Source organism: Prinia subflava, chromosome 3 (assembly GCF_021018805.1).
Source record: "Prinia subflava isolate CZ2003 ecotype Zambia chromosome 3, Cam_Psub_1.2, whole genome shotgun sequence".
Classification (NCBI taxonomy): domain Eukaryota; kingdom Metazoa; phylum Chordata; class Aves; order Passeriformes; family Cisticolidae; genus Prinia; species Prinia subflava.
Window position 1 is genome coordinate 100093045 of NC_086249.1, and position 72089 is coordinate 100165133.

At 42.7% G+C, this 72089-nt stretch overlaps 1 protein-coding gene across 1 annotated transcript; it reads right to left on the reverse strand.

Moving 5' to 3' along the window:
- Positions 1-9542: 9542 nt before the first annotated feature.
- On the reverse strand, positions 9543-44179 carry MED14 (mediator complex subunit 14). The gene is made up of 31 exons (XM_063393034.1): positions 43800-44179; positions 42447-42473; positions 38022-38127; positions 37263-37436; positions 36729-36858; positions 34887-35015; positions 34416-34523; positions 33421-33553; positions 32721-32871; positions 30105-30216; positions 29362-29487; positions 28131-28209; positions 26409-26568; positions 25834-26028; positions 25575-25709; positions 25090-25166; positions 23408-23568; positions 22972-23118; positions 22789-22880; positions 21409-21561; positions 20947-21216; positions 19606-19761; positions 18960-19071; positions 18233-18364; positions 17014-17196; positions 16111-16346; positions 15284-15463; positions 14978-15085; positions 14414-14539; positions 13622-13811; positions 9543-10137 (listed from the first exon to the last, which is right to left on the reverse strand). Exons 1-31 carry the CDS (start codon positions 43973-43975, stop codon positions 10064-10066), a joined length of 4338 nt encoding a protein of 1445 aa, XP_063249104.1. The 5' UTR covers positions 43976-44179; the 3' UTR covers positions 9543-10063.
- Between the last annotated feature and the right edge of the window lie 27910 nt (positions 44180-72089).

The following is a 72089-nucleotide window of genomic DNA, read 5'->3' on the forward strand; positions in this document are numbered from 1 at the left end:
GACAGGAAAACAGGCTAGAAATAGGAAGTGCAATCAGCTGTCAGTCATGCAGAGAAGCAGATGGGGTGAGGAGGCTTAACTGGAAAAAGCACAAACTAAGATAAGCTTTCTCTATATTTGAAATGGTTTTGATCTCCTTCCTGCATGTTTGCATGCACACACACACAGTGTTACATTGGTCTTTACAAATGAAACCTTGGGAGAAGCTCTCTCCCCCCATTAAAAACAGTATTTTTTTAAAAAAGTGAGACTATTTTTAAGCTCTTTTCATATTTTAAAGGAGATTAAAAAAAAAAAAAAGTGTTCTCAATATTTTGTAAAAATGAGGATTTATAAACTCAGAAGATGAATAGGAATGCATCCACCTAAAAAAAGATGTCCACGAAAAACATCTGCAGGAAAACTGTGCCCATACCACTATCACCCCACAGGTGATGCTGACCAGAAGCTGTCTTTGATGTGTGTCACTTCTGGAGAAGAACAAATTAATCCATCAAAAACAAGCACAAGTGAATTAGGAACATAAGCAGGACACGAAGAGTGCTGCTGGAGTGTAACAGCCTCAGTGCCAGCCTCCAGTACAAGGGTTACTTTAATGTCACCTTTGTCCCTTAACTATTGGTTTTATCCAAGGGAATGAAAAGTCAGCACTAAAGAGGAGGCAGGGGGTGTCAGAGGGGCTGAGTCTTCACACTGCCCCAGGACCCAAACAGCACTGAAAAGCCTGGAATTTTAGAAAGTGATTTCAGGGCAATGCTCCCTCCAAATCTGCCTCTCTGGCCATCCCAGGGCACAGCTGGAATCTCCTGGACTGGTGGATTAAGGCCAGACAAACCACTCCATCCCAAGAACATGGGTCTGGAAAGCAGCCTCTGGCATGTCACAATAGTATCATGATCGTGTCATGAGACAGCTTTCTGTCTGGGATGGACTGTCTGACTGAACAGCACAACAACCACTCTGCAGTTTGCTTCCTCCTTGGCTCCATTTTCTGCCTGGTTTTTTGGGTTTTTTTTGGGGGGGGTTTGGGGTTTGTTTGTTTTTTGTGGTTTTTTGGGGGTTTGTTTTGGTTTGGTTTTGTTTTGGTTTGGTTTGGTTTTTGGTTTGGTTTGGTTTCGGTGGGTTTTTTTGTTTTGTTTTTTTGTTTGTTTGGTTTTGGTTTTCTTGTGGTTTTGGTTTTGTTTTTGTTTTTGTTTTTGTCTTGTTTTGTTTTGTTTTGATTTGTTTTGTTTGTTTTCTTTTGTGGGTTTTTGGTTGGTTGTTTGGTTGGGTTAGGTTTTATTTTTTATTAGTTTTGGTTTTGCTTCTTTGCTTGTTTTTGGTTTTGTTTTTCTGTTAACCCACAGGTCCTCGGGAATCCAATCACCTTTATTTCTTCTTTCCATCCTGTGTTTGGCCACTTTCATGCCACAGGCCTGATTCTTTAAGAATTCTGCAGCTGCTGAAATATTCAGATTGTTGGAAGTGGTGAAACAAGTCCTACTTGCCATCATTTCCAGCACTGTGTAGGAGTAATTGGTTACTGTAGCCTAAATTAACTATTTGGCAGAGGGGAAAAAATCTAAAAAGCGGAAGTCTTTAAATACTGACAAATTCCATTACGAATTTCCCTGTAACATGCAGCTTAATCTTAGCTGGAAAATAAACACATTGGCATTCTTAACTCCATTTTTCTTTTCTCTCCTCAAGCTCTTCCTCTCTGGTCTCTGCTAAAATTTGGTTTTGGTCATGTTTCTGTTTTTCAAAGCATCACTGCCTCTGCATTCCAATCCTTCAAAAGGCTTTTATAATCTGCATCTCTTGCAAGCATTGGAGTAGCACAAATGGACAAGGCTTCTGATGGAATTATGTATTCCTACATGGGATATTATTCCTCAGGACATGCCTCTCTCAGGAGGACACTTGAATGAATTCCCCAGGGCTGGCCTGTCCCTGCACAGCTCAGGTGATCTTCATTTCACCAGCTTTGAGCTGTCCTCTGCCACTGAACTAGGCTGAGCCTGCACTGACAACGTGGGATACCCTGGCAAAGATTTGAGATGGGATGGAGGAGGTTACTTTTATTTATTTATTTGAATGCCTGGGCAATTCAGATGGGGATGAAAATTCGGAAAAGCAAAGAGAACCAGGGTAAGACTTTGATCTCTTTCCTTAAAAATGAAGGTATGGAAAGCACTGAAGGAAAACAATGATGCAGGAAGGATATTCTGGCTCCCTCTCAGTTGCAGGGAGGATGTCCCAGCATCAGGGCTGGGAGAGAGGTCATGGGGAAGGAGGGAAGAAGCAGCCAGGGGCTGTCCCTCTCTCCAGCCCTCTGCAGGACACTGGGCACCTCTGGGCCAGTCCCTGCTGCTCTCCTCCCTCTGCTCCTTCCACTCCACGTTAACTTTGAGATCAGTCTTTGAAAGAGCTGTGGCTGTGTGGATTTTGTTGTTCTTTGTGCCAAAGAAAGAAGGAAGATGCTTCTAAAAACCACAACTTAGGAGCAGCTGCCTGACTCTGGTCCTAACTCTGCCCAAGGGGACTGAAATGAGATGGGAAAAGGGCAGGGGTTTTTGCTTGGATTCTTAAAAATATCACCTGATGCTCACAGCTTTCTCTGGCTGACTTAATCTCTGTAGTGAACTGCAAGGCTCAGAGCAGGGAGTGTCTCCACGAGCCTCCCTCCCTGGGGATACAGGGAGGACTTGGGAGTTCAAGTAAAAGCCTGTAATTAAGACAGCCTGCCAAGTTTATAAACAGCATTTGACAGCACATTTGTAATGGATCTGGGTTTGGAGACAAAGAAGGGCACTGCCAGTCCTACATTTCTTATGGAATGCAGAGCAGAACCCCTTATGTTTTGCTTTTCACAGCTGTTCGAGCAGCGGCGCCTTCTGCATTGCACACGGTGAATCTCGTGTCTCCCTCCCATGAGGGAGGCCATGAGGAAGAAGAAACTCTCATTTCTGAAGAACACTGCAGCTCACTGAGGTCTCCAGTCCCCCAGGGAGAAGGGAAGGGCTGCAGCAATGCCCCTGCACGGCCAAGACTGTGCTGAGCTCAGCTCTGGCTCTGCTGCCCACAAACGCCCTGCACAGTGCGGGGCTGTACAGGGCTGTGTGCAGGGAAAGGACAGAGGACTCTAGGAAATACTCTGGGCAGGGTCACCTCTGGGACTTTCTGCTGATGTCTGTAGCCCTAAAAGTTAGAAGGATGGAGGAGAGCTGCTGTGCTCCACCAAACTGGCCCCAAAACTTTCATCTGCCCACAAGCCAAGTAAATCTGCACGACAAACCCCATATGGCTGATGGGGCCTTAGCAAACTCTGCAGTCACCACCCCACCAGGAATGCCCCTGGGGTTTGAAATAAATGAAACAACCTGGAATAATCCTCTTCCAGGGTGGCCAGGATGTGAAAGGTTGATTCCTTCAACGTTATCCCTGAAAACCTTCAGAAATCTTTCCCTGTTTGAGCAGCTGACTCTTTGGTGAGAGTTGCACGCGGATGATACCACACTGTGCCAAGCTGTGCAGCGAGCAAGAGGCAGGAGGTGTGTAGGCAAACTCTGGGTTTTTTTAAGGCACCCATCTGCAACAAAACAAAGCAGAAAAACAAATGCAAAAGTGTGTCAAGAAAAGCAACTTACAAACCTGATTCCACAGCTACCAAGTGTGTTCTCAAATCTAAAATGAATTCAAGTTGGCTGTGATCAACATGGGATCTGGGCACATAGAGCATAGAAAATAATTGATTTATTTCTAAAGATTGCCCTGGTTGCAGTCTGTAAGATACCATGAACAGAAAGGCACTACCCAGGTCAACAGTTGCTCCCAAGATAAATACCAGCCCACAGAAATCATAAGGAATTTATTGTTTCCAAGCATCCAGAGCTACCATGAATGTGCATCTTATGCCTGTACATTCATCGTAGAGCTTTGTGAAAGGGAGGGGCTGTGCCTTCACTGCAAGGTGAGAGGGACAGGACCCAGTGTGGGCCCCTGGGACAAACATCCCTGCCTGACTCACACCCAAACGCTTCTACACCCACACCCTGAGCAGATTCCAGCCTCTGGAGACTCCTGCCAAGTAGAGAAGGTAACAGTGGGACCACTGTGGGTGCCAAGAGCTGCCTGGCAAAAGTCAAGGTCTGAGCCTGGGTTCCCAGCCAACTCCTGCCCAGCTGCTGGAGCTCGGTGATGGTGGAGAACACAAGAAACAAGGGGTGTTTCTCCACAGCAGCAGCTGCTGGGATGGTGCTGCTGGGAGAGGCACTCAGCAGCTGCTGCTGTGGTGTCCTGATACCTTAACCAAGAGCTGAACTGGAAAACTTGAACTCTGAGTGCAGAGCAGGTGGAAAGGGCAGAGCTGGGTTCAAACACAGTTTAGGTCTCAGCTTGAAGCTGGCAGCTCTCCTCTGGCCACTGAGGTGACAGCCAAGCACAACTGAGCTAGGCTCAGCCAGCTGCTTCAGTGTGGGGGTCGGATGTCTCAGTAGTATTTGAAGTTACACTTCAGTCTCACACAGTGCTGTTATCAAAATGGCTATTTTCACATAGCTAAATCCCTAGGTATCAGCCAGCTTTACAGGCTGTCCAAGTAGTTAAAGCATATGTCCATTTATCCTTTTTGTTTCTTCAAGATCATTGATGGCACATGCACACAAACACCTTTTTCTTTGCCTTGTCCTTGTCCTGCTTTTGATGGGAGGACAGAGCACAGATGTAAATAAACAAGATGCATCTGTCCTGCTAGCTGATGTTTACACAGATCAGCAAGTCAAAGTGTTGGCTCTTTTTCCACAGCACCAGTGTGTGATAATCCCAGTGTCAGGTTGTGGAGCAGCTTCTGTGAGGGAACATGCATGGGGAATAATGTGGTTTCCCAGCTGGGTGTGGAATCCATGACAAGTTCCTACAACATCTCAGCACTTCACAAGCAGAGGCCTCGTAAGTACAAGGGGGAGAGGCGTGGGCAGCCCTGCAGAAAGGGATGAGGGCAGGAGTTGGTGCTGCTCCAGCAGCCAGGAGTGCAGAGCCCATCTCACGGTGTACTAGACATGGCACAGTGAGGTGCCAGCAGTGATTTTCCCACTGTACTCTGCACTGGGCCCGTCTGCTTAACAAGGGTGTTGAAATCCTTGAATGTGTCCAGACAAGGGCAACAAAGCCGGTGAAAACACTGGAAGGAATGCCCTGAGAGGAGGGGCTGAGGACTCCAGGCATGTCTCCTTTGGAGGAGGCTCAGAGGTGACCTCTGCTCCCTGCCCTCCTGAAGAGGGGAAATGGCGAGGGAGGTGTTGAGCTCTTCCCCCTGGGATCAGGGACAGGATGCATGGGAATGGTTCAAACCTGGACTGCCAGGGGATATTTAGACTGGACATAAGGAAGCATTTCTTTACTAGAGGATGGTCAAACACTACAACAGGCTTCCTGAAGAGGTGGTCGATGCCCCAAGCCTGCCAGTGTTCAAGAGGCAGATTTGGATTATGCCCTTAACAAAGTGATTAAAATTTTGGTGAGCCCTGAATTGGTCAGGCAGTTGAACGAAAAGATCCTTGTAGGTCTTCTCCAGCTGAAACAGTCCTGTCCTGTCCTGTCCTGTCCTGTCCTGTCCTCTCCTTTCCTCTCCTCTCCTCTCCAGCAGCAAGGTGGGAGCTCCCGTGCAGAGCAGCACCAGAGGCACCATCACAGCCCCCAGCCCTGTGCCAGGCTGGCTCTGTCCCTGCTTTTTGGGATCGACATTGCAGAGATCGGTGCTGAAGGCACAGCAAGGCCCAGCCTGGCCTGCAGCCCCCCAGCTGCCCCTTCCCTCCTTCTGTGCAAAACCAGCTCCAAAGGACAGGAGTGCTTTTCTTTGTCTCTTTTAAATGCTGTTTTGCCAGCTTGCCAGCTGCTTTCAGCAGCGTACCCTGACGGAGGAGGCCTCGGCAGTAAAGCGGCAGAAGGGAGCGCTGCGCTGCCGAGGGAGCGGCCCCGGCCGCGGGCAGGGCCCCGGGCAGGCTGAGGGCCGGTCCTGGCCCGGGGGGCTGCAGTGACAGGCGGGGTTCCCTGCCCACACAAACCAGGTCATGACAGTGCGGAGATGTGAGTGCCTCACGGCCACGGGCAGCTTTCCCGAGGGCGGGCGGGACTCCTCGTCTGGTTTGGTCAGCTGCAGTGACCCTGAGAGGGGTCAGACATCCGTGAGGGAGGCCCGTCCCCAGGTGTGGCAGAGGACAGGGAGGGCACCCCTTCTAGCCTGGCCTCCCTGAGCTCGGAGTGCCTGCCCTAACACAGGGCAGGGATGTCAGCAGCCCCCTGCCCACCCTGCAGCATTCGCACCCCCTTTTTTGTAATTCCTGACGAGCTCCCCCTTCAGGCGCTGCTCTCCAAGAGCCCAGGTGCAGGTGGAACTCCCGGAGCTCTGCAGCCTCAGTGCCGGCCTTCCAAAGGCCCGTGTGGAGCTGGGGCATCGCAGGAGGAGCAAACCCAGCCCCTGGCAGGCTGAACGCGCTGCTCTCCCCGCTGTGGGAGCCCTATCCCCCACTGCAGGGACACGTTTTCCTGCCGCTCTGGCTGTGAGCAGGAGCTCTCCAGCCAAGGGCGAGGGAGCAGCCCTGCTCCGGGGGCTCTGCCTCCGGGCTCCTTTTCTAGGGCAGGGTTTGAAGCTGCCCGGGCTGGAGCTGCCGGAGCCTCCCGCGTCCGTGCTGCTCTGCACTCCCTCCCCTCTCGGCATCCCTTATCTCCCGGAGCAGCGGCCGCACGCTTCCTGCCGGGCCCTCTGAGCGGGGTCATTTCCCCGAGGATTAATCACTGCTTAATTAATTCTCTGCAGGAACGTGAGGAGCCGGCAGTACGCGGGGAGGGGACAGCTCAGCACCTGCTTCCCGGGCGTGCGATGCTCCCGGAGCCAAAGTTCAGCCTCAAAAACATTCCCCAAAAGGACGATCCACCCGCCGAGCAGCGAACCCCCGGCGGCCGCTGGAGCACCTCCGGAAAAGCGTCGCATATTTGAAGTCAGCGTGATCTAATCTAAATGTGAAAGTCTCAATTACATCGCTATTATGGGGTTATAGCTCGGTAATTACAACCTCGGTGCTACATATGGTTAATACATTTCAATTACACGTTAATTTATTGAAATACGTTCTTGCCTTAAAAACCTCTGAAATTCTGTGGTAGATGGAAAATCTGGGCCAGGGGAACAACTATAACCACTTGAGCTGAAATGGCCAGTGTAGCACAACTTCTGAAATGACACCTTCAACAGACTAATCATAGATCTGATTAAAATGACCCAAATATTCTCCTAGTAGTCTATTTTTCATGCAGAAGATTTTGCTTTAAAATGCTTGCGAACCAGAGTAACTTTCAACTGACAGATGAAACTGAGCACATGCCTAAAGACAAACTGCAGCTCGTAAAGAAAAACAGCTTCTGGTTTTATGGAGCTTTGTTTTGTCTCAGCAGTTTATCATCAGAGCTTGTTTCCCTGCAGCCTTTGTAAACTCAGTTAAAAAAGAACATCTGCAGACTCAAAGGCGACCTGCAGAACACTCAAACCTGGAAAGATAACGAAGAATAAAAACAGTTTCAAACCAAAACCCCCCCAGAACTTCACCTTGATTCTGTTCCTTGTCTGAGTATTTGCAGGGCTCAAAAAAGCCTCTTCCCTCTTCCCTATTACCTATCTTGAGGAAACCTTTAACAGGATCAGTATTTATTATCTGGAAAGCCACAAAATCTGTGGCTGCCATGGGGAATGGCTTTTTGGACACCTAAAACGTGTTTCCATCTGACACTGGCGAACATTTCTAAGCCAGAGCTGTGGATCAGCTCAGAACAACTATTTCTCCTCTCCATAATTCAATGCCCTCATCCTTGTCTCACAAGTGGGTTGATCAGAAACTTAGAAACCTCCAGAAATACTGAAGGATGTGAAGTCACTGCAGCAGTTCCAGTGAAATAAATGGACAAAGAAATCCACCATAAGGAAGAAATGTACAAATAGTCCCAAAGCAGCAGGTGGTCACATCATCTGGCTGCCAGAAAAAGGGACTGAACACACGGAAAATGAAACTTAAAACGGAAGTTGTAAATACACATGAAAAACAGAACTTAAAACTGCAGTTGTAAATACACAGTCATTGCTTTGAAAGGAACAAGTGTCTCTGGGTGAGTGGGAAATGCTTCCTTTCACTAGTAGTGTTTTCCTTAAGAATTTAATTATTTAGGAGAAATGTTTAAAATGTGGCATATGTTATGAGTACTGTGTGTAATCTGAAACAAAATTCAACCTTCCCATCATCTTTGGGATTTGGAGTGTCAGTCCATAACCATCTGTCAGCAGTTACATGTTTTGTTTTCTCTGCCCTGTTGGGAGGCCTCTCCCTTCCCTTTTATTTCCAGGTACTGAAGCTCTGCTGCCACCACACCTGACACCCCCTGTCCCTTCCCACAACGGCAGCAGGTATTGATCCCGGGCCAGGAAGCTGATTTTAGGCATGGGAATGCTCCCACCTCAAAACCAGGCCAGTGACCAGCACAACAGCCAGTCTTTTTCAGACATCCTTGTGTCACCTCTCAATTTTAAAGCATCAGTTTAGCTGTAAAAAGGCAGAAATATGGGCTCTTTCCAACTGAGCAGCAGCAGCATTTAAAACCTGCAGGTTTTCACTCCAGGGGATGGGTTTTGTTTTTCAGAAGCAGAAGCTGTATAGCCATCTGTTAGACACACACGGGGAGAGCAGCAGTGACACAGAACCCACTCTCAAACCACAGGTCCAAGGCTGAAATCTGAGGTGGGCACCAACCAAAAGGTGATTTCCAGCAGCAAGAGACTCAGAAAGAAGCATTGTGACAGTTGTAGGGACAATGGGCAGCCCTGAAGATAGCAAGGCAGGCTGGAATACATTCACTAAAATGTATTTAAAATGAGTTTAAAGCATTCTTCAGCTGAGCAGGGAGATCCGAGAGCTCTGCGAAGGCAGGGAGGCTTTAACGCCATAAAAATTTGAGAATACTGATCCAGGAGGACAAATGGTTAAATGACAGAGTAACTCCTAAGGATGGACACTTCATTCAATTACAAAAGCCTTCATTCATTACTGACAAAGTTATCAACACACATCCAGTTCAGGAAGTGTGAGGTTGTTTCTTTTTTGGATCAGCCTCTCCAATTTTGTTGTACGGAGGTCCAGCTTCTGCCTTACCTGCCTCTACAATAAGACAAGAGTCTGTTATTACAGACCCAATGACAGATGACAAAAGGCTCTTTCTTCCACTAAGCTTTGCTTTTGGGACAGAAAAGATGTACTTCCTGGTATAAGAAATGAAGCACGATTTTAAGTAGTTACTGGTTATTTTTACAACCAGGAAAATGAACAAAATCTGTTCTACTCTGATTTGGAATAAATTGAATCCAGAGGATAAATAAATAAAGATTTGTTTGGGTTTTTAAGTTAGCTGCATGTGTGTGTGTATAACCAAGATCACATAGAGAGACAGTGCAGGAAGTGTGAACAGAAGAGATCTGAGCAGTGGCTACAGGGGTGAGGGATAAAGTTTAAGATGATACAACATCCAGTTTAAGATTTTTTAATTCAGTTTATTAAATATTGCTTTTTGGGGACATGTTTACAACAAGCCCAAATAAATTGTTTAAGGATTCAAAGCAGTCATATTAAAATACAGCTTCAATATAAAGTTTGTCACAGTTTTACAGTATTCAAAAATGACAGACCTGCCTTAAAAAAAGACTATTACACCAAAACATAAGAAAAAACAGAAAAACAAACAAGTTTGGCATTTTCATAATCTTTATAGTATAAAACAGAATATTAAATCTATTACCAGCAAGCTGATACTTCAATCTATTACCTAGTCTGAAGTGTCTCCCATTAAAACACACTATACAACAGCACTATACAAAAGTCGTGGTGATACTCATGTGATGAAAGTGCATCCCTGAAAGTTTGCCAGTTTATAGTTAGCTCTTAGAAAAAAAGGTAAAATTAAAACGTCCTCTTTTAACCGAAGGCTTTATTTTTTTTAAATTTTTTTTTGCTGTTTTGTCTCACTTTCAGCCTTCTTTTAAAAGTGTCTAGGGACGCCCCCCAGGGGGCAGCGTAAGATTAACCATCAAATCACGAACGGCTGCAAATATTGTGCATTCACCTGGAACAGGGAAAAAAGACAGGTTAGCAGCGTGCCCCGGACACCCTTCCTCACTGTGGAGCAGGGAAAGGAGACAGGTTAGCCCCCAGCCCACAGCCCTTCCTCGCTGAGCCCCCAGCACAGAGCCAGGGGTGCAGACACCCCACTCCCAAACCCCAGCCACCTCCAGGGACTTGGGCATTTGTGGCAGTCACCAGCTGAAGCAGCTCCAGCTTTCCCAGCAGGACTGCTCTTGTTGGTGATGGAATTGCAAGTAGCTCTGAACTTTTAATTGCTTTTGAATGTCAGATTGAATCTATGCTAGAATTGATTGCACACTGACTGTGGTCCGATTTTTTCTGTACGTTATTAATTAAGAGCAATGCATCTTACTAAGAAAATAACCCAACTTTTCCAAGTTATATTTCTATTGATTACAAGCAGAAACGAAACATTTTGAAAGACTCAAGTCTGAAACAGCTGGAAGATGTTTTCTGCCTTAAGTTTAGTCTTGGAAACATTTCCAATTCCAAGACTGTGCAATCTTTCAACCAAATTGCTCTGGCTCTATCCTTGACATCTAAACTGCAAAATAAAATACAGAGCAGGTGGACTTGTGTTTCCAGCAGCTGAGACTTAATACTGAGAGGAAAAACCAGCCACAGCTACCTCAAGTTTTAAATACTAGCACTTGGTGACAACAAACACATTCTTAATAGCTTAAAGAAGTTAAAACCAACAGAAGCAAAAGGGTTAAGTAAGAACAACAAAAGATGAAGCAACAGGCAGCTGTGATTTTCATCTACTGTTTCCTGCTAAAATAATACAATTAATAGCCACTGTTGTACTCTGGTCACTGTGGGCTGAATGTTTCCTGCATATTTCAAAAAGTATCAATTAGAAGACACTGAGTTTCGCTGCTGAAGAAGCAACAGTGTGAGCAAAGAGGTAAGAGCAGAGCCTGTTGGGATGCATCAACCTTAACTGCCAGACTAGGGATTCCCAAGATAATTTTGGGCAAGTCATTATCATATCAAAGCTACAAATCTGGGCTAAATACCATCCACTGCATCACTGAAAATCAGACACTGAAAAATGTTTAGTCGTGAAGGGCTTTAAGGGTCATCACGAGTCCCTTGAGCTCCTCTCTAAGGGTCACCTCCAGCATCCATAGGGATTTTAATTTCCTCACCAGACTGATGTCCACTACATACTGTAGGTTTTGGACTTACAGCTCAAGTTTTAACTTATTTTTCCAGGGCACTGATTTCCTCTCAGTTCATACAAGTATTTCCCCAAAGTAAAGTATTTTCTCCCATGGAGGCATAGGTAAAGTGGTATTAGACAAGGTGTACTCACAATGAGTCAACATTTTACTGTTAAGCACAGCAGAATGTGTTTGCCCACAGATCTGAAAAGAAAACTCTTTCAAAAGAACTTACTTTTCAGGCACTACCATTTTATTAAGAGGAAAATTAAGCTGAATACAAAATACTTTCTCACAAAGAGAGAAAGGTAAAAAAGATACAGCCAGAACAAGGCAACACTGAATCCAGGTTACAACGACAGTGCCAGTAACATCATCTGTGCACGATGGGAGGCCCTGGTCCTTCCTGCCTCAAACAGTGGAAAGTTCCCTTAACCAAGCAGATTGCAATTAGTGCAGCAGAGAGCTAACAGGCAGGAAAGTCAGGAAAATCCTGGGTACAGCACAGGAGCAGCAGAAGAGAAAGGAGCATGAGACAAGAAAGGACACACATCTGGGATCTCCCATGTATTGCTGTTTAAAGAGAAGTCTCCCAGCTGTCTACTTTCACCTGTTGGCTCTCCTATCACCTTTCAATGGTGAAGAGAAGAAGGTATTCTTGTTCCCTTTGATCAGATATAATAATGTATGTTTTCACAATAAAAACAGAGGAAATTGCATTTCAAGTGTCCTCAGGGAAGATCCCACTTTCACTGGGTGATGGTGGGAATAAAATCATACAGACTCATTCTTTCTTTTGGAAGTCAGAGGAAGACCTACTACAAATTTCCTCTGCTCAGCCAGCTACATTCTCCTTTGTCTGGACAAGGTTCTGCTTGTGGCTCCAATGCTTTTGCTTTGCTTTTTCCCCTCTGTCTATACTTTGCTCCCTGTACTAGATTCCAAAACTGCTTCAAATCTTGCACGACAAACAAAAATTATCCATTCTGATCTACCTAATGACCATCAGAAAACATCTCACCTCGCATTTCCAGAGCAGCTTTGACAGTTACTTGCTCTGCCCGTGGTATTTTGTGGAGGGTTTACTTTAAAACACAACTCAGGGCAATAACAAACAGTAAAGCAAGAATCTACCCTTCCCCACATCAGGGGAACTCTGTGGGGAAGCACCTTTCAAAAGCAACACCTGAAGTTTAGTTAATGTATTTTGAAATAAAAGTGCTATACAAACAACAGCTCTTTTCCACATACAGAACTCCTACAGGGAACTCCACATGCCCTCAAGGCTATTTTCTCTTCTATTTACCTACACTATGACTACATGTTAAACAGAAAGTGCATATTAATTTAAATCCCATCACAAGTTTCAGAAGTGTATGCATACCCACACCAAGTTAAGGTAGACATCGCTCATGTTCTACCAATTAAAATAATCCATCAAGCATAGTTAAAATTACTGCATAACAACGAGATGAATAATTATACAAAAGAGAAGTAAGAGTCAACCTCTGGATTCACAACTTCAATCTAGTCACTGGGTTACTGGAAAAATGTTGTTCTTCATCAGAACTGAAAGTTATTGTTCTTATTGTTATCATGTATTAGGACCCCAAACCACTGCTTACAGACAACATGCTGCCCAAAGAACCTGCTACTGTTCTTCCATGTCTTAGATACTAAAAAAAAATAAAAGGCATGACAAATGAGGGAAAGCAAAGCACAATGCTGCTCACAGTGCACTACCTAGAGGCCAATGAACACTCAGAACAACCTAGCTCAAACACTTCACAGCATGTCTGGTGGACAGAACTGTATGCACCTCTGCTAGTGGACACACTGACAAAGGAGCATACAACCACTGCAATTACTTTTAAATCATTCACAGCACGTGGACAAGTTCTGGTAACTATTTTAACATCCCTTCATATTCTACTGTTAAGCTGAGTAACTTCATAATTAACCATGAAAACTGACACTTGGCCATAGCATATTTCTTGTGACTCATTCTAGGCCCATTTGTCAAAAAGTGTGACTCTTACAGAGCAGCAAGAGGTGGGTTCATTCTATCACTTGGGCAGAAGAGCAAAACCCAGCCTGAATCATCAGTGCAACCTTCTGCTGTGTTCCCAGTACTTCCTATTAGGTTTTGTATTGCCTGGCACAGCAGGAGTTTGTAATCACTAAAGAGGTAAGATAGAAACCAGGAAGAATTCAGACTTAAAGGAGTTTAGTTTTACACTGGAGATTTGTCACAGATGTCTGGGTGAAGAGAATATATCTACTGGACATGTACAGTACCTGGTCGTGGTGAATTCAGTTCAGCAAACCTCTTTAGAATATTGCTAACCATCATTGGAGCAGCAACAGAAGAGTTCTGCTGCCTGGGAATGTCAGCCTGTTGCGTTGTACCCGAAGCCATATCATAAATAATTGGGACAATAATGCTAACAGCTTCCTGTGGGACTGTTGTTTTCTGTGTTAGCTGAAGCTGTGGGGAAAGAACCCAAAAAGTGTGTTAAATGGAATGACCATGTACTTCAGTGCAACTTCTGATATAGTTAAACACTCCAGGCCTACAGACAGCAGGTACTTCAACCCCCTGTTTTCAGACACCAATTCTGTAACAGGGAAATTATCAATCAGGTGGATTGTCTTCTCAAAAGCACCCCACAGTGACATTGCCTGGGGCACAACACTAATGTGGATTTGTTCTGAACATCTCATGCTGCTCTCCTCTCCCAGCACCACTAATGTGCCTGTCACCCCATCTAGGTGGTTAGTGCCTCAAGGAACTAAACACCCACACGTTGAGCTCTTGAGGAGGCAGCCCAGAGGGAGCTGAACTTTATACAGTGTCAACATCTCCCTGAGAACATGAAACACGAGGAGTTGCTGTGCTTTAGTAGGAAGGAGAGCAGGAATACGAACCGAACTCATTACAAAAGAGATCCAAGCAAATCCAGGATTCCAAACAGCACAACACTTTTAGCTATTACAGCTGTCAGATACAGTGGGCTTGTTTTGCTACGAACTCATGATGATCTCAGAGGCATGCAGGGTTAGGATTTTAAAACAGATAGCTCTACTTACAAAAAACAACATTTTGGATTTCAGCACAACAGCAGGTGTTCCTGGAGGCGCAATTGGAGGAGCACTGGGAGGGATTGTTAAACAAAACTGCACGTTCCATTTCAGCTGACTTGCCTGGTCAGGGAACTGTTCAGAGAGAGCAGCACAGAGAAAGAACAGCAAAGGTCTCATGTCAGTGACATACACAGCTATGAAACAGGGAAACACCACAGAGCAGCTTGTGCCTCTTTAGCTAAACCTGCAGATGTTGCTAGGTTTAGAGAAGTCCAAGTAACTGAAAGAACTAAGCAGAGTAACACAATCAGAAAGATTCTGGTCAGCCTATGCATGTGCCTGTTGTGCAGTAACATGTCTGCAGTTCCTTAAAATCATCAGTTTAAATGAGAAATTTTGAGTGTTTCCAGGAAAGCCAGTAGTAAAATGAAAATTTCTCCAATAGCATTAAATAACTTACTCATAAATTGAGACTAATTCCTGTGTTTGTAGATAAAGATACAACAGGTTTTTTCCAAAAATATAATAACCAAAGTTGGATGAAGTATACAAATAGAACAGTTGACTTACCAGCTCCAGTTTCATGATGTGTACACAGTCCCTGAGGATGTGCGTGGGAGCCCCTAGTAACTTTGTAAAGGCTATCAGGGTGTTTGCTTTAAAAGGTGGTCCTGCAACCTAAAGAAAGACACTATTTAGTAGTGCCTATTTAGATAATAAATGTATCATTTAATATGCAACCAGCACGCACAGCTGTCAATTTTGTATTTTGCAGCTCTTACACATGCCAGAGAAAGTCAGCAGGACCACTCAAAACAACACCAGAGATTAAAAGCAAGGCACAAAAACATCAACATTCTTGATTTCAGTACATACCCTTGTTTCAAAGAACTTCTCCAAAACCTGTAACTCCTCAGATTTCCATTGTCCTGTATTTTCAGGTGTTACTTTCAGCTGCAAGGTCTGGTTGGTTTTGGGATTGAGAGCAACCCTGCATTTCAGTGCCTCCGTCTTAAACATAATGACACCTGGTTCATTGGAGTTTATTAACTGTAGCTGCATAAAAAGGAGATTCACAGTCAATTAGCCAATCATTAAATGGCATGAACTCACACACATACCCACTCTCACTCCCTCCCCAAAGTGTAGTGATCAACCTCTCTTTGCAGAAAGAAACACATGACACTTTAATACTGGTAAAATTGCCTTGAGAATTAAGCTTTTGCCAGATTTGGCTTCTTTTTCTGTCACTGAATTCATGCCACAGAAGTGAAGAGGCACATTTGTCTGCCCCAAACCCCAAAGTAACATTCCTGACTGAGTAGTTAACATTAACTAGTAACTCACTTCTCTGGCAATCTCTAATGGTATCCACAGTAACCCCATGGCTGTTCTGGTAAACTCCCAATGGACATGCTAAACCCAAAGAACTCACAGCATCTCAAACTCTGGTCACAGACTTGCCATCCTAACAGTTACCATACTTCACCTGACCAAACAGGGTTTCCACATCTAATTTGTGTGGAAAAGGAGTGGAACTAAATGATTTCTCTAAATTTTGACACTTTAGATGGCAAAAATCAGAAGTACAGCACAAGTCTAACAGCAAGCAGTTACTCTATTTGAAGCATTTCAGTCTGTGCCTGATTTGAGAGACGTGGAGCAGTCACATACCCGCAGGTCCACTCAAACTGAAACCGTACCGTTTCCTGTTGTATGATCCTCTGAAGATGCCTCCTCATAATCACTGAGCCAAGGAATCGCTCAAGAGGGGAGCACAGATAGCTGCCAGCTAGTCCTGGCACAAGCCCAGGGGTAGGAGAGGGCAAGAGCAGGATATTCAAGGCACTGTGGGTGAGGATTGTAGGAATGGATGCAGCCCAAGAGCGCTGAGGTAGTTTCCGAGGTGGAGGCATGCTTGTCGGCATGACTTGGGAACCTGTGGGGACACAAGGACTTGCAGTAAGGCAGGATTTAGGCTGAAACATAAGATATGTGTTCACTTTAATTGTCACTATTCATCAATGAGTCCTCTAGGCCAAAGCTCAATCCTTCTTATTTAAGAATTTGCCTGCCTAGTGATAGGCATCAGACAGACAAGGAATTAGTTTTGACCCTGAACCCATGCAAAGAGTCTCATTAAAAATCCTCCTCCCTTTTCCTCTTTCTGCAGCATGCCAGCAGACAGCAGGTTTGCACAACAAACTCAATGGGATGTAAAGATGCTAAATCAGTTGTGCAAGAGCAGCATTACAAATCTATTACGTGAAAAGTTAGTATTTGGGTTGGCAAATGTGCCTATCATTGCTTTCACTCTGAAGACTTTTCTCTTAGTCACGGAGTTCAGTGGTTTCAGGCTGATTTCTGCACTGCAACAAGAGCTATCATCAATCCTGCTGACATTTATGCTGTATGCTTTAGCTCACTTTTCCAATTTGTTATTGAAGATTTGAACTAGGACAGAATAAAGGCTTAATTTCCTTAGACATTTTACTGCACAAGGACAGCAAGGACTATTAGACTGACACAAGAACTACCAAAAGGAACACAACTAGAAACGTTAAACACGAGTATTTCACAGTTATAACACTGATAAAGAAGCCTACTTGTTCCAGCTCGTGGGGAATGAGAGGCATCAGGGATGGGTGAATGAAGGGAAGGGTTGGCTGGTGACATTCCAGGCATCCGTGCTGCTGGTGAGGGACCAGAGACCTGGGGAGATCCCGGCCAATTCCCTGCACGCTGACTGGGTGACATCATGGTGTATGGTGAGCTTGGGTCTATGGTACCTACAGATGTTACAAGACCATTATTATTTCTTTAAAAAGTAATAATAGAGAAATCTAGAAGAGGCTTACCAAAATCTGTAAAGCATGAAAGTGCCTGCAAGCTTTTAGATTACTTTCTACAGCCGTACAAAACACACAAATGGGGGCAGAGAGTAAAAATCAAGATACAGATTTCAAGGGTTTCCACGTTGTATTTTTAAAAAAGTAGAACTGAATGTTAAGGAAAATTTTCAACAAGTAATAAATAGGTTCTAAAACAAAAGGTGCTCTTGCCTACAGCCTTTGACTTCTACTGCTCCTTAGCGAATGGAAGCCTCAGACAGACAATTCCTTATTTATTATCTTACAGTTATTGCTGCTAAGGTATCTCTGCTACACAGGCTGAGCTGAACCTTAAACCTACTCTGTGGCACATGTCTCTCACTTTGCTCATCTCAACAGTCAAACTGATGCATGAAAATCACCATCTGAACTGTTCATTTGTTGTGATCTATAAAACAGTCTCCAATGCACTGTGATTACACAAACAATTGTTTTGGCAGCTTTCCAAAAGAACCAATCAAATTAATAAAGGAAACAACCAAAAAGCATGTTGTTCACATACAGATATGTCAAACCAGCCAAACTTTGACAACATTTCAGATTGCAAGTGTTTGAATTTCTAACCTGTTCCAGTTATTTTTCCAGGAAATGTAAGCAGTGAAAATCCACTAACTAATCCAACAAAAGGAAATGCTCATTAAAAACTGCAGCCACTGTTCTGCTACAAGACCACACTGAATTTTCCCACATTAGTAAGCAGAAAGGAGTAATTAAGAGTCAATTTTTAACATGTTAGGAATGCCTCAACATGCCATGCAGCTACTTTTGACTACAGTTATCAATTAACACTCACATACATGAAAACAGCTACTTGAACCAATTACAAGCCACGAGTTTTTCTCAATTAACTTGGGTCTGCTCTGGAAGACTTAATTTCAAGAAGCAAATCTGCCCTCCCTGGCACTACATATACATCTGCCAGTAAAGAACTCACCATGTGGGCTGGCAAAGTTAGCTGTTTGTCCCATTGTGATTCCAAGAGAGGAAGGTGAAGGAGTTGGACCAAAGGATGCTGGTGATGGTGCTCTTAAAGCCCCGCTAGGTGAGCTTGCAGCATGCAAATTTCCTGATCAAAGACATCACATCACTTGACATATACATTTCTCATCTTTCTGTTCTATTTTTTTCTATCAACTGCTCCCTCTGTTTTTAGGGAGACAGTAAACAAGATTCAAGAAGATTTGTTTTTGCACTTAATGGCTTTATTTTGCACATGCAGGACTGTTATATTTTTCAGGTTGATTTACCACACAAAGGAAACTTCCCATGGTATCTGGCTTGAAGAATGGCATTTCCCCCCTGCCCAGTCCTTCCCCAAATTTGAATATTTTCAGCTATTGTTCTACAACAGCTGGGAGCAGAAAGCAGAGTTTTGGTGATGAAAAGCTTTTTTGAAGAAGCAGGCATTGAAAATTAATAGGGTTTTGTCTTAATAAGTTATAAACTGTAATAATGAAACAGTCCCAAATATGACACAGCTAAAGATGACAGTTTTACTTAACTGGTTATTTTAGCTTCAAAATGTACTTTCCAAAACACACATGACAGGACCCTAGTTTTTTTCCCTGAAGAATAAGGTGCATTCTCTTGGCTAATCTGGGGCTAAACACAACTCAGTAGAAAAAAAATTAGAAAAAAGGATCAGCTCCCAGCCATCCTACCTGGTGACTGTGTGTGCATCATGGACGGGGAGGGAGTCACTGTGTTGTGGTAGGAGGTGGGTGGGGAGGTGAGAGGATATGCTCCCGAGGCTCCTGCCTGTTTTGCAAATGCCTGAAATTGTCAACACAGGACAATGAAAACTTTTGATCATTTTGTACCAAAACAAAAGTTAAGTACGTGCAGGAGAATATTAATGAGGCTTTGGTCTTCCAGGTTCATCCACACAGTTGTTTGATTTTTCTGTAATATCTTGTTCAGTGCTCACTGTTTTTCTCAGTTTCTTCTAAAGACATAATACCTCTGTACCTCTCTCCTTTTATCTGCCACCCTGTAACAGCAAAGCCTCCTGACTCTCCCTCCCATCTTTTATCTTAAACAGTTGTTTTCCCTCCCTCAGTCCTTTGCTTCTAGGCAGCAAGTCTCATGTGACCTTCCAAAGCTGCTGTTCGTATGCTACAGGCTGTTTACACTGGAATGAGAAATGGCAAAATAAATTAATACCTTTTGCCTGAAGGGGAATTCTGCAGCAGAGTGGGTTTATAGTCTCCCTTTCCATTTTGTTACTGCTAATCCCTTTAGAACATGAAGTTCTTAGGAATCTACTGTTGTGGAGGACAATAAACATTAATTTTGCCTGAAGGGTACCTGTTGTTGTGGTTGCTGTGGTGGCTGCTGGGGTTGGAGCTGTGATATCAAAGAATCCATCATGTCTCCCCCGATAGGAGAGGGTGGGTTGTCATCTTCATTTACAGATCGTCTCCGTGCATCCTGATTGCTGTCAACAAACATGTTCAGGAATGTCTGTGGAAAGAGCAGTTTTGTTACCAGTTTGCCTATTTAAATTTTACTATACAAATGAAGGCAGTATTTGCTAAGCTTTAAAAATACCTTCATTAGCTACAGCACATAGGAGACAGGCAGGCCTCTGGAACTGAATACTAGTGAGCATTCATTAATTACAGTATAATTAGTCTGCAAAATATATCAATTCATAAACAGAGACACCTGGCTCTAGAACAAGAAATATCTCCAGTATATTGAAATAGCAATATTTTTCTTCTCTCCTTAAAGATAAGGAAAAGTTTACACCTGGAAATACCCGTTCCAGAACAACTCCTCAGTATCCAGAACCTACAGGGCTGCTGTATCACATCTACAACTGCCCTGTTTGGTTAAGAACATCTAGGTCACCTGCTCCACAGCATTCTCTTGTACCCAGAGGAACCTGCCAACTTGAATTAATTCCTCCTCTACCTTCCCATTTCCATTCTCTTCTACTACTTTACAATCTCCTTTCCAATAGCCTTTCATTTGGCATTTGTTGAAGGGGCAGATGTTCAGGATCAGTTAAATGCAATGCCAGAGAATCAATATTCAGCTGCAACTGCCAGAAAAAATATTAGCAAATTAACCTGTTTCTCAAAGGTGCCATTTTCCAGTATTTCAGTATAACCAGCACTGGTACAAGCTGCTCTCAGGTATTCTGTCCTGTGTGCACAGATTCAGTTGTCAGGAAGAGTGAATCAGCACTGTATTTAGAAGCAAAGCCAAAGGCTCCTGCCACACATTGATGGAAACTGTTTTAAAAGAGAAGCTTCTGTCTAAAATCCTCTGACATGGAGTATTGTCCTACCTGCAACTTATGAGCACTGTACTGCCAAACAACACGGCTTGTGAGGAGCAGCTGCTGCTAATCCTGGAGCACACAACTAGCCTAGTCAAAAACCCTCATCAAGTTTCAACAAAAAGAAGCCTGAATACATAGATCAGAAAAATAAAAACCCTAGAACTTGATGGGATTTTTTTTAAAGGAAATGTGCTAATTCAAACTAATTAACAGATCAACCAATAAATCAACGCTCAGAATTTCGGAAGGACCGCAGCTCTCCACAAAGCAAACCTTCCCCAAGCTCTTCACCTCAGAGTCACACCTCCAAGTGAGAAGCTCATTTCTTTACAACCTGCCAGAGAACACGGGGGTGTCACCTTTAGCCCCGGGGCGGGGTAGAAGCCCTCCACGATCTTGCTGTTGTCGAAGAGGCTGTAGGCGCCGTCGCGGATGGCCACCACGCCGCGGCTGCGGCAGTAGATGTCGATGCAGTACATGTTCCTGAAGGCCAGCCGGATGTGCGTGGGGGACTGGGGCAGGATGGAGAAGCACTGGTAGGCAGTGTTGGTGCGCTGGGTCAGCCCCAGCATGGGCACGGTCGGGAGCTTGTTGATGGCGTTTAACGGAGCCTGAGTGTCATACAAAACCTGGCACAGAGCGGAGATGGAGAGCTCAGGGAGATTATCCAACAGGAAAGGTCAGGGAAAGTGAGGCATAGCAGGGAAAATTAGGTGCTTTCTGGCAATGAGATCCATAAACAATCATAACACCCTTGAAGAGAACAGTTTAACCATAATTCAGCTTGCAATTTGCTTGAGAGAAGTTTTTTAGACCATTACCTGTAACAACTGCACCACATTTGGCGTTTTATTAAACATCTCCTGGAGCTGGTGCAGAATTGTGTTGTGACAGTTACTGCAACCTGAGTTTGGGCCAACTGTCCCCAGTGAAATGTGGAACTTCTGGAGGATGGAGTTCCATTGAATGCTGATCTGCAATGTCACAAACATAAAATTATCTTGGAAGCTAGAACAAGTAGGCTGTAATAATGAGGTTATATAAAAGATTATAAAAAGAAAGTTGGTCAGATTTAATTCTCCCCCATTTTTCATCAAACCTCAACAGATTCCTAATTCACCTGCCTCAAAAGCTGCTGAGGCTGAGAAGGGAAGAAAAAGCACTCTCAGCTTTAACACCCATTTAGCTGCCTGGATTGTTGGCAACCACATAACTGGGCACTTACACCAGCAACTCAACCAAAAAGCAAAAGAATCTTTTCTGCCAAAGGTGAGAGAGAGAAAATTAAGCTCAAGAGATTCATGGTGTGGAAAACTGATTAGTGAGTTGCTGGAGGTGGACTGGTTTTCTTAAGTTACATTACACAAAAACAAGTACTGGATAATATGTAAGGAAGTTAAATGCAAAGTCCATACTGCTGCTCTGGCTACTTACATATATATATAACACACATATATGTATATATGTATACATATATATTTACATACAATTCCCAATAAAATGCACATAAAAATACTCTTAAAATTCAGCTTAGAGAATAAACACAAAGAAGTCCCATGAAGCAAATTTCAAGTATATAAAGCTACTTTGCATCAGTTGCACACAACTATATTCTTAATCTGAAATAAATGTGCACTTAATTCCCCTCTACTTTGCACTTAGAGGTGCAAAGTGTGTGAGCAAAGGTGTGAGTGAGTACTCAGTTATACAAGTAATTAATAAATTGTAAATTCAAATACTACAGAGGAAGCTAAAGCTTTGAACAAAGAATAGCACTGCTACAAAATAACCAATGAACACCTCATTGAAAGCACAGCACTACATTTAAAACTTTGTTAGATTCCTCTCTTTTAAGGCAGAATTAGGCATTCAGCCTACAGGAATCTATCCATATATCCCAGTACAGCAGTGATCAGTAATTAGACTCACATAAAGTTTTTCAGAAAAAGGCTGCCACACCAGCTTTCATCAGTCAGAAGCACACAACTGTCCCTCTCACAATATAAAGCATCTAACAGAAATTCTCAAAAATCCTGAACTTCTAGCAAACCAGTAAATCAGCAGTGCAGCAACTTGTGTCTTTTCTACATTCATCTGTATTAATTCCACTACAAAAAAAAAATTGTGCAGCAAAATTCTGAGAAGTCTAAGCCTACCCATTCCGTTTTCAATCATTTAAAGTCCATTTAGGAGTTACTCACTGAGCTCCCCTTGGTAGTTCCGTAACAAAGGATAAGTTTGCGGTAGTTGTAGATCCGAACTTCTGAAAAAATGTTTAAGTGGTTGGGGATGTCTGTGAAGAGAGGAGGGAGGAGAGCTGTAGTGAGAAAATCAGAATCATCTGTAAGCCCACCATTTTGGCAAAAAGGAGGTGATTTCTGTACCTGGTAAGGATCGTGCAAACTCCAGGACACACTCGTACAGCCGGGCAATACTGCTCCAGTCATTAAGGAACATCTCGACCACCTTGCGACCCCCAACTGGTTCAGACAACTGGTTTTCATACGTCAGGTACACGTGACGGGTTGGTCCTGCAGGGTGAGAGATGGGAAACACTGATCAAGCCAGTGGCTCCTGAGCTGTGGCTTACAGACTGTGAGTGAACTGTGGCATGTGACCAGCAAGCACATTGGAAGGACAAAAATGCATCAACTCAGCAGTCGGAATTGTGATTAAGGTTTCGATTAAGGTACACTGTGGTTTATTAGAAATCTTAGGAGCAGACAGCTGTCCAGTTAAACCAAGACATTAAAACTACTGGAACAGGCAATGTAAATAACAAAGAAACAAGATTCACCAGTGTTCCCCAGTGCCACTTGCCTTGCTCCCTGGATGAAGTGCTGTTCAGAGGGCAGTTTGCAAACACCAGCTCGGCCACCCACGTGCGATTATTTCTACCTTGTAGTCGGAAAGTGCAATCGAGCAGAGATCGCTCCAGAGCCTTCTGTGTTTCCTCGTTTACACCTTTACAGGGAGGGATTCTGTATGTGACAGAAACAAAACCTCCATTAGACACAGTACAGCTCCACAAGTAACAATGGTGTCTTCTAACATTTCCTGAAGGACTCCCAAGTCTGGACGTGAAAGAATGATCAGATCAATAGCAGAGACAGCTGGGCTGCTCGGTGAGATAACCTGCTCCTCTTCAAGGGCTGTAATAACTGTGTCACAAGAGTACTCTGAGCTAAGACCACTTTCTATGTGGATTCAACACCTGCAAATTACAGACTGTTAAAGGATCTGCTGAATTGTCCTTATCTCCTGGTGAACTAAGAGCTCACCAATATAAAGCTCTTATACAGAGAAATAAGCCAAAAAAGATGAAAATAACTAAGTTCTGTGGCAGCCTGAATTCATTTGCCTTCTAGAACAAGCTTGCTCTATATGCAATGAACAACCTGGCAGTTCCCTTAGTACTCACTAATTTATTCGTATCCCAATGTGCGAATTGAGCTCAGGGGACAGACTAAATAAAGCCTAAGTAAAAACATGCCAAACTCTTTTTCAAATTCCTCGAGGATCTAGCCAGAAATCCCATATTCCACCCTTAACTTCAGCTCACAAGATCTCTGCTCATATGCAAAGTTAAAAAGGTAGGGCCTGACGTATTTAGAGAGTGGTACCTCTATATCACCATACATTTCTGCAGTAGAAAAGGAGTTAAGAAGGTTTTATTCTAGGAGGTATCTTCGGGGTTTGTGGTTTTTTTGCTTTCAACTTGATTTGTTGCAGGTCCAGTTAGTGGCTGGTTGTGGCTGGCATTTCTCAGGGTTAATACAGAGGCAGATACTATTTGCTTCCTATTAAGAATTTCCATATAGCTATTTCAGTAGCCTATATGATACAGAAGAATAGTAAATTTGCAGATGATGACAAACTGAAGAGAGCGTTTAACATGCTGGAGGTGAGGGCTGCCCTTCAGAGAGACTGCAGATGGCTGGAGGAACAAGGTAACAGGAACTTTATTAAGTTGCATGAAAACAAATGCAAAGTCCTGCACTTGGGCCTAAACAACCTATTAAATTACTGTATGATTCTCAGATATTTCCTCTACAACCTCTTTACCATGCAATTGTCTTCTCTGGGATTCCTGGCATTTTCTTCCGCAGTTTCACATAATTGTCAAATACCATATGGAGTATGTAGGCCTCTGATCTATCCAGAATTGCATGTTCATGAATCATCACCACATCTTCCTCAGCACTGCCTGGATTTAAGGATTGAGTACTGAGAGACTGTTTCCAGAGAGCTGCAATTTAGGCTAATGAAGGAAAAAAAACGTAGCTGGCTCTTAGTCTACTCTTATTTTCCCCTTTCTCTAGCACTGCTTCACTTGCAAGTGCAAGACACACAATATTAACACCCTTCCAAAAAAAAAAAGGAAAAATAATCCCAAAACAAAATCCTGCCCTTGTCCTGATATTGTTACTGTCCAAACAAGCCTTTTTTTCTCTCAAGTGTATGTACAGTGATAAAATGAAACATAGAGAATATGCTCTTACTTTAATAAACGTATTGCATGGCTGAAGCCATCTCCTTCTACTTGTACTCCCTGGTGAGGAATGTCCATATTGGATAACTAGGAGTGAACAAGAAAAATGTTATTCCAAGCAAAAAACTTGTAACATTTTCAAGGATTTTTGTATTTTCCCCTGAGGGTGTCAGATGTTTCACATCCTCAAGCACTGGAAAGCCAAAAATCGGTCTGTGCAAATCTGGTATAGAGCTGTCTCCCAATCCTTCCCACAAGTGCATTGTTCATCCTCATTTTCCCTTTTCCCTCAACTTTTCAAGGTTTTTGCAGTGCTTTGTGCTAAGAGAAGCAGCTCTAACAAGACTAGAGCAACACAGAGCAGAAGACTGAGTCACCCGGGCTCAGCTGGCTGGGGAACTCCAGAGAGAGCACATGACCACGAACTTGCCAACAGACACCAGAATCAGGAGCAGGGCAGGGAAAGAAGGAAACAAAGTATTTTTTAATTCTTACCTCTATTCGAAGCCCTATAAAGGGCATATTTGTATCACACATGGCTACAATATGAGCTAGCACTTTATTGAAGGCACACATTTCTCCCGATCGTTTTGGTTTCTTGGGTTCTACAGAACATGGATCTCCAGATAACTAGAATTAAAATAAAGACAAATGTGCTTGCATATGTGGAGTAAACACTGAAGAGATGTCAGAGAATAACCTCGTTCATCTAAGTGTTAAATGAATCACACCCAAAGGCTTTTGGAACACGTACCTTGCGCTTGACACCACTCTTCATTTGTTTGCCACTTTTTGTGTCCAGTACCAACTCTTCAATGTTTGGTTTGAACTGCTGTAGCAAAAGTGCAGTGGCAGGGCTGTCATCTCCTTCAGCATAGCTCACAGACAGAAAATGGTACTTGTACTCTAGTTCTGTGGGGTTGCCAGGAACATCAAACATTTCTACAACCTACAGTTAAAACAAATTGAGAAGATTCTCAAGCTAAGAGTAAGTCTAATTCAATTCTTATTGTTTCCTTTTCAAAGAACAGACATTAGGGTTTTTTAATATATTAATATTGTGGCTAGGAAAGGTATCCAAGAAGAGAAAAAAGACCAAACCTTTCAGGAAACACAGAAAATGGGAAGGTTTTTGGGTAATAAATCTGTACATGCCTTCTTCCATATGAGCCTGAGCTCTTAACAAACCCACAGGAGAAGGAGGGAGAGGAGAGACTCAAGCATTACATCAATCACTTGGTTGCTAATGTTAAGAGTTAACAGTACAACAAACTGTCTGGGATATCCACGGCAGGGAGCAGAAGACAGAAGCATTTTTCAGTTACTCACAATGTAGTACTGAGGAAGGCGAGTGAGTTTGATGAACAGTTTGTGTTTGGAGAGGTTTCCCACTGGATGGCTGGCATAATTAGCTAGTTGAAGAGTTTCACTGCTCACTGTAGGCAGATGTTTTATAGACTGTTTGCAGCGCTGCTGTCCAAGCCAGAACCTCACATGGAAATAAAGGTATTAGTACCCTGAAACTGGTTTCATGATTCTAACACACTGCTGTGCAGAGCATTAGTGTCAAATTAAGAGTCAGGCATATTCTAAGCCAACACCTATCACTGCAGCATAAGTTAAATAAAGAAAAACCACATAGAAAATTTCATTACTTTATATTTTCGTATCACTATCTTTACATCTTGTCTTCAGCTTAACAGACAGCTGTTAGTTCAAGAAGAAAAGCCCTGAAATTATTTGCTGAATAAATTTTTATATACTACAACATGAAATTACAATATAAAACATAGAAGGAAAACATTAAGAAAAACATGCAGATTGCAGTTATTTGACAATCTGGAATCTTCAATTATGTTTTGATAAAAAGGAAAATCTTTGCTCCTGTATGCTGTTAAGCAATACAGTAAAAAAAAGTCACTGAAGCTGGATGGAAGTTTATGTTATAAACAAACTCATTCACCTGAATAAGTTTGGAGATGAAGAGCGACATGCAAGACACCAAATTTATTCTCATGTTTGGAATCAAACTTTGTCCTACTCCAATGGATTTTGGCTACAGTGGCAAGGCCAGGGTCACTAACTAGGCTTGAAAGGGGCTCAGAAATGCATGGCTTGGGTATTCCAACTTCCACTGACAACAGCAGTGGAAAGTGTGGGTGCTCAGCACCTCTCCACCACAACACACCACATTTATTCTCACTGATACAGCTGTCCTAAAAGACATTCTGTGGACTGCTGAGCTTCCTCAGAAACTGCAGCACTACCCAAGCCATTATCTCAAGTACATTATTTATAACAAAGGGAGGTTGATTAATTTCTCCAGGGTGCCAGTGCTTCGTGCATCATCAAGCTTCTTTTAGAAGCAGAATTCCTCAAATAGAGATTTCACCCTGCAATTAACTCAGAGCACTGGGAATTTCCAAAATGACAAAGCAGGTGGAACTCAGTTCTCATGGAGATGAAAACTGTGTTTGTATTATTTGTTACAACCTCTTATAGGAGCCAAATGTATCTTATGCTTAAATCTCAGGGCTTTATGGAAGGAAGATTAGAGGTTTAAACCAGCAAGGGCTGAAGTGCTACAAGATAAACAGGTATTATTCAAATCATCCTAGGCCACTTCCTGGTTTTTCCTGTGTATTGTGAGAAGTGAGATCATTCTTGCTGAGAAACAAGCAGAATTCAGCTGTAGGAACACAGTGGAATAAAGGACATAGAAGATGAACATGAAGAGAAAAAGAGATTCTCAGGAAGCAAGTGGGTCTACTACTTAAAAGTGAAAAGACTTCATGCAAAGTGTGCATACAGCAATGCATGAGGCTACATGTAAGGGGGAGAATTAAAGCAGGACTATGGAATCAATTTCAAATAAAACCAGACTATCCTCCCCTGCTTTGAGGAGATGGCAAATACTCAAGGCTGCTTACAACAGTGAGAAAATATAACCCCTACTGTGGTAAAACACAAAGCCATGCAAATGTCCTCATCCAGAACACAAATATGGTGATTCATTCCATGCAAACTAAGAGAATTGTTCACGTCACTTACTTGAGCTGCTGAAGCCAAGGAATGATTCGCTTCATATCATCATTAACAGACTTCTCTATGTCATCAAGGGTCAGCTGATCTGCAAGAACATCAGGGCGGTTTAGCACCAGTCTTTCAAACAAAATTTCATACTTTCACTGAAAGTGTGTCATCTAATTAATCTTGTAACCATATAACAGACCAGGTTTGGGCTTCAAAGGGGATCTTGAAAGATCATCTGGTCCAACTTTCTGTGGGAAAGGGAACACAGATGACATTATCTAACTGCATCTTGAATATCTCCCAGCGATGCATGTCACCCTGTTTTTGAAGACTTTTCTAAGCCTTCTGAATTGTCCTTCATATTGGAGTCAGAATTTTTACTTTATCACACTTTCTACTATAAACAATAGCCTTGTTTCACTAACTCTCCTTCATTGCGTACATATATTTAGGTAGGGGGAGAAAGTTGATTGGCAGTTGGCTTGACCAATGTGGTTTGAGAGGTGGGATTCCATCCTCCAATCCACAGGCACCATAAGAAATGTATAAAATTGAGTTTTGTAAATAAACTCATCCCTTTTTCCTGCTTTGCTCATCAGCACGTCCTCATGCAGTTCTTTCGTGTCGACTGCGACTGATGCAGACTCCACCAAAACTCTCAGGGGGTTGTTCTAATGCTGACACCACCAAAACTCTCAGGGGGTTGTTCTAAGGATTGTTTGATTTCTCTGTAAAGAACTGCTTTCTCATATTGAGATGAAACTTCTAATTGTAATTTTTGTCCCTTGTACCAACATATGGTCCATAATGCTTGTAAGACCACAGCAGGATGTTATTAACCAAATAAACTAAAAGAAGTTCCTTTCTTTTCTTAAGCAATGTGAAACCTGAAGTTAAAACTTGAACAGAAGCAACTCAAGATGTGTAAGGTCATGTAATACAATTCTCACTCAGGTCTATGTGAAATTACCCCATCCATTAACAGCACAAGCCAGGAATCACGAGTCAGAAAGAATATGCATTGAATTGACCCCTCTGTTGTCCTCTTCAAATAATCTTAACTGTGACACTTAAGCACAAAGATCCTATTTTCTATTCCTCAAACCCCAATACCTAGATGATGACCCAAGTGTGGTGTTCATTCGCTCACAAAACGTTGCAGATCTGACAGAATTGTTCCCACAAAACAACCTCACAGTGCACGACTCTTGCAAGAAAAGAAACACCTCCTGGTTTTGTGCCTACTCACCAACACCATACAGCATCAGCTGGAACATTCCAGAGTGGAGATCAACAAATACATGCAAGCACTCTGATCGACCACATGGCTCCAAAATGGGAATTACAAGAGTTGGGAGAGCCGTCTCAATGAACGCTAAACAAAAAATAGTGTTAATAATTTCACTCAAAATTCAAGCTTATATTAAAACTTGACCAATTATAATCAAAAAGCTGTATGTTTTTAGGGAAACAAACTTCACTTGCACATTATTATAGTGTTGACATAGAGAGGAATGTGAATATAAGAATTTCTCTCTGAAAACAGTGACAAATCAATGAGAACAGGCAGAGCAAATCTGAAGATTATTAATCCTTGAAAATCTTTTAACTCACTGCTTCACAATTATCAATCTAAATCCCAAAAGTTTCAACAGCACTTTAAGGTAAGTCTCATCCAAAACCAATTCAAAACAGTGAAAGATTTGCTTTCAATTCTGAACACAAACAAGTTTTACAGTAGGCAGATTTTAATTCTTCAAGCCAGACCACAATGTTCTACCAGCTTCACTTATTACCCTGCATTTAGATGTATGGGTATTCTACAATTATCAATGCAGAATAATTCAAAGCTAAGTTTTGTTAATTTTGAACATGTTCTCTTTTACTTTCTTTAATTTAAATTAATGAAAACAAGAAACATCAAGAGAAAAGGAAGCCATCCCTCGACACAAATGCAAATGAACTAGAAAAACTTCAGCAGAAAGCACATACAATTGTCATTAACATTGTAGCTCTTAAGAATGGCTTTCAGCTCCTGGAGTTTTTGATGAGATCTTGCATGGACACTGTCTATTAGGAGTTTTTCTATTGATAGGTGGTCAATCTGTAAAAAAGAAAAATACTTCAGTAAACTCATATTTGATGTGCAGACTTTCTGCATTAGCACACTGCAACAAAAGTACTTAATGAAGCAATCACCTCAGAAATAATTTGCTTAGAATTGTGGTGAGTATTTGGAGCACTATAAAATATAACAAACTACCATGAGATTCTGTCTGTGCAGCAGGTAGTGGGAGGAGTTTTGAGCTAAGATTAGAAGAAGGTGTAAAAGACAAATTTCACAAATTATGCTGTTACCACTCCCTGAGCAGACCTTGTTGTGGATCAAGGTTGGTCCACTTTCAGCTGAGTTTTCTTTTCTCAGCCATTGGTAACTAGCTTAAGCTAAAGAAAAAGGATCTCCCACATAAAACACCCCAGTGCAACACTTCATTAGGACATGTTTGCCTCTACACAAACACACACATGCACCTGTAACATGAAATCCAACAAGTTTAAGTCCTGCTAACAGTGTAACAATGCAGTGACAGACACTGGGTATGGCCAGCCCTACTGAACTCAGAAGCATCCAGGGGCTTGCATCTTCATTCTGTTGCACTGCCAGTGCTGAAGCTCATGCCACCACTTATATTCACTGTAACTTACTTGTACAATCTAAATTAAAGTATTTGCATTCACATTCATTCACATTCCAGTCACATTATTTACATATTTTGCATAAGCAAAGCTCCAGATTACCGCAAAACCCTTTTTCTAGGTAACCACACATTGCTTTGAAAACTGTTCAAGCTGAATTAAACTCAAATTTTATTCTATGAGAGATAAATGCAGAAGAGGTTCATACACCACAGAGTTATTCTACATTCAGTGCAAGCTTTTGCATACCAGAATGACCTTCCCCTAAAGACAAGCCTTGCAAGATAAGGCCCTAAAAATCAAGTCTTTATCCATCCACTACAGCATTTCACCTCAGTAGCTGCAATGGGTTAAACCTTTCTCTCCAAGAAGTGACTACACATTCTATAGCTCCATCCAGTTTTCATTAGGTTAATGCAGAACCTGCTCAGACAAACATGTTTGTTTGTGCCACTGTTTTATACAATATCTTAAACAAACAGAAACCCAGTGTGCCATCTACATCATTACAGCTGAGATCATTATTCAAACACTACAACAGCACTGTATTTACCACAGCTGATAACTTTTTTAAGCTCAGAGCAAGTCCTCATAAAGGGGGACAGAATTAACTTTGATACATCTCAAATTCACAGTTGCCTCATATCTTAATCTACAGGCTGCAGACTTCATTCAGTGAGCTTGGGCTGCATCAGCTCCAGTGGATCTTCAGCAGATGCTGTAGATAAAGAGCATTTTCTTGGACTTACACAAAAATACAGCACCTTCACTAAATCAACTCTATATTTAGCAGCCTAAATGTGCTAGTTTAGGCTATTAAATAAGTGAATGTAGTATGTATTTATTATATTAACACTAGAATTCCTACTCTAGAAGTAGAGTAGAAGGCTCCCATGCTTCACTAGGTTTCCCACATCCCTCTGTAGCTGAAACCTTGGCAGTTCCTGACACCCACCATACAGACTTGTCTGTCAGCACTGGTAACATGATGGAAAGAGGCTGAAATACAAAGGATGTACAGGAGGTGGAGGCTACCATCAGCAGCTGTAAGACAGGTGAAATATCTGAGCTGGGGAGCTTTTCCCTGTGGGAAAACTGAAATTTTGAAGACTACACCATTCACTCAAATTTACTAACTCTCCTAAACCCAGAGACTGAAAGAAATAATGACAGACAGACATCCTGATATGTCACAGCCACATTTGCTGAGGGACTTACAGAGCATTTATTACAATACCCAGAATGCAGTTTTTCTTAAATATCTTTAAGACAGAATTATCCCTAGAATTATCCCTGGTGAAGCACGATCCAGGTAGGTAGTTGACTGCAGTTACTCATTTTGGATCATTGCAACAACCCCACCTTTAAAATACAGGAATTTGAACATTCAAATAGGCCACATGAGAAAACCTGGTTAGTGGTATTGTAAAACTAAGTTTCACCCAGCACTTGTAACAAACAAACCACATGAGCTCTTCAGCACAAGATTTCCAAATCATAATGTAAGATTTTCTAAAGTGGATGACACTGCTGGGTAGCCAACTCCAGTGACAAGGGGAAGCTGATTTTCAGAGGAGATCCAAGACAGAAAAGGGAAGAACTGTCTCTCTATAAAGCATTTCAAGCCAAACCCTAATAATACTGTTGTTTCCCCCCAGCCTCAGCATTCTGTCTCACAAGTGGTATAATGCACTGTGAAGTAGGTGCAGTTTTTAAGATTAAGTCAAGGCAAATAATTTGTAACAACAATTTGAGGTCCTCACATAAATACTACACAACCTACGGTAACTACTTACTAGCAATCTTAGAAACAGCTCTTTAAATAGAATCAAAGTGGAACAAACTGACAGTGTAAAGCACTTGAGTTTTTGATTCACAAAATTAGATGCCTCTTGCAAAGCAAATCTTTACCTTCATGGCTCTTTCCATCAGTTTGGAATCACAGGCTGGCAGTGGAGGCTCATGAGATATTTGTAAGGGTTTTGAGACATCAGTTTCATCAATTTTTATAGTGACCTTATGGACAGATGCAGTCCCTGTTTTCCTGCCAAGTACCTGTTGACTTAAAATAAATAGAATAATTAAACCATGCAACTGGAAGAACAGAAAAAATATTTTTCAGTAGCTAAACCTTGATTCTGTGTGTTCTGGTTAAAAACAACATTGTGGCAGCTGAACTGAAACAGGCATTTGTTTTAGATGACATTTTAAAGCAGAACTGGTGGTAAACGGTAACTACATGAAGAGTTTTAGATGACTGAAAATTTAACACAATCAGAAATGCACTTGGGTTGCTTTTTAAAATTTTGTCTAGTGTAAGTCAAGCAATAAATGCAATAGAAGTCTGACAGAGATCTAATCAAATTTTAGATATCTGTGTAATAAAATAAAATCATTTATAACTGCATCCATGGCTCTTCTGTACATTAATGTGCAACCCTTACTTCTTTGCAAATCACGAAACATGTGTATGTACTTAATTACAAGAATTTAGGAGTCTCACATCAAAAAAAGTGTGCAATTCTGAAAATCATGGCTCAAGCTTGGTAAATATAATCCCTCCTGTTATTTCATTTACTGTTTGTTAACAGTCCTTTTGAAATGCACTTACTTCCAAACAGAGAGGGAGAGACACTTCCCTGCATGGTACCGCTCCACCTGCACAAGGTCACCCCAGCGCTCCCGGATCAGCATTAGTGTTTGTGAGTGCAGGACTTCCAGCTGCAGAGCCAGGCAGAAGGAGTCTAATGCAGGGAGCTAAGAAAATGTAAGAGGTCCAGGAAGTCTGTACACTGCATAAACCTGTTTCTGTACACCACATCAATCCTTCTGTCACCCAAGTCACACAAGACGCTGTCTGAAAACACTCTGATGTACTAATCCACAGATAAATACGTATAAACAGTACCAAATATTTCTCAAAAGGGTTTTTTTTTTGTGGTTTTCCAAACTCTAAACTAGGACAGGTTGTTAGACAAGAGAGCCACAGCCCTGTTTTACAGATTTCTAGTTGTCATCGTGTTTTACTGAAAAGATGATTACTAACAAAGAAATTCCATTCACCCTATAGGTACCACTAACCCCATCTCCCACAGCCACCCTAAAAAACATGACTCTTTTTGCAGAAAGAGTTTCACTGAAATCCATTTCACATTGTCTTGCAATGTGCCCTTTGCAAGTGGAAAATCACTGCACACCCTGTATCTTGTGTCATTATTCACACAGATACAAGAGAGTTAACACACCGTCATCAACTGCCCTTTACTGCAGTTCTTGGTGGCAAGAACTGCCAACTCCCAGAACTTCCAAGTCAGCTCTGTATTTCATCTCCAAAATTTGCTGCTGCTGCTGCACTGACTTACCACACAACCTGCTGCCTTGAGTACCTCACCTTCACCTTTGCTGATTTAGTGTGTACAATTAAATTTGACATGCAGACACCTGAGAATTACTGCTTCCAAAGCCATCATTTACTTCAAGGCCACCATAACTTCACGTGCAGACATTTCCCCCAAGCTTAGCAGGAAATCCATCTTTCCTGACTTGCAGCTACAAAGAGCAAGGCTACATTAAACCCTAATTCAGAGGGCCCTTTCTGAAGGATACGCAAGCAGTTGTACATGTCCTGAAGGGGCTTCTCATCAGCAAACAGCCTGGACTGCACCAGCTGATGGATGAAGTTGATCTGCATGCTGTGAACCAAGGCTCGACCATCTTCAGAAAATGAAAAATAAGCCACATTAGTCATCAGGAAAGCAGGTATATAAAATAATTTGGTAAATTGATAAATTAAAAATAAAAGATACAACTGTACCGAGCAATTTCCATACCAGGTTTTATAACAAAACAACAAAATTCTTGGTTTACTCTGAAAATGTCAGTCATTTTACTACAGTCACTGTATATTGTTAAGGGATTAAAAGTCTGTAAAGCAAGGTCAAAACAGGACAAGTACATATAATTTCATTCTCTTAAGCGGTGATATGCAGAAAACTCAGCATAAACAAGACTTATACAAGTGCCAGAGACAAATAACATGTTAAAAACGAAGTGTAAAGGTTTGATTTTTTTCTTTACCACCAGTTTCCTTGTCTTCAACCAAAATTTCCAGCTTGAGAAGGCGCCAGGGGATGTCAGGGTCATCACCCATCACTGTCAAGGTGGCCTCAAACTCACCCTCAACTCGGAACTTCACACGGCCATTGGCTAAGGAAGACAAGAATGTTTTATTTCAATCTCCTAAGATGCCTAAAAAAGAGCAGTGTGGTAGCTCCTGGCACTGGTAATGGATTACTTCCCTATCATTTCTGCTCTGGTGCTTATGTTTCCGTGCAACTGTGAACATTTCACAGTCTGCAGACCCAATGTCAATAAGCAGCACAGAAAGATGTACAAACTGTCCTGAAGCTAACTTGTGAAATCTGATCACTTGTTAACACTTGTGTTTCTGTAATACAGAGTAACACGGAGCTGACTACCAGCCTGACAAACCAAACATCTGCCTGAAATATTCCTATTCTTTGCTACTATCAACAATGAAGGCTTTCAGCAATATTCAAATGACATTCAGAACATGGAACTCAGCCCAGGCTGAAATCTATCCCTGAAAACACATCTCACTGCAAAGCATTTATTTAGTATTAGAATATTATAAATCCATTTTCATGTAAGGAAGATAATATTTTGCAGAATTTATATACACACAACAAGCGAAGTTCACACATATTATTTATCTAATTGACACGTACATCCTCACACCTCTGTGAACACTGCTACCTGTTTCAAGAATTGGGAGCAAGGACTTTAAAACTATGCAAGCAAGGTCATAAAAAGAATGAGAGGTAGAGCAAACAAGTGAGTACAAGTCCTTACTCTGACATGCAGGTCAACCTTCTCAATCATTTAACAAATGATGTCATATATCTCCACAATTAAAGACATTTAGAAATATTCTTGCAAAAATTTTATCCATTTAACTCAGGAAGTTTCATCTTCAAGAGCACCCCAGACATGCTCTTTAAACAAATCACACTCCAAAACAGAAAATAATAGTCATTGAAATGTTTAGCTAACTGAAAGCTCTTAAGAGCTCAGACATATTATTCATATACCATTCATATATATTTCTGTTAAACTAAGATACCTCTAATACTGATACTGCAAGCACTCACACAGGGACTAGAGAAAAAACAGCACTAAGATTCTTCAGAAACATCTTTGACCTAGGTCTGTGGGGAATGGTTTACAAATGGCCAGCCTTGTCCTGGTTAAAGGCATGGACTAGGTCCATTCCCACCCTATTCTCTGTGAATCTGCAATAACCTAGTCCAGTTTATAGCCATCCTTCCTGTATAAAAGGTTGTCTTAATGTTCACCACTACTTGGGATAAATGAAAACAGAGATCTCAAAACAGTTTAAGAGATCTGGCACAGTGGTGAGCCATTGAACAAAAGGCATGCATAAATATGAACAACTTCTGTGCCTGAGCATGAATATCAAAACAGCTTAAAAAGGCAACATTGAGTGATTTGTTTAAACTTAAGTTCAAAGACCTTCTGCAAGAAGACCTAACAGTTCCACTGATTTTAAAATTAAATTAAGATGAAGTAGCCTAAAGACTGTTTCGCTTAACATTTGCTGAAAGAGCAAGACAATGTCTAAACTTCTTGGCATTACCTGCACAAGATTTCTGCTTGGAAATAAATAATATTTCAGCAATTTTATCAGTGCTCTCATTTTTCAAACAGGGAAAACCCCACATATTTTGATGTCATATAGAGACAGGATCCCAGTCTTAATAGATGATGCATCCTTAATTGTCTCAATAAAGCTATCATTTACCTTTGCTGTAGCATTAAAACAACAATTTTATATCAGCCTGCAATAATGTCTCCTTCAAAAGTAATTCCAGTTCTCACCGACTGTAAGATTTGCCAGCTGTGGAGGGAGATCTGTAGTCACGAGCCGATGGCGAAGGATCTGGTTTAGCTGATGAAGTGTGGTTTGCTTCTCACTCTTTGTTATTGGGTCAGGAGGGATTATTTTATCCTGTTACAATAAACACAAGCAAGTCTATGTATCTCAAACACGTATAATATATTGATAGCAGCAATTGTGAAAACCAGCCAGACCAGAAGTCTGAAAATATAAATACCCAGTGAAGTTTTCTATCTTATATTTGCTTTCTAGCTGATTACATTTTACCCAAGACTCACCAGTGAATAAAATCACTAAATTTGGCAGAACTAAATAAAGGAGGGAATGCTTTACTGGAAAAGTGTAACTTGTTCAAACAGGAAGTATTCTGCAAGAGAAACTGGCACTGCAGAGACTTGGCACTAGGCCTGGACTGAGCCACACTTCCATCTGCACACACACAATCAGTTTGATTACCGTGCATTTGATGCCTTCCTGGGGATTCCCACAGCCCCAGACACGGCAGAGTTATTTACCCTAATGCAGGTGGGCAGCCGAGGGTAGGATCCAGTTGTCAGAACATCAATTGCATAAGGGATGGCAAAGCTGGGCAGCCGAGCATGAACCAAAGCATCTCGAGCCAGCGACGCCAGGCGATCAGCAGTGTCCACGAACAGGATGGCTTGCTGATCTAAGAAACTCGATATCATCTGTAGAGTATAAGGAGTTTAAAAACAAAAAAGGGAAATCAAAAAAATGTACAATCAATGTCCCTTTATATTCAGTTTATCTGTCACTTCCAAATCAAGTAACTGCATTTACGAAACAAAGAAAGAATGAATATTCTGGCCACTTCCTACATTCATATGCAAGGAAACTTAAAACCCACATGCCATTCCCGATGCTGTGGGGGATCTGTACAGCCTCACAGCTCTTTATCGGCTGACTGCTACTGGAATGCAACCACACTTGTTTGTAATCAGTAGGGACTTGTTTTTCTGCAACATTCTGGACTTTATTCTTATTTATCCAAGATCAGGATAATAGGAACTAAGACACTCAGATCAACATCTTCCCCGTCATTAACCCAAATTGCTCCTGAAACTTTGTGCAGACAAGCCTTTCATTTTATACCACTGATGAGTTTTTGGGAACACGAACTGTTAAAAAAAAAGATTATACAATTTCTAACCAGGAATATTTTTTTAAAATTCAGTAATAAAAAGAAGTCAGAGTGCAGCACTATCCCATGTCCCTCAGAGGCTGTTCCATGCCAGACTCTGTCTCTAACTTACCGCACACTTCTCCACCTTCCCGGCATTATTAGCCCACTTGACCAAGGCTAACAAACGAACAAACAGCTGCCGAGTGCGACTTGCAAACTGCACTATCTCTATTTTTCTGGAAAAAAAGAAATGTACATTACGCTAGTGCTTAGATATACAGTAAAGCTGTAATTTAACTGTGTGCCAATTAAAAAAATAACGAGCTGTAATGATAACTATTAATTGTGTTAATGCAGGCATTAGTAGTCTGTGGCTTGCTTGCTTGCTTAAGAGTATGGGGGGGAAAAGTCTGTTGTGAATACCTAACAACATATATGGATTCTAACAAATCATGACTATCTGGGAAACAAAAGGCATATTCATAGGAATTAATCAATGACTGTAAGAGAAATAATTCCATAGTGAGCTTAACTAAATTATCTTTATACCTTTTAAAGGATTTCCCCAAGGCTTAAGATTATGTTTAAAGTAGGCAACATACCCAAGGATTAAAGGACCTTACAGTAACATTACACTTATATTCACTATGAATAAATAAATAAGATTCTAAACAAAATATCATTTTAGCATTTTTACAATATTTTACAATATCTTTACACAGTATGATACAAAATAGAAATAGGGAAAACCACAAAAACCCCATCCTTTAACTTTGCTTTTCTGCCTTGCAAAGAAAACGAGGTAAGAACTTATTGACTCTCAGTATTCCTCCCACCATTTTTGTACAAAATAGTCAAAATGAAGGAGTGTGTCTGCATGTCTTCTGAGCTAGTTTTTGTAAAAGAGAATGCAATAGGGGCACAGGCAGATTTTCATGCTTTATTACAGATCTACATTGCAGATGCATCAGATGAGACACAAAGATCTACAGTGTAGATCTGTAATACCATACACTCTGAAGCACCACTCCATCAACAGTTTATACAGGTTTTCCTCCCTTTCTGTGTGTTCAATTTACTAATTTCACCATGGTTTTCTACTCAGTTTGGAAAAAACCCCAAACCTAAGCTGTTTTCCTGGTATGGTTTGCTAAAGTAACAGAAGCGTTTGGACAAAAAGAACATTAATTAGTGCATACTGTACTGGCCTCTACCAAACAGAAGCTGCATCTCCTTCTGATCCCCATCTGTAAAACACAAACTCATAACACAAAAAGAGCCTGATTCTGCTGAGAGTGCTGGTGTAATGAGGTTAACTCTTTGGGCAAGTAAAGCATAATCTGCTTGTAGCAGATGAACATGTAACGCCAGAAGCACATTAATACCATCTGGTCCTGTTTCTTCCATTACAGACCCTGAGCCTCATCCAAGAACTTGGGCACTAAGCCAGTAATTTCTCTGTGTTCTAGAACACGTGTTTTGGAATGGCATTCAGCCTGATATTAAGATTTCAAGTGGTGGTCAAGGTGCTGTACATACACACTGCTCTAACACACTATGGAAATAAAATGTTGAGAATTCTGAAAGATTCAGGAAAACTTTATGATTTGAAAGATGACTACAGTGAGACTTTAGAAAGCCAGGAATCTCTCAGACAAACTCCACATAGAAGTTGCTAAAATCCAGTAGTTATGTTAAATATCTATGGTGAAAGCAGCACGATAGCAAGAAAATTTCAAATTGATGTTCTGTGACTGAAAATAAATTTTAAAAAAAATCTCCCAAAAAGCACAACAATTTAAAAATGAAAATGACTGACAACTCTAGACAGAGTATTCCAGTAACTGTTCCATTAATACAACTTAAATGAAGTTAGAGAAGACTTGTTACTTTGATTTGACAGAACCCTGCTTCATCATCCCTGAATCACAACTGCATTGGGAATTACTTCCCTAATAAAACATAAAGGTCTTCAAATTTGCTGCACTGTCTTTCATTACAGGTATATGACCTCATGCTAGGCTACACAAAAATAAATATCCAAGGAAGATGAAACCTCAGGAAAGAGTTTATTTATACAAAAAAAGAAACAAAATTTAAAAATCTTTCTAACAACCATGTTGCTCAGTATGTTTTTAACTCTTGGTCTTCACTGCTAAGTTTGGATCTCAGGTTTAAGATCCTCCAGACTAATGGCTGAGTCTGGGGAGTAAAGCATTAGCTACAGTAGAATTAAATCTAGTTAAGGACCACTTAAGCAAGCTTGACATACAAAAGTCCATAGGAGTAGATGGGTTGCATCCAAGGACTCTGAGGAAGCTGACCCATGCCACTGTAAAGTTGCTCCCTATCATTTTCAAAATCCACTGTGATCAAAGGTCTTGATGACAGCAAAAAGGCCAACACCATGTCCTTCTTCAAGTAGGCAAAGGAGGATCTTGGGACCTCTAGGTCACTTGGCCTAAGTTCAGTTAAGAAAAAATTTCATAGGACAAATATTCCTCTAAGCTATATCCTGATAAATGCCAAGCATGAAATTAGCCTGGAAACAACCATCAGAAATTTGCCAAGGGCGAACCACCCTTGATCACCACCAATTTGATCAACAAATTGCCTTCTACAGGATGAATTGCTCTGTGATAAAGGGGAGATCAGAAGATGGATTTAAATTTGCAGGAAACATGTGGAATACAAGGATGGGTTGACGAGGCTGAATTTGCTCCTGCTTAAGAAGAAAAGGCTGTGGCAAAATCCTACTGACATCTTCAAATATCTAAAGGGGTATTGTAGGGAAGATGGAACCAGACACTTTTCAGAGGTGCAGAAGGCCAAGGACAACAGCTACAAATTAAACCAGTGAAAAACTAGTTAGACATGAGGAAAACAAAGAATCATGGAGATGGGGTCAAAGACTGAGGCAGGTCACCCAGAAAATGATACTGTGCAACACCCAGTCTCCATTACCAACAAGAAAACCCCTGGATTTCCCCCGCAACTCAGCACTATTAATTTTCCACCACAGTACTAATGTTTTTTTTTTAATCCAACCACTTTGTTTTAAGAGTTATTTATTCCTACAGTTGGTAACTAATAAATGACCCTAAAAAAAAAAGTGCTATGTTATACTGTGATGCATAATTTCTCATCAGTTTTTCTTAGCCTAGCATCTTTTAAATAGGCATTGTAGTACAGAACTTATATTTTATGTGGACTTTATTACAGAATGACACCACCACATCTTCACTGAAGTATATGTGCCATGTCACCAGGCTCCAGCTCCAAGAAACAGAGCTTGAAGCCCAACTACTGAAACCATTAGAGTCTCAAAGCTAGAGAAAATATGCATAATTAAGCCACATTCCTACAGATGAGCTCCTCCAAGAGCTGGAAATCCATTTCACCAAGAGGAGTTTAAGTCAAAGCTGACAAGGATGTGAACATTTAATTTCAAGACAATTTCAATCGTAGGACATTCTTTGTACATTCAAGACTGTCTCATTTTCTTTTCTCTAATCCATTAGGATTTAAGTTGTTGCCTCACATCCATGTGCCCAACAAAGTAGCTTTACCTAGAAATGCTAAATATCTAGATGAGAAAAGCTCACCCATCAGTACAAGGGAGCTCTGAACCCAAGCTGGAAGTAATTTCTTCAGTAAATACTATGATAATTAAAAATCCAAAGTAAACTCAATCAAAATCCATACTGTTCCTCTTAATGAAACAGAAGGAAAAGGGGTACAAGTAATCATTCCAGGTTATGATTCCATGAAAATAGGATTAGTTCTACATGTTATGAGAGTTTTGGAACATTTCAGATAGCAATTAATGATCATCCTGGTACACAGAATTCTTTACTAAGATTCTTCCGAATATCATAGCTTCTATATCTCTCTAAAGAAATTTAGGTCAATTAATATGTCAAGACAAAATAAGGGAACAATATTTCGACAAGTTTCATAACATTTACTAAGAGAAACAGAAAAGTAAATGGATTTTCTTTGTCTCAACAGGATGCTGTTCTGGTCTCTTACATTTGCTCTCTAATAATTTTCACACTTCAAAACCACATAGAACAGGAGCAGAAAAGTGTTCTTGATAAGAAAGACCAGGTAACATGGAAAAATGCAAAAATGAGGTTTTTACCTTGTTGTCGTTGCTAAACTGTTGCTTCTGAACAAAACACTTCTTTATCACACTAACTAGAATCTATTTAAATTTTCCAGTTCCCTTTCATGTCAGCTTTACTGTCAATTCATTGCTTCAAGATTCATGAAGAGAAAAACACCCTTAACAGAGTTCACCTACTGTAACAGCAACAAAAAAAAAAAAGCCCCAAAAACTATAAATCCAAACAACCAACAAACCCAATATTGTCACTGATGCCAAGAAAAATCTTGAAACTATGTAGGGACAGCAAGACAGACAAAGCTTATTTTCTTGCATAAAATCTAAAATTAAACGAAAAAGATTTTATTTAAACAGTGTATTAATATTAACATCCTAAACAAGTTCTGTATTTTAACATGTATTATAGATTCTCTTATCATAACTCACCTTTCCATATCAGTCTTTCTTGGTAATCTATATGAAAGAAGAGGGAGAAAAAAAGAGATTTGTTATATCTCATTCTATTACACTCCAGACAACTAGAAATTTTGTTAGCCGCCTTCAGGTACAGAAATTTCTGCACAACTACAAAGTATATAAAAAATAGTACCATGGGTCACCTGTCACTACTCTGTACCAGGCAAACTGGTCAAATGAACTGAAAAGTTTGATGAAGGCTGCTGAGATCAATTACTCTACAAATGCCATAAATATACATGAAGGACTTCTTGAGTGATATTCTGGGAGTTTTTTCAAAGCAAACTAAAACTCTAAAATTCCTTGTCCTTTCCAGAGTTCGAGCACTCTTTAACTCATGTCAGGCAAACTTCTGTTTACACCCTTACCAGACATGGTACTGTATAAAAGCTACACCTATCTTTTCCCATTTGTTCTGTATGTCACTTCTTGAAACACACAGCTTCCCCACAAGAACCTCTACGGTCAAACAAAGAGGGAAACAGGTTTATTCAGAGTTCAAATGCTTTCAGGAAAGTTTTTCTTGGCTCAAAAACACCCCTTGTTTTGCCACTTCCAACGCAACAACATCAGCACACCAGATCATTAAGTAAATGTAAATAACTTATTTACCAAAAATAATCAAATGGTATTTTAAAAACTACGGAAGTACGTCAAGGAGTGGCAGCATCTGAGAATATCTCAGTTTCAGACATTTGAGTTTCACATATTTCAATATCAGTACCAGCACTACAGCTGGGTTTTTTGGCAATAACTTGGGGGCAAACTTAAGCATTTAAGGAGCCAATCTGCAGTTGCTCTCCAGTTCTCACAGTCCTTTTCTCTGTTTATGACAGATCAGTCAGCAGCTTTCGCTGTGTCCCTGGACACAGCCTGATGCAGAGGCCAACCTGCCTGCACAGGCATTTCCCTGGGTGGAAGAAAGGACAAGGCTATTTACAAGAGCAGGACAGCGGGGAATGGGTTCAAATAGAAAAAGATACCTAAAAAATTCTTCTGTGCGGCTGGTGAGGCCCTGGCACAGGCTGCCCAGGGAAGCTGTGGATGCCCCATCCCTGGCAGTGTTCAAGGCCAGGCTGGATGGGATTATGAGCAACCTGGTCTAGGGAAAGGTGTCCCTGCCCGTGGCAGGGGGATGCAAATGGGAGATCTTTACGGTCCCTTGCAACCCAAACCATTTTATGAATAGGAAAGCGCGACCACCTCCCCCCACTGCAGCCCCGGATGCGCTCCGGGACAGATCGCGGGCGAGGCCTCCGCATCCTCCCGGGATGCTGCGAGGCGGCACCGCCAGCCGGGCGCGGAGAGATCTGCGGCACTCACAGGTCGGCCAGCACGGTGAGCTCGGCGTAGGTGCGGTGCAGGAGGAACTCGATGAGGGTGCTGAGGCGGTAGCCGGGGCTGGCGGCGGCTGTCACGGCGCCGGGGGCCGGCGGGGCCGGGGCTGACGCGGGGCCGGCCGGCACCAGCTGGGCGCTCTCCAGCTGCACCGGCGCCATGGCGGCGGCGGCGCCTCGGCCCCGGGCGGGACCCGCGCGGCAGCCCGGGAACGGCTCCCGGCGGCGCCGGCACCGCGCCCGGCTCGCCCCGCGCGGACCGAGCGGGGAAGGGCGGCGGGAGCGGGGCGGCTCCGCAGCGCTCAGAGCCCGCCGGGCGCAGGGGCCGCCGCCATGATGGGGCACGGGACCGGAAGCGAACGGGAACCTTTCCGGGAGGCGCGAGGGGGCGGGGCGGCGGGACGGGGGGACATGGGCGGGACAGGCAGGGACAGGGGGACACGGGCGGGGACACGGGCGGGACACACCGATACAGGGATACAGGCGGGACACCGGGATACAGGCGGGACAGGGGGACACGGGCGGGGACACGGGCGGGACACACCGATACAGGGATATAGGCGGGACACCGGGATACAGGCGGGGACACCGGGATACAGGCGGGACACCGGGATACAGGCAGGGACAGGGGGACACGGGCGGGGACACGGGCGGGACAGGGGGACACGGGCGGGACAGCGGGATACAGGCGGGACAGGGGGACACAGGCGGGGACACGGGCGGGACAGGGGGACACGGGCAGGGGCACGGGGATACAGGCGGGACAGGGGGACACGGGTGGGACAGCGGGATACAGGCGGGACACGGGGATACAGGCAGGGACACCGGGATACAGGCGGGACAGGGGGACACGGGCAGGGACACGGGGACACAGGCAGGACACAGGGACACAGGCAGGGACACACGGGCCACAGGGACACATGCGGGGCACAGGAACATACGCAGGACACAGGGACACACGCGTGGAGCAGGGACACGGGATGAGAACACAGGGACAGGGACACACAAGACACAGGGACAGACACGGGGAGCACAGGGACACAGGCAGGACACAGGGACACACACGGGACATGGGGATGGCGTTGCCATTGTGCCACACGACCGCTGGATCCCGAGATGGGTCAGGCTGGAAGGGACATCAGTGGGTTATGTGGTCCCAGCTCCCTGCTCGGGCAGGGCCATCCCAGAGCACATGGCACAGGATTGTGGGTCTGGAATATCTGCAGTGAGGGAGGCTCCACACCCTCTCTGGGCAGTGTGTCTCAGAGCTTGGTCTCTGCACAGGAAAGAAATTCTTCCTCATGTTCAGGTGGAACTTGTGTGCATCAGTCTGCCCGTTCCTCCTGTCCCATCGCCCCAGGGAGCAGAGCCTGGTCCATGCCCTGACTCCTCCCTGCAGACACTGACACACAGGGATGAGGGCCCCTCTCAGGAATCTCCAGGCTGAACAGGCCCAGCTCCCTCAGCCTTTCCTCACTGAGATGCTCCAGGCCCTTCCTCATCTTTGTCACCCTCCACTGAACCTGCTCCAGGAGCTCCACATCTCTCCTGTCCTGAGGAGCCCCAAACTGGACACAGCGCTCCAGGTGATCCTCAGCAGGGCTGAGCAGAGGGGCAGGATCCCCTCCCTGCCCCTGTATCTGCTCATGTTACTGAAATCCAGGGTGAAGGAGACCAGATTAGAGACCTGGTGCCTCAAATGTACCTTTGACGCAGCTCTTGGGGCTCTCAAGGAACAGCGGGCTCTGCTGGACACCAGGCTGGCCAGTCCCTTCCTAATGACTCAGGAAATGCAGGACATTCGTGAGGGGTATCCAGATGGGATGCACTAGTGGAACATTGTCTTTTGAGGTCATTGTTAATGAGAGAAAAGGGAGCTATGAGCAGCAGAGCATCCAGATTTGGGGATAAACACAAGGCATTGGGAACTTTTTCATATTTGTATCTTACAGACCAACTGACACCTCTGAAGGGAGGGAGAGGGGAGGTCTGTAAACAGCTGGAGATTGATGTGATGTGTGCTGGTTACCAAAGGGGACTGTGTAAGGCAACTATAAATCCTGGGTGGTTTGTGTCATGATTCAGTCAAGTCTTAAATCATAAATTCTTGCCTTATGATTACAAAGAAATCCCCGAAATAAACACAATAAACACCCAAACCCCTCCAAGTTTAATAAAAAGAAGGAGAGGTCCTATTTGTTTTGTATGAAGTGCAGTCTTTAAAAAAACCTCTCCTCCTACGCATATCTTTCCAGGAAAGTTAAATGTTAAAGGCAACATTTTTCAACCTCAGAAGTGTGTAATCAGTTTAATAATAACAATAGCAATAACCCATCCAGGTAGGAAGGGCAGAATTGCTGCAGCTGTGAGCCATGCCAGGTTTGTGGGCTGCTGCTGTCACAGTAAGATGGACCTTTGAGCTGGGGGTGGATGATGATTGTCAGCTGGGAATTCTTTACTCCTAAAATCACTAAAATGTGTTTATACCTAACTTTTTCCTTTTTTTTTTTTTTTTTTTTTTAGATTAGTTGAGAGGGTTTTTTTCAATACAGATGGAAGAAATGTTTGTTCTGTTTATATAAATTAATCTATAAAGGATCTATAAAGGACAGAATGATAAATACCTCTGGATCATATTGTGGCATAAATTATTGACTTAACGTATTTTAAATTCTGTCTGCCTATTTCAAAGATTTTTTTTCTAAATGTATGAAAATCTCTTTTTTTCACACTAGATGCATGAATAAATGCAATATACTCATTTTATGGCCAAGTAGCTGCACTAATGAAGGAAATACTGACTTACATGCACAGGAATCTGATTAGGCTCTTTATAAGAACTAAAACTTAGAAATACAGGATTTTTAATTGTTTCTCCCCCTTCTTCCCATCTCTTCTGATTTAGTCTGTAATAAAATTCCCATTGATTTCAGTGACACAAGCTCACACTTTGTTGATGAAAAGGTAGGTGTGGAATTCTGATGCAGTTTAACTTTGCTGCTGTTAGAATTCTTCCTCAGAAAAGCTCTGGTCTTGGAGAATTTTTCAGCATTGGTTGGAGGGTGGATATCAGTGTGTCTGCCTTGCTCCTCTCCTCTTGGAGAGAAGTTAATCAGTGCTGTGGCACAGATTGTGCTGAGCTCTCCTCTCACATGGCTGCATAGCAAAGAAGCTCTTGGTACTGTTTTCAAAGAAAGGAGGAGCAGCTACAGAGAAATTTCAGTAGCTCAAGGCTTATGGTTTTATACCCACAGCAATTGTGCTGTTGGGAGACTTGGCAAGATCAGTTGTTTTAACTGATGGAGATGAGCATTAGGAGTTCAAAAACAATAGACTAGCCTACATGATAGTTGTGGAAAAGAAATATTTACGTTTCCTGCTTCTTGTTGCCTTTCTGAGGTTGGCAGTGCTTTGACACAAGTACTTCTAGGAAGGATGAGCATTGTGCCTAAATTCAAAACCTCAGCTTGAAGGAACTGGAAGTAGGTTCCAGAAATCTGTTGGAGTGGCAAAAGCAAAACTACACAAGGGAGAAAGGTGGGCCAGGGGCTTTGCTGGAAAGAGTAACAAGACTTCTGGGGTAGAGAGGGCTCTTTGCAAAAGCTACTGTATTTTCATTTGTGTTTATTCTCTTCATTCAACAGGTTTCAACTCCTGCCATTTAAACCTGGTGACAAATTTTCTCATAGCAATGGGAAGAGAAGAGGCCTGGTAAGTCTCCCACAAGCTCTGAGCTCAGGCTTTGCTGCAGACAGACAATCCCTCCCACAGACATTCAGTGTGGCACTGGGGCCAGCCGAGGGACCTGATGTGCAGGCTTGGCTGGCTGTACACACAATCACGGAGTGGCTTGGGTTGGAAGGGACCTTAAAGATCATCTTGTTGCAGTCCCCCTGCCATGGGCAGGGATACCTTCCACTAGATCAGGTTGTTCAGCATCCATCCAGCCTGGTTTTGAACGCTTCCAGGGATGGGGCACCCACATCTTCTCTGTTCACCCTGTGCCAGGGCCTCACACCCTCACAGTAAAGCATCTGCCTTGATGACTGGCTCGTCTTGTCATGGAGCATGGACAGGGCCTTAGAGCCGCAGGGGAAGCAGGGGATTGCTGGCAGGAGAATGTGGTAGGGACACAGGGGATGGGAGTGATGGCCCAGCATTGCAACCAGTGTTGGATCAGGCTGGCCTGCTCCTGCTGTGTGCAGTGTGTGTCCCACGGTGTGACAGAAGGGTGGAGAAGGGCCTTGAGGGGAGGCTCTGTGAGGAGCAGCTGGGGACACTTGGTCTGTTCAGCCTGGAGGAGACTGAGGGGAGACCTCAGTGCAGGTGCAGCTTCCTCCTGAGGGGAAGAGCAGGGACAGGCACTGATCTCTGCTCTGTGCTGACACTGACAGGACCCGAGGGAATGGCCTGAAGTTGTGTCAGGGCAGGTTTAGGTTGGATATTAGAAAAAGATTCTTCCTCTAGATGGTGTTTGGGCTCTGAACAGGCTCTCCAGGGCAGTGGTCACAGCACCAGCCTGACAGAGCTCAAGGAGTGTTTGGACAATGTTCTCAGGCACATTGTGTGACTCCTGGGGTGTCCTGTGCAGGGCCTGGAGTTGGACTTGATGATCCTGATGGGTCTCTTCCAGCTGAGCTTATTCTATGATTCCATGACTCTAGTCACTGTACCCTCTATGTAAAAAGCTCCAAGGGGGAGCCCAGAAGCCTGACTTCAGGTAGGGATTTGTTGGTTGATCAAAATCTGTTGCCATTAACTGTGGAGCTGACGGGGTTATAGAGCTAGTGGGAAGGACAGCAGGTGACTTTCTGTTTCCAGGGAAGTTAAACATTTACTGTTCTTGGAACCCTGGGCTGAGTGTTCAGTGGGAGGGATCATGTTGTGCTCTCCAAGGCAGGCTCTGAGCTGTCCTGTGTTTGTGTGGCTCAGAGCTTGGTCATTCCATTTCTCTGTCAGGCTTTTAAATCAGAGAAATGTTTAATCACACAGCCACCTCCTGGACCTGACATTTAAGTATTTTTTAAAATAATAAAAAATAGTAGCATGCAAATATAGTGCAAAGATTTCTCATTAATCATTTAATTCGTAGTGTTGTGACATTTAGCAATGTTATATCTAAATGCCTATATAAATTGTGAATAATAAGAGTTTGATATCTTTCATTCTTTTCAGAAGATATGAGAGAATGTGATACAGTGTGGGAGAGCTCCCACATATAGTATCAGGAATTGCAGTGCTACATATTATAAATTTACAGAGCTTACAATTCAGTAAAAGTTAAGATGTATATTTAAATTCTAATGAGATTTCATGTGTCACTATTAGATCAAACACACATCAATACTGAAAAAAAGATTAGACTTTTCCATTATAACACTTGCATGAATGTGAGACTTTTTCAATAATGTTATGCTGAAAGTCCAGTAGAAAAATATCAATGACCTTTTAATCACAAATGATTTTATGTCCTGTGTCTTTATTAGCTATTATTTTTTTAATTGAAAATACTTTTAAAATTAATTAACTTGTTGACAGTCCAATACTTCAAGCCACAAATCACTGGTTTGTGAATTGTACAGGGCTTACTGCACCTAAAATAAAGCATTCTTTGCAAAATTGTGTGTGTGTTAAGGGAAGAGGGTTTGTGGCTGGTTACTGCACGTGCTCTGCTTTTTTTCTTTTTATTAAAAGGGTTACAAAGGGAACCAATTAAAAAAGAAAAAGCCTCCAACTTATAAGCTTTAAAATTATAATTTTAAGTCTCCTTTTTGATCTGCTTTGTCTGTGGGATTAAGTTTGACAACTATTTTTTTGAATGATAAGAGACCTATAGTAACAGATTGAGAGCTCTCTGTCAGTCACTCTGGTTAGTGAGACAGAGAATTTCTTGTGTGGTGTGCAGTAAAGTAAACCCCAGTTCTAATTATGTATTGTGAACAACTTAAGAAAAGCAACATTCTCCAAGTCATAAAATGGAATCTTTGATTTTACTTGAATTTACAAAAGTCCCCTTTCTTATTATAAGGCAAAATGGATTATTTTTTTAATACTGAACATAGCTCTGAGCTATTACTCTGAGCTTCTTTTGGGGCTTCTTTACTAACAATGTTGATCTCCAGTGTAAATTTTAAATTGATTTATCTCTGTCAGACTGGAACTAAAGCAGCTAAAGGCCATGCTGTCCTCAAAAGACTGTATTTTCATTATTACTTCAATTAAGTTAATTACCACTCAATTTACTATTTTAACTATAGATGCTGGATTCTTTTCTGTGCATTAAAAAATGCTTTGTTCACAAGTAATTCTGAAATGGGAGCAAAACAGTGACATCCTTTCTGGACCCCACATCTTTGAAAAGCTAACAAAGGAGAAAGAGCCTCTGATCTGGCAATCTGGCACATGGGGGTAAAGTGATGAATTGCACTGTTCAGTCATGGACTTGAACAATTTGACAATACCTTCCAAACCCTGTGATTTCTCCCTGTCTAACCATCCCTGGGTGTTACTCAGAATTCGAGAAAAATACATGTGTGCTGAAAAAATACAAAGTGAGCCCTTATTTCAACATGAAAGCACTTTTGGGCAAAAAGAATTTATCTGTGCAAACACCTAAAAGAGATGGAGAGAATATCAGGGAAGTAGATGTGATTAGTCATACCCAGTGGGAGAAGGACTGCAGCTGTGAAGTATTCTGTCCTGACCTTAGAAGTAGACAGCTCAATTGTGTTTAACTGCTTCTGGCTAATACATTCAGACAGTGCAAACTCTCACACTCCTCTAAAGACAAAGGTGGGTACCAGAACATGCTTAATTGCAAATTCTTTGTAGATCTCGGCTGTGGGCAGCTGAGATTTGAGTGCTGACCCTCTCAGAAGTAAGGACACGCAGAATTGTGGCTGAGCTGCCATCCTCCACTCAGATTTTGGATGTGAAGGAAGTTTCTGGGCTAAGATGCCATCCAGGAAACTTCCCTCTTGCACAGCTTCTAGATTGGGATATTTTTTTTTCCCCAGAAGGGATAAACCAGCATTTTTTGTAGTAGTTAGAATTTTATCTGAGCACTGCCTGTGTCACAAAGCTCCAAGATGCCAGCTCTGACAACGGGGAATGCCAGAACAGGTTTGGCTCCAGGCTGAAGAGCTGATTACGTGTTTAACTGTGTGACTGCAAACTTGGGGAACTTAGTGAACTCCAGCAACTCTTCACTGTCCCTTAAAATTAAAGAGTGTGGTAAAAAGGCAAACTCATATCTGTAGCACTGCAGGAACACTGATCCTCTAGTAGATTATAAGGTATTTTGCTAATGGGCAAGAGGTGCAGGTTGCTCTCAGGTGCTATAAAGTCTTCCATGCAGGCAGCAATTTTGGCCAGTGCTAGTTTTGGAAGATTAGAAATTGTAGGTTGAGGGTGGAATTGCCTCTCTTCAAGGACTGTAGTTCACCTGGAAGCACCTACTTACACCTAACTAAATACAGCCTGTTGTGCCACAGGGACATGAAATCCTTTGTGTGGGGCTGGGCAACACTGGCTGAGAGTTATTTAGAGATTTCTGTGGGGCACAGACCACAGAGCACTGCATGTAGCCCAAAATTCATGCAGCTTACAGTTAAGTGTAGAAGATTCTTTGCCCTATTGGCTGCAGAAGTAATTAATAGCCTGTGGTTAGTTGCAGCCCTGTGCAAAATGCTAAAAATTGTTACCTTTCTGCACAGCTGTAGAATGCAGAAGACACAGTAGAATCTCAGTTAATCCTAGTAGTGTTTTATTTTCAGTTGGGGTTCAGCCAGGAGAGCTGTAGCCCCTTCTATCTTTTGGTTGGTTGGTTTATAGGGAATGATTTGATCATGAAAGTGATCAAAAAGCACTTTTGGTGAAAATTTGCTTTCACTAGAAAGCACAGCACTGCCCAATGGCACCATAGTGCAAACAAAACAAATTGTGTGGGGAAATGACTGTGCTTCACCTCAGGACATCACTTACTGGAACTGATTCCTTCAGGCTTGAGAGCAGCATTGGAAAGAGGAGCAACAACAGAGCAATCTCTCTCCCTCTAGTGCCTACAGATCCAGACTTCTCAGAGTATGATAGCTCAAAGGAAGACTGCGAAAGAAGAAAAAAAATTCTGTCTTTCTGCAATGCATTTGGGACAAGCAAAAGCACATTCACAGCTAATTTTAAGCAGCCTTCAGAAGGCAGTACAACACCTTATTAACTCACTTGTACCTAATCCTTGCATTCTGGTATTTTTAGAAGGCATCATGCAATTCAGCAGTAGTTTCAGCCCATGTCTCCTTTGTAGTGGATGACACCACTCTATTTTTCATTTTAATTAAGAATTAGCTTTCTGACAATAAGCCTTGCTCACATGACACATACTGATTAAACTAATTTAAAAATTATGTTAGATACACATGGACACTCTCCTTTCTCCCCCCTCTAAGGTGGCCTTCTTAATTTGGTTTAAGAGAGCCCTAAGACTAGTCTAGTTGGAACTGGTTAAGACCTACCTCCATCACTTGCCTGTCTCATCCTCTGCAGCAGGAGAAGAGTTTGATCTAATTTCCTGTCTGAAACTGTAGGAGTGTAAAGTCACCTTCATAGACTAAGGGTGCTTTTCTTGCCCAGCTTTATGGTGCAAGAACCCCCAAAAGTGCTGGACTGCAGCAATCTGCATGCATGGATTTTGAGGCTTTGGAAGACAGTGCCTCTTCCTTTGGTGGCTTGTTATTTTTTGCTGGTGTGGGAACTCAGGGTACAGCTGTATCAAGTGTAAACAGTGCTATTTTGTCTGTGCCTGGTTTTATCCTGATCCAGTATCTCCCAGCCAGGAGGCTTAGGTTAGCTCTGGGCTGCCCCTAATGAGCTGCAAATGAAAACAAAGCCCTCCTCTAGCCCATGGTTTCTCTATGTAATGTGTTATCTAATCAGGGCTCTCTGGAATGGGCCTTTGGAAACCTGTTCCCTGCACAAGCATATGAACTAGACTTATCAGTAGTTTGTGTTAAGGCTGCTCTGGAGCAGAGAGAAATATAGAGCAGTCTTTTTGATGATTTTTTTTTTCATAATTGTATAATATGTTTTCTTACAAAGGCATACACATAAAATCCTCCTTCTCTTTAGCATCTTGTACAGCACTACTCAGAGGTACAGTACATAAAATACCAGTACATCAAGAGATAAGAACTGAACATTTTCTGGAATAAAACAAGGAATGAAAACTCAAACCAATTCCAGTTCCTTTGACTTGCTAGAACATAGATCAAAAACCCTAACATTTCTAGGGATGGGTTTGTGTACGTGGGAAAGCTGCTGAAAATCAGTGAAATATATACTTAAAAGTTGATTATTCTGCATCTTTCCCTGGATAGATCCTTTCATACTGTATGAACAGTAGTAGCCTAATCTGTTTCTAAAAGGTAAAAGGAGAGCATGTAGTCCTGTAGTGCAAAATGCCTGCTGCCAGAATAGCTGGTCAGACCCTTTTCTCCATGCAAAGAAGTTCTATCTTAATTGCAGTTAATCCAGTCAGAAAAGAGCAACAAACCTCTATGACCAAGAGGTATTTATCAGTCTAAAACGTGACAGGAAAACAAGGAAAACTTCCCCACAGAGTGCTGAATCTGAGCTCTTATCTGGAGCTGTCCCTTCATTTCACCCCAAAATTTCATTTTTGTCCAGGGCTTCACTGTAAATTGTATCCCCACATCTTGGAGAGGGGTGAGAAAGGACAGGTGAAAGACACGGTAGGGGTTTATCAGCCCTGAGCCTCATCCAGCCTGGGTGCCCGAGGGGCAGAGGTGACTGGAGCTCCCGTGCATGTGCACACACACATCTGTGTTCACAGCACAGAGCAGCAGGCAGGGATCAGCCTGGCCAGGGCATTAATCTCTCCTGTGATAAGAGCCATAAATGACAAAATTCAGAACATGCAGGAGAAGTGGCAAAGAGCGCTGAAGATGGAGGATGTCATCCTCTCTGCCCAACCTGAAGCAGGAAATCCTGTCTTGTAGCCCACAACAATTTCACCCATTCGTCTGTTTAGTCCTTCCCTTCAGAGCACTGTTTCATTTTCAAACATGAAAACTTCCAAACTATCTTGAAATCATAATTAATTTAATTTCCCTAAGCAGAGCAGCCTGCAAATGGTATTTCTCCCACCTGCCTCCAGTATCTCAGTATGTCAGAAGGCTTTCCCTACTCTCCTAATTTTTTAAGACTCACCTGAGCTCTTTGTCTCAATGACTGATAATCTTCTACAGCCTAAAAATAACTGTTCTTAAAATGGGTCTGTCTCTGAACAGATGTGGTTTCCTTAGTGTGGGTGAGGTTGCAACAGGAAACCAACTTGCTACAGAACCAGAGTCACTATTTACATTAGTCCTGGACCATGGGTAGAAACCTGTCACAAATTTTAACTCAGAAAAAAAAAAGTTAGTCATAGGGAAAAGAGAGAAAGTTAGCAAAATGAAGGAACTGTAGGAGGCCAGACTAGTTTCAAATTGAGGCAGGAGAAATGCAGTCCATATCTTCTCACGACTGATGGGGATCAAAGCTAACTAGGATGCTGGTTAGACCACTGGAGGACTCTGATTCAAGGAGCCTTACAAAAAGACCCCTTAAAAAAAGACTGACAGACTATTGCCAGGGCAGGCACCCACCATTTTAGTGTCTCTAGTTCAGATAGGATTTATCTGCACGCGTTCTGAATGTAAAAAGTGATAATGAAGACAGAGAAATTAAAATATTTCTCCTTAACCCATGCAAAGAGGCTGAGAGCCTTGTTGCAATAAAATATCTTCCACAGATTCTGCAACCAGAATACAGATTACATTTTGAAGGCCTCAAAGGTCTCCACGTGGAATGTAGCCCTTTGATGCACATTCTGCCTGTGCTTCCATCACAGCCTGAGCAGGAAAGTCTACGGCAGAGCACATAATTTCTTACACCATGGGAGAAGCAGAAGTGACAAAAGCAATTCCAGAACATTGCTAGGAGAATGCTGAGATGCCACATGTGCATTCAAAAATTACTTTTCTAAAAACAGAGAGGACACCTGCAATTGCTGTAATTGCTGGTTTGGTGCTTATGTCCACAGATCAAAAGAAAAGGAGCTCTCCTCCTGTTAGATGAGGATTACTAAACCAAAGTGAAGGACGCAGGGAGAAGTCCTCTTTGTTTTGGAAGAACAATGGGAATTGGTTGTGCTCATTAATTAAAAAGTCTTGCTTTGGTTTATTTTTTTCCCTTTGTGTAATCAGTGCTTTATAGATTTATGGAATATGAGATTGTTTTCTTTGACCTCCACTGTATCACAGAACCTTCAGTTTCACTGAACTAACAGTGTTGCTGAGCATAACACGTTATGTACCTTGTGCTTGGCACGGTGGGTCGTGAGGAAAGTGCCCAGCCTTGGTCTGAAGGTATCAAAAAATGGAGCAGCCAAGGTTTCATTTCACTGTCACAGTTTGACTTTCACAGTCTGACAACTGTGCTGCTCTTTGCTCCCTATGTGCTTCTCCACTAGACTCCATATCAGGGCAGGTCATAGTTGATACCTAATGGTTTTCAGTGCTTCTTGTATGTGTGAAACATCTGAGAGACAGATTTTCTAAGCAGTGTTGAGATGCTGTGCTTGGAGGGGGTCTCTGTAACACTCTCAGGCTATGAATTGTGGTAGAACATGCCAGCTGAGCATAGAAAGGAAAGAAAATGAAATATAAATTCATTACTGCAGAGCCAGAACAGCAAGGATAAATTGTCTGTTTCCAGGCATTACTTTATATTCCCACCTAAGGATACCATTAGTGGAGACAAACTGAGCTCTTTTGATCACTTTCTACTGAAAAAAGGGTCAATCTTCCTTGCTCTTCACACTCCCTCCTACATGATCCTGACTCACCCTTGGGCTGACTTTCATATTCATTGAGCTGATGCAGCTCATTAACCCATCAGAAAACTGTCCTTTTTTTTTTATATACTTCTCTGGGATTTATTTTCTGCCAGTTCAATGAGCCGAATCAGCTCAACAAGGGGTCAGGTAAGTGTCAAAAGTAAGGAAGCATAGGTGGGAAACAGGTAGAATTAGGGAAAGGAAGAGGAAGAAGACAGGAAAAGGCACACAAGGTGAGGGAACAAGACTCCTTCTTTCAGTGATGGAAAACCTTAAGTCAGCTTACCTTGTCTGATCAGATCCTTAGCAAGGTGATTTCCCTGGAGTTCCTGTAGGTTCAGTGTAGAAAAGGGAGTTTCTTTAGAGGGTGGATAAAAAGGAAAGAAAGGCAAGCAATCTAATTTAGACTCATAGGTTAGGCAATATAAATAGGCCTGTTCTTTACTGCAAAGACCCCTGTGATGAAAGCTTTAAACACAGTTAGTGACTAAATGCCTGGCAAACAGAAACAGTTGTCTCTAAATGCAGAAGCAGAATTCAGAGAGCTCCAAAAGGCCTCAAGTGCAATCAGAAAAGCTTTGCAAGCCCAGGGAGCAGGGCACGAGCACCAGGTGGATTGGCTGTGTGAAGTCAGTGTTGAGGAAAGGCTGGTGAGGCTGATGTCACTTGGAATTTGCTCAGGCTCTGCCTGAGGAGAAAATCAGGAGCAGTCCTCTAGCGTACGTCTTGTTTTCAGCAGAGTAGATCTCCCCCTGCCATTCCCTGCGTGCCACCAGCTCTCTCCTTAACTTTGTTTCTGCCTTGCTCTTTTTTCACTTCTGCCATTATTTGTAAAACTACTACTGGAAATGACCTACATAAATAAATAAATTGAATGAATAAATCATGAGGGAGAGAATGAATGTGTGAGTGTGTAGGAGGATGACACAGAGCACCAGGCTGGTGGGAGCAGCAGGAGCTATCAGTTCATTTGCTGTCAACAACAAAGCCCCAGGGAGGGTAAGGACATTAAGTACCTGATTGTGCAAGGTGCTGAGTGCCTTCATCTTCTGTCATTTTTGGAGATAATCAAAAGCATTTCCAGACCTTGCCAGTAGAGGCTTCAAGGAAGGATGAAGAAGGCAGAAGACTAAACCTGTGACTTTTATCCTTTGTTTTTTCAGATTTCAGATCCCTAAGGATTTTTTCCCATAATGAATCTTTTCATAATTACCTTTCATAGAGCCTTTTAAAACAATCAATTGACCCTCAAGGGCCTGTGCAACTGAGTTTCTGGCCTTCAGATAATGTAAGGCAGGAGAACCTTTGCTTTTGCAAGAGCAGGTCTGGAAGTGTAATTTCAGGGTTTATATTGGTTGTATCCTCTCAGGTATGACTTCTCCATGGAAGACACTTGCTGAGCCACTGGCCCCTGGCCACACCACTGAACCCTGGGACTTTCTGTATGGGAGCATGAGGTGAACTCTGCAGTTCGGGAAGGATTTTGATGCTCCTTTGAGATCTGCCACATCTCACCCCAGAGATGAAATGTGCCCATTATGCTGACAGCTTTGCTCTTCAACATGAGGCATATACTGCTGGAATTCAACTGATTGCAGAAAGCCATATGTATTATTAAATGGACAAATAGTGACAGGAAAAAAAAAGAAAAGTGGTTAATTATCAATGTTTGCAGTAAGTACTTAGTGCTCCTGACCTTGCAGCAGTGCTCCCTTTTTGTTTCTGAGGTAGTTCAAACCTTTGTGTGATATGTCCAAGGTTGTATTATGGTATGAAGTAGATAGAGTAGATTTTTAAAAAATGCTTGGGAATGTGTGTCCATCCTTGTGGGTTTTGTATATGTACAGTTTCCTCTCACCTTTTAAAAACACATGGCTCTTTAGCACTCATGACAGGAGTCTAGGTATCCCTCACAAATTATAAGTAGCTGGATTGGAACAAAAGAAATTGCCTTGAAATTCCCTTCAAATCAAGGGTGGCTTGTTCCTGTTCTCTTCTAGAAGTTTGCTCTGTCACAAACATTGTAGTTGACCACTGGAGGTGTCGTGGGAGATCCAAATGACACACAGTGCAGCCAGCCCTTGGGTACGTTCTGCACTCCCCTGAAGAGCACTGGAAAGGAAAATAGGATTTTTCCATTTCTTTTTCAGTTTCAGGATAGCAGCAGAGTTGAGAACAGGATATAGAGGATGAGGTATCGTAGGCTGCAGGCTGTGCTTTTGAGAAGATGCGATGTTCTAAATCAATTTTCTCTTTAAACTGGCTATTGTATATGCAGGAATAGGGAATTACAATAACAAAGTTTGGAATTCATAAATACACTTATAACCCTGGTCAAGTGCAAATCCCTCAGATGGTGAGGAAGGGGCACAGTGTGCCTATCAGTGACAGGTGGAACAATCTCCACAGATTGCTCTACAGAGGTTGCTCACAATCAACCATTTATTCAGCTGTGAGATGCTGTTCACATATAAAGCAGGCCAGGATGTCACCTGGCTGTGGCTGCCAGCCAGTGCACTGAGTCCAGAGCTTATTGCATATGTGTATGTCCAAGGTTACCTACGTTAACTCAAGAAGAAGGGAAAATTAAAAGGAAAATTTGGGCACTTGCACCAGAAACCTCACTGTTGAGAATCTGGGAGCCTCCAGAATGAGTTGTGAACATCCCTGTCAGGCCAAACATTATTGCCCCCAGCATTAGGTCCTGCAGGACCTAATGCTGCTCCCTGCAGGACCTGATGGGTCAACATCACTGGCAAACTGCATGAGCTTGCTTTGTGCCAGGGCTGTGCAGGACATGTCCAGCCCTTCCAAGGGGTTTCAAGCCTGTGACAGCAGGCATGGCCAGGACTGAGGCAGGAACTGTTCTCCTTGTCACCCTGGAAATGCCACCACCTTTCTGGATCCTTCCTTGCCCTGGACAGCTTCTGTCCATCCTCACAGTATAAAGTCTTGAAGCAATGGACGAGGAAGGGAGTTGTGGCCATAGGCTGATGTGGGCAGCCAGACAAATGCTGCCCTCTTAGAGATTCTGCTCCTTATCTTCTATTTGATCTCTTTTTCAGGTGGCTGAAAACAATAGAAACTAAAAGTTATTTACATGATGCAGAGGCCTCCATTCCATCTTCAGAGGGAGCTGAGCCATACAAGTACACAAGGCCTCAGTGACAGTCAGTGGGCTGATCCCACAGAATGGAAAGTGGAAGACGAAACATCACACTTGGTGGGATTTCCATGAGGATTTCATTACTTAAGGTTAATACTCATTTAAGAGCAGGTGCCTAACTACATAAGCACATTTATAAACCCATCAAGTGTGCATTTGTATGTGTAGATGTCTAAATATTTACTTTTGCACAGCACTTAGTAACTCTGAAATAAGTTTTCCTGTCCAGCTCCAGTGCAGAAGCCTGTACAGTCATGCAAATACGGCCCTGCCTCTCAGCAGGGGATATTAACTCTGGCACTGCAAGGATTTAACTCAGACATTTGGCTTCTCAACCAGAACTGCACTTGAATGCTTTTTAAAATGCTCCCTTACTCAGCTAGAGCAAAAGAATCTGTGTTAGCACACCACCCTGTCAGTGCCCCCCTCCTTTGGGTAAGGATTGTCCCTGTGTTCAAAACAGCATCCATGGCAACTGCAGAGGTGGCTGCCCTCCACTCTTTTCCAGGTGTACCACTGTCAGCTTCCTTGCATGTTTCCCAACATTTGAATCTAAAAAAGCTATTAAAAATCTTAAAAGGATCAGGGATAACATTTGCTTGCTATTTACACACCTATTCCAAGTCAAATAGCTCACAGTGCCTCAGCTGCCTTGCCTGATGATCAGGACAGCATGTGGAATAGTATGTGCTTCTCCCTTTCACCTCCACTCTCTCCATCACTGCTGCAATCCAGTACCCAGAGCACTGTCCTGAATACAGATTTCCTTCTTCCTGCTCTGCTTATTTCCTTTAAAGCATTTTCCCCCCTCTTGTGGATTGACAGACTTCTCAACACAGCTAAGATTCATTTAATATGCCCAGCATAAGCCAAACAGGATCCTGGCCTGTCGCTCCATAGTCTTTCCTCACAAAGAAATAGTTTTATCTGCAATGATTTGCATTGTCTGCCTAAATATTTAGCAAATGCAATAGTTTGGTAGTCAGGTGTTGCTGTAACCTATCCTGAATGTTAAGTCTATATCCAATTCTGCAGATGCCTGCTTGGATTTTTGTTTTGTTTTTCTTCCTGGCTGTGATGAGACAATATCCCCAGGAAGCAGGGACACAGCAGCACCTTGGGCTGGAGGCTGCACTTGTGGTCTCTCTGTTGGAGATGTGGAGGGGCATCCACACACAGCAAGCCTGCAGAATTAATCCCAGATGCCAAATGTGGAGATCCGTGTCACGTGGCAAAGCTTTCAGTTTTTCATTTTTCATTCATCAAAAGGCAGTCAAAAAGGAAAAAGCTCCATTCTCATCCTCTTGAGTGCTGTCACACTCACTCATATCCACACATATACTGCTGCTTTTCCAGTGAATACCAAGGGATGTAATGCCACAGTAAGCAGAGAACTGTACCAGATTTCCATGGATTATGACGTATATTTTTATGGATCCAGTTGCAAAAGGATCATTGCTATTTTTTATTTTTTATTTTATTTTTTTTTTTTTTTTTTTAGGTTTTAGTATTTCACAAAAATATTTCTTTTTTTGTCCTCTCCGTCCAATTTAAAATCTCTAGCATTAGGCAAAATGTTTCTCTTATTAATCCCCATCAGTACAGTCCTAGTTTGCTGCAGATTCTCTGTTGGGTGCCCTGACTTTCCCCCCAAATCATCACGCTCTTTAATTCTGAACGTGCTTATCTACCTGTAGGAATTCTCTCCTCAGCTACCACAACCTTCCTGCAGGCAGGGAGCAGCTATCCATGGGCAGCAGCATGCACAGGCACTCAGAGGCATCATTTAATCTGAGTTTACAGGCCACTCTCAAGTGCTGGTGGACAGAGTGCAGGCGAGACTGTCAGAGGTGCCAGCTGAATGCAGAGCAGTCACAGGGATATCACCTCTTGGTGATAACAGCACAAAGAAAAAAGACTTTACTTACTGTAAAGAACATGGCAAAGCATGCTCAACTCACCCACAGCCCTGAAATTGAATGGAGAAAAGGAAAGGCTGGGATCTCTCCCTCCTTGTTTATAAACCTGTCTATAACACACCCCAGGGCTCCGTGCCCCATTTCTGATAGATGTGCAAAAGCCTGCAGACAATAACTTTGTCCAGCTTCCAAGCAAACACAGAGCCATATCTGGGACATCCTGGGGGTTATGCTTTTGATGTTGGCACATCAGAGTATGTGACATCAGAGGATATCCTGCCTGCAGCTTCCCTGAATTACTGGAAAGGCTTTTCTGGAAGATTTTACCTTTTTACAGAGTGTGTCACTGACAGACAGTGGTGATGCTGTCACTCTTAGGGAAGTGACAATGTTCCTGCCTCAACAGCATGTTCACCTTGGTGCATGTGTTCTGATTTAAGAGTTTAGAAAGCCATCTTTAAAAAATTCTCTTAGTGTGTGACTGATATCGACACATCAAGGACACCATTATCATTCTGCTCACATGGAAGGGAAATGTTAAAAAATAACCCTTCAGCCCATTCCTATTTATCATTCACCAAATGTACACTTTTTAAGTTGTAATACTTGCCTGAGATTTTCTCTAGAGTGTTGAGTTTTGGGGGTTTTTTCTCCATGAGCCCTCTCTCTGTCATCAGGCAAATGGCTTGGGAAAGTCCCCACAAGTCACTTGGGAGCACTTGTGGAACATCTGGAGGTACAGGGCAGCATTCAGCTTTGGCAAGAGCTGTCTCTGATCTTCAGGACAGCATGGGAAAGTGCATTCCAGTGCTTGCAGGTAGATATTTATCCCTGTAGAAAAAAGCATGCTCATGGCACAGGAAATCTGTCCCAGGAGTGTTAGAACAGGCACGTCCTTGAGCTATAGAGTTCTAGAAACAGGGAAATGAGAGAGAATACTTGTCCTCTACTTCTAAACTCTTCTAGGCATCTGGGTTTGGCCATTATTGGATAAAGAGTTGTTGAGCTATATAGCCTACAGGTCTAACAGAGTGGGATATTTGTTTTTGGAAGTGGTGATATTTGTTATTTTGGGATAATTTTTATTAGAAGTGGTTAATGCCTAAGAAAGAACCAGCTGATCAAGAAACCATTTTTCATGCATTTTTTGCACCTCCGTTGCCTTCAGCCACAATGATGGGTCCCTGATCAGAATCATGGCAGTGGCTGAGATATGTTTTTTCAGTACAAGCAAGAATTTTCTGTTCTGTTCAAGTTGGTTGGGTCCACTGAATAGCCTCTGTAATCTATTTTGGCACTAAGAAGCAAGTGTGAGCCACATCTTGGGGATGACATGTTCTGTCATGGTCAAAGGCAGCAGATGGAAATGAAAGTTGGTGAAGTAAACATTTTGGAGAAAGTCCTTGTCATAAAACAAACAGAAGTGACTCATGCAATGTCCCCTTCCCCCTGCAGTCGTTACATGAATCACCTCACCTGTGTCCAAGGAAAGGTCAAACCAATTTCCAGTTCCTGGAAGAGTTTTCAATTTAGAAGTACTGCAGGATCATGACATTATTTAGTGTGAAGAGTTGTATGAGCTCTGATTCAGTTTAACATGGGGTTACAGTACAGTTCTTTAGAACTGTCTTGATTACACAGTGTGATAAATGTACATCTTGACTAGCTCTCACTGCCAACACAGATTTTCCTTTTCCAAACTCATTTGGTGCTCTTTCTTGCTCTTCCTTGTTACTTTTAATTGTTTGGCTTAGAAATAAGAAGTAAGGAGATGGAGGAAACTACACTTTTGCTGGAGGAAGGAGCATAGACTCATTTTAAGAAGGTGAGGAATTTGGATTAAAAAATAATTACTCTTCATGGTTTCAACTGCAAATCCATCCCAGTTAGGCTAAGGGGGCACTTTGACTCTTTTTTGCTTCTTCCTCACATTTGGGCTCTACTGGCCTCTTCTCTATATTATTCAGAACCTAAAGGGAGAATAAGTGCTGCTCTGGAAAATTTCAGCTTGCCACAAGTGACATGATGTTGGTAGCAGGAAGGGTTCTTTCATCCCATCCTCCTGGCTTTTCCGTGACTCTCCTCCTGCTCCCAGCCCCATTTGTTTCCATACTACATGCTTGTTACCAGGAAGAATACAGGAAGAAATTAATCCTAGTACGGATTTCTTTCAAGGCACATTTCTCTCATTTCCATTTTGGCTGGATCTGCTGTTAACTGTCATAAGATAAAATCAGGCAGCTTGACATTTTTATTTTGTTCTCCACGCAGCAGGTTGGGTTAACCTATGTGGATTCCCATGTGTAATTTACCCAGCTAATTTATGTGGAAAATACCAACTCTCTTGTTGTAGCTTGGATTTGAGTTTGACTGAGTTCCCTCAGCATAAAAGCAAACCTCATTTCCAAATGAAGACATGCTTTTTCCCCTTCTGAAGTAGTTTTTCTTCCTGCATAGATGTGATATAAAGGAATGTATATTCTCTTCTGCTGTTTCATTTTCCTGTTTTCAATTGTGCACTCAAAAAGCAGGGGGTGAATGGAAAGGAGATGTCCTGGCAAATCTGGTCACTGACATTACCATACCTGTCAAATGAATTAGGGGGCAGTGAGCCTTTTAAAATAAGATGTTTAGATTCTGTACATAGGGTCATGCTTGATTTTTATAACAAAATCCACCTATTTCTATCTGCATCTCATGCAAGACTGCACCGATCCTGGAAAAATCAATTGAAGGGTTTCTGTGTTATGAAACACAGGCACTTATTTTTAAATTATTGCACTCAGCTTAAGGCTATGCCTCTCTGTGACTGGCTAACCTGGATCTGTTGTAACTCCATTACAACTCAAAATTCAATATTAGCATTAGCAGTTTTCATCACCCAAAACTGTTATTGGAAATGCTTGTGCTGAGTCTGACTCCAAATACAACTAAAACAACTAAAATGTTAGCTCTTCCTATAGATTATTTAGCCTGAATACAAACTAATAAGGATGCAATCCTACATCTTTATGATTTGAAAGAATTTATTTCCTTGTTTGTAGGAGCCAGAAAGTAAGTTGAGGTGAATGAAGTGGAAAGAGCACTTCTGCTCAGTGAACTATAGGCTTGAGATTGAACCAAATCAGTGACAGTTTTACCAGAGAGGGTTTGCAGATGCCCATCAAAATGTCTGCAGACAGACTGGCCCTGCAGCATGGGAGCAGCAGAATGCACTGCCACAGGGGAGATCTGTCTGGGTATTTATACCATGCTCATTGCCATGGTAACAGAAAGTCTCATGAAATGCAGACATTACGTACAGAGAGGTGTTTGTGCCTTCCTGCCTCTCTCACACTCACTCTTTCCTTCCCCCCAACCCTGGGGCTGTTATGGATGGTTTCATAGCGAGGAGGCCCAGTGTCAGCCTGCAACTGGAATGGGCTCCCAAAACCTTGGGATCCCTGGGCCAGACCAGTCCAGTGCCTGCTGGAGTGTGCCTCCAGCACTGGATCCTCCAGTACTGCAGGGATCCACCTACCTCAGTGCTCCTGAGCCCCTCGAGAGTGCCTGGCCACTGCAGGCAGTGTGGGAAGTCCCTCAGCAGTATCTGAAGGTCACAGCTGTGGAAAAGGATCTCCAAGACTCTCCAAGACCCAAGGATGCAGGAGTTACATGGGGTGGAGGTCCTGAGCTCAGAGTTTGGTGGTGGGCTGGTTGCCAGGAGCTGAGAGGGGTTTCCAAGCTCTGCACCAGCACACACCATGGATCCCCTGCTTCTTTACACAAAACATTTCCTCTTTAAGCAGCCACAGGCCAGGATTGTTCAAGATGGTCACTCTTCCTCCTGTGGTCACATCTGGCACTGACTGTGTGAGTTTTGAGTTTTAGGTAGGTATTAATCATGCTTTTGCACCTCCATTCCTCACTGGTTTGTTGTGCCACTTTTTTCATCAATATCACTGTAATGTACCTGGCAGCTTACCTAATGAAGCCAGTAAAAGTATCCTAGCTAACTTCAAAAACAAATTAGTCTTTTTCTGCTTCTGTCTATAAAAGAGACCTACTCTAAGAGTTGGGTAATTGGTGTGCTCTGTCCCTCTTAGCCCGCATCTATATAATTTGCAAAGCTAGGTTTAATATGATGCTTCAAGGTAATATGCTGACACAATCTAATTTTCTAAAGAAAAAGGCTGACTAAAAGTCTTCAGAAATTCTTAAAAATGTTCTGCTTAGTCTTATGGCAGTATGTTGTACTAGCCAAGGAAAATGCAAGACTAGGTTTGGGGTGTTTTGAAGCAGTTAAGAGTCAGGAGTGCTGTGCAAGGAAAGGGAAGTTACCTCTTGTTTCCTGTGAACATCTTCTCCATGCTGTAAGATATTGCTCACTTTCCTTGGCCAGATAAGGAATTTATAAATGGCAGGGAAATCAAGAAGCCAGGAGACTCTGGAACTGGGAATTTTGGTATCTGAAGCAAATGAAACAGTGCATGTCAGTTCAGTATATTATTGTTTTTATGAACTTGCTAGTCTTTTGATTTAAAAATGGTTGTATTGTTAACACAGCACTTCTTTTGCTATAGCTGTGCACTTAAGTAGGCATGGTACAACACCCAAAATTCCTACCTAGAGATCCAGTATTTTGTACACAGTATGATTTCTAATTGCTTGAATGATACTACACAATGGAATCATTTCTTACACAGTGAGAGCTGTTTCTCACTGCTTGAGATATAATAACCTCTTGGGAAGTCACGGAGCTGCAAACTGTAATGATCTATGTAGAGCATTCTTGCTCAGTCTCTGCTCTTAAAATGCTCAGCATTCACTAAAAAATGAATCAGGGGAAACTGGTAAAATAAGTTGCAGAAACAGAATGAGATGGGTCTTCAGATTTATATATAGAAGGCTTTTTAGACGCCCACATCCCCTATATTAAAAACAGTGATTCAGAAAATCAGCCAGCGGATTCCTGAACCAAAGTATTGTGTGTGATTTTTGCAGCCCACATTTAAAGAGATGCATTGTTTACAAGAATGAAATGGGTATTACAAGTCACTTTTGCAATACAGCTGTCTTGTAGTGTAGTCTCTTTACTTGGATAATGCTAGTTTTAATTTACCAGTTTAATTTGCTATATGCATCTATGCATTTATTAAAGCAAATTTTCTTCTCAGAAACATATATGAAACAATTCACCCAGAAATGTACATGGTAATATTAAATAACCAAAACAGAGTGAGGCTGAAAAGATTAGCAAAGTCACATATTTGATGCCTACAGAAAAGAACTGGAGTTGGGAAGATATTGTGGTTAAACCTACCTGCAAGTTAAGTATTTACCATCCAAATCCAGAATCCCTTTTTTGAAAGGACAGAAGGGGCTGATGCAGACCAAACTCCTTTTCTTCCAATCATCCTTAAAGGTGAGGGGCCACTGGAAACATTTTGGTTTGTTGGTCAAAGCACGGTGGCAAATGTTAGTTAAACTCCCTGTCACAACCTGTGGAATTGGGACAAGGAGGAGGCTCCCAAAATTATGTCACCTACTCCCCTGGCATGGGATGTCCCAAGGCCAGGGAGGTGCCTTGGGACCTCAGTGCCAAGGACCCAGCTGGCATCAGGACCAGGCAGGGAGCAGCAGCTGCCCTGGACCCACCTCCCAGCAAGGTTTGGGATGCAGTCCAGACCAGGAGGTGCAGCATTATTTAGAAAGCTGCAGCTTTTCTTATGAAGGCATTCTCACTTCTCGCCAAGCAGTGAGACAGATCAGAGCAAGCCTCCTGCTGCAATACACAGACACCCATAATGGACAGGAGCCTCATCAGGGGAGACCACAACCCCAGCCAGGGGCTGGACTGCAGCTGCTTTCTGCACAAGAAGCCCAGGGAGTTGTGTGCTCTTTCCCTTTCCTTCCTCCTCACTCACAGCAGGTGAGAGCTGCTGGGCAGTGCAGGTAACACGGATGGTGTTTCAAAGGCACTTCCATGGGCTGGAAGCTGAGGCAGTGCCAATTGCAAGCTGATACACAGTGAATGGTCACGTGCCCTGAAAGCATTTTATACTGGTGTGTATTGATGAGCCTGGGTCTAGTTTTTAATAAAGTTCTTAGTGTTATTGACCCACCTACCCAGGAGTGTGAGCCCAGGCTGCAGAACTCCAAGCAGACTGAGAGCTTGGCACCAAGGGTATGGGCTCTGCTTCCCCAGATGGAGAAGCTGCTGTGCAAGAGCTGCCAGCCCTGAGAGCAGCTGCCCAGGGGGAGGCGAGAATGCCCCAGATGGAGGGCTCCTTGCTCAAACCCTGCTCAAAAGACATGAAAGGAACCACATACTGCAAAAACCCTCCTTCCCCACCAGAGAAAATAGCATATGACCTTCTTGAATGCCCTTGCCCAGCTGAGATTTTTGGTTTTTGTCTTGAATTATATTCTAGACTCAGTGTGGAACAGGACTGATGGTGGCTGTGCATGTTATATAGGCATGTGAGTAGAATGAAAGCTGAGTAATAATTCTGAAAAAGATACACCCTAAGGACTTTTTAGGCATTAGGGATACCTAGTGGGACTGAAGAACTTTAGCTGTATATTCCCTTCCTGCCTTTCTAAAATATCAGTCAGTGTTTCACCCACTGATATCTATGATCTTTTTCTGGACAGAATAAATATTGGGAAGGGCTTTTCTGGATGGAAATTAGGAGTAGGTCTAGTACTTCAGAGAAACAACAAGCCTTTGTTTTCCTTCCAGTGCTAGCAAGGAAGAGAAGTTTGCTGTATAGGGTATGACATAACAAAAAGTAGGTGTCATATAGGATAAAAGTTAAGAATGAGGTACATATTCACAATGACTTTGTGTGCTTTTTCAGACTAGAGTCAGTGTTGTGCCTTCTTCTGAGCTGATGTGGAGACCAGGCTTTGCTGGATGCTAATACAAAGGGAGAGACTGTAGCACAAGGGCAATCACTGGCAGAGTTCCCATGGAGGTTAAGGAAAGGCAGGACTCACACCAAAGGAATTTGAAGCAGTTGGTTTCCTTTCGAGTGTGGCCTCTTGTGTGTTATTTCTCCACTGCTTTTCAAAACTAAGCTGGTGATGGCAGAAAGGATTGTCCTGCATGCCTTCATTCCAGAGGAATTTATTCCAGGATAGAGTCACCCCTCCATGCATTTGCAAGACAAGACTTCCTGCTCAGTCCCCTTCCAGCCTGTCAGGCCTGTGCTGGAGCAGCCTGCCTTGAAAGGAGGTGTGAGACCCAGCAGGGACCGACCTCTGCAAGGAACTGCAGCAGATGGAACAGCAGCTCAGCCAGCGTGGCCCCGTGGAAACAGCTCAGGTAGGATCTGAGGTGGTCATTTGTATGTGAGCAGTTTCAGGGAGCAAAGGGGCAAATCCACACTGGTGACAAAGGTGGTGAGACAAAGATGGTGAGACAAAGATGCTGAGTTTTATTCTGTTGCTGTCACTTGGGGAATTAGAGTGCTTGGAGGTGGCACCAGGAGGAAATGAAGCATCAGCCCTCAAAGAAAGCTGTGTTTGAGGCATTGGAGATTCCCTTAATAAATCTTTCAGCCTCTCTCAGATTGTGACAGCCTGTCACAAGTCTGCCACACTTTTCTCTGAAACTCCAGGTAACCTAGAGCTAGAAGAACAGCACTTCCACAAAATGCACAAGGTTCTGCAAGTGATGGTTCCCGATGCATCCCATGGGGAATGCACCAGAGGGATCCTGCTGTGTGGGGTTTGTGGGCAGGGCTGCCTTTAACCCTGGGCTCAGGCTGTGGGAGCTGCCCGGTGTGGGCATTGTGCAGGGTTGTGTAATCCAAATGAAAGGCCTTATTGTGATGGGTGCTGCTTATGGCATAGAAAATGGTTGTGAGATTTTCAGGCTGAGGTCTCCAGTTAACTGTCCCAGCACTGTGCTGTTGGTGCAGAGATTGTGCTGTGCTCTCATGAGGAGCTTTTGGAAGACAATCCAAGTGAAAGATGAGTATGCTGGAAAGGAAAAAGAAAAGAAAACCACAGTATGCATTGCAAAAGTAGAGGTATGCTGGAAACCCCACCATCTTCTACTCTGGCCTTTGTACAGTGAAGCATTACATCCATTGAGCATGGCATTTTTCTTTCTTCTTACCCTGCAATTTTGCATGTAATGAAGAATATTAATGCATATTTAAATTAGGATAAAACCACAAAGTTGATAAGGCTCTATGTGGACAGACTGGAGCATTAGAGAAGAATCCAGGAGACTAAACATAAAAGAACAAGACATGAATAAGACGAAAAATTGTTTAAATCTATGTCTGGACTACCAAAATATCAACTGTCATGTTAGATCACTTTTCAGATATTTGGAAGCCATACAAAGTTTCCTCTGTTAGCTAATTTCTCCCTTAACTGTCCACTACAGAGTTTCTTTCATTTCCTCTCCCAAACATCTGGCAGCAGATACTGCAGAAGCCCACAGTCAGCAGGATACGCAAGCAGGGGCCTAAGTTTAGCCCATGAGTCATCTCCGTGGCTCCAGTGGGACAGTTCAGGTGGTTAAAGTTAAGCATGTACTTAAGTACTTTGCAGAAATGAAATGGATCTGTGCCAAAGGGAGGTTGCTGCCTAGGTAGGAACCGGGTGTTCGCCTGGCCTTAACCATTTATAAAAGGGATTTGTATAAAATGTAATTAAAAGACACCCCTCTGCTGTGAGAGCAATGATTCCTGATATTTAAAAGTGGACCCCTGTCAGCCTTTACAGTCTCTCAGCCCCCCTGTTATCATCAAGCCATTAGTAGGAAATCCTTCGATCAGGTTCAGCAGAGCAGGGAGTGATTGCTCACCCTCACCTTTCCCAGCTCAGTGAGCCTGCAGGGCACGGAGAGACAACCCCTGCTCCAGGGTACCTGCTTTGTTACACAAGTTCTGCTTTCCTGCTTCAGCTGCTGGCCTGGACCTGTGTTTGCAGGCAAAACTCTCAGTCTGTGGAGTCCCCATCCTCAAGCAGCCCTCCCCACTGCAGAGGCATGGAACCAGAGCACTTCCTCTCCTCCATCCAAATATTCACAGGGCTTAAAAAAATCCTTATTGTTAAACATTCCATCTGGAGCTCTCTTATCCAGGCCATGGGAAGCTCATTCTCTGGAGCCTTGATCACCACAAGGCCTGCAATTAATTCTGCTTGGGTTGTGGTCCTGTCTCCACCACACCCCGAGTGTTTGCCTTCCCCTGGCTCCAGTGCCACAAACCTGACCACAGGTAACCAGGTGTTGGGTCAGGTGAGCTTTGGGCCTCATGGCAGTAGAGCTCCTGCAGAATACAAGACTTGTATTATTGTACTATACAGGAGCTGTATGATGCTTCCAAATAATCCCTTCAATAAAATCAGATAGTGATTTGTAGCTGAAAGAACGGTTTCAAAACTCTCTAAGACTATCTGTCTCACCAGTAATTCCTTTTTTTTTCTGAACATAAATGATGAAAATCAACTTTTGCCAAATAGAGAGCAGTTTTTCCTAAGCCCTAATATCTGCAGAGTATTTCTCCTTGCACACTTTTCACAACCTGTCAGAATCGTAAGACTGAAAATTATAAAGCCAGCAGCTTTGCTAGAAAATGTCAGGCAGCCACACATTTTTCAGAAGAACAGAGTCTACTTTATGCTGGGTAGCATTGTTTGAAATTGAGTTTTCAAAGTGCACAATTTTTCATTTCCAAGTCAAGGCTAATGGAAAAATTTCACTTCCAGAGGTAAGATACGGGGCAACTGAGAACAGGGATTTAGAAGAGAACTGCCATCTCAGCAATCATTTTGAACATTAGGATCATTTGACATTTTAAAACTGGTGGCAGTGATTCACTTATCAGAGGGACTTAACTAGGATTTGTTTATATGTCTTTCAAATACTGAGTGTAAATCATCAGCCTTCCGTGCCTCTGTTTTCTCCTCTGCAGGGTTCCTCTAAGCTCCCAGAGATTCCCTCACCCATTGAATCATCATGTGAAATGGAGTTTAATATTTATTCCCCATCCAGCATTAACCAAACTTTTCCTTCCTTCAGTAGTTTTAGTCTGTGCCTGTGGACCATGGAGGCAGCTTTTTGGGATGGAGGAACCGAGCTCATGCCACATGAAGGAGTCTCTATTCCTGCTTGCCTCAGAGGCCAAGATCATTCACATGCAATGCAGGTTGTTGCAGGTTAATTAAGAAAATGAGCACGAAGGTGAGTAACAGCATTATAGAAAACTACAGAGGAAAGTTTTGGGTTGACATGTTTAAGAGAAGTCAACTCAGGGACTTTTTTCATACAGTGCATGGGAAGGTTGCTTTGGACAGATCTCAGGGAGTGGATGCAGGGCAGCATTGTCGCACACTAATGCCCTCCTGCTGCTAAGCAAATATCATGGCCTTTATTAAATACATATGCATAATAAATCCTTGGCAAACAACCCATGAAAACGACCAACAGTTTCCTTGAAATGAAGGATATTCAAGTGTTTCTCCATCGCAAGAAATTTTTGGTGCAATGCCTCTGTTCTAGCTGAAAAGCCTTTTCCAGTCCCTCCACACAATTAATTCCCACCTGCCCCTGAAATTCCTGCTAGAAAAAACTGAGTGGCAGCCTGCTGTCCTGGGCCAGGGCTCTGTCTGATTTAATTTCAAGACAGGCAGAGGAAAAAATGTGGGAGAGGAGCAGCATTGAAAGGGCACATGGGAATGACCTACCATGGCAAAGGAGAAGAGCGGTGGAGTGAAGAAACGAGGCCATCTTCTCCACAGGATCATCATCTGCACCATTTAAATACACCTGTGGTCCTTGCAGAGATGTTTCCTGCTTGTTTTGACTAGAGGAAATAAGGTAACAGGGACCACCAAAGTGTCAGGCAGAAGAATTTGTGTCAAATTACAGCTTGTACAGCTGTCCCTGGAGCTAGGCTAGGCTGCCCAAAGAAGACTACAGAGGAGAAAACGTTAGTATAGTAGAAGAAATCCTTCTTTCTGCTCCTTGCATCTCTTTTCCCTTCCCATACCTTTCCCCAGACTCTTCTGTCCTGCTTTGATTCCTTATAGTAAGCTAAAAGAAGTTCTGGTAACTTGACATTAATCTTGTCACCATTTCTTGTGCAGTTGAGTAGGGAGTACAGCCTGAGCAAGAAGGCTGAGCATGGTACAGCAGAGTTTGGAATTAGCCTTGTGCATCCTGGACTTTCCCTTCTTCCCACCTTGTCCCCAGTTAGGTGCTTCATACTGAATTTATCTATAGCCTGGTCTCACATGCTGCTGTCAATGAGCTTTTCTTTTAGCAGTCATTTATCTATGATCCAATAGGCTCAT

What these genes read in the sequence shown, in the direction of transcription:
- MED14 (XM_063393034.1), bottom strand. Translation starts at nt 43,975, where the DNA reads ATGGCGCCGGTGCAGCTGGAGAGCGCCCAGCTGGTGCCGGCCGGCCCC. An exon ending in CACAGCAACCACAACAACAG is followed by an intron (nt 19,072 to 19,605) that starts GTACCCTTCAGG and finishes TGACAATTTCAG; the next exon opens with GCATTTGCAAAACAGGCAGG. An exon ending in TTCCCCACGAGCTGGAACAA is followed by an intron (nt 16,347 to 17,013) that starts GTAGGCTTCTTT and finishes GTGTCCCCACAG; the next exon opens with GTTCCCAAGTCATGCCGACA.